The following is a 69599-nucleotide window of genomic DNA, read 5'->3' as shown; positions in this document are numbered from 1 at the left end:
CGAGAAATATCACAATTTGGTAACAGTGACCCTGTGAGCACCTGCTGGTTTTGGACGTGGGCACACAGGAATGATTTCAGCTGAAATATTGGAGAAAGAACCAATTTCAATGAATTCCCTAATACAAATGATGACATCTCATCTGGAACTGGGACTTCAGCCCGGGTAACCTTTGCAGCAGGGTGGAACCTGCTGGGGCTCTGGCTCCTGGAGAGGGGGAGCCCAGCTGAGACACATCACCCCTGCAGCCTCTGGAGCTGTGAGTTGATGCAGGAGCTGTGAGGAGCAGGTGGGCACACAGGAGCCATCCCACAACCTCACCCTGCAGCCTCTGGAATTGTGCCCAAGACTCACTCTGCTTCCCTGGCAGGTCAGTTTTTAATGGCTTTGAAACAGCCAAAGTGCCATCCGTGTTAGGATGTTCAGGAGCCTGGAAGGGCCCCGAGAGGATGGAGGGGATGTGTCCTCCTGAGGCTGGACACTCCCTGTCCCTTCCTGCCATTTGTCCCCCATCCCAGTGGCACCTGCACCCCAAGGGCAGCCTGCAAACCTTGGGGCAAGGCTCTTGCACAGATCACCATGTCTGTCTCCAGGCTCCTTGCAATTCGTTTCTCCCAAAATTTTCCCTGCAAACTCCTTTCTGGCAAGGAGTTCCCTCTGGAATTCAGAGAGGAGCACGTGCCTGTGCCTGGCTCCTCAGTGCCATGTCCACAGAAATGAGCTCCCTCTAAGACACAGGGGGATGTATTACTCAGAAAGAAACAGAAAATATCCCAAAAGATGGATTTATAGGTTTATGGTTTTGGAGACACTCCCCCTCTTTTCCTCCCGCAGCCTGTGGGGGTTCAGAGCTGAGCTGGGTGGGATCTCCCAGCTCTTCCCTTCCTCAGCTCCATTTCTCCTCCACCCTATTCATCTCTAGTCCCATTTCCAAGCAATACTCCAATAACAACAGGTCTGCATTTGTTTCTTTTTTCCTTCTGTGTCATTTCTCCATCCAGCTTACAATTTTGGCGGCAATTTAACAGCCTTTACAAATTACATTCCTATCTTTTTCACTGTTATTGTTAGAGCAGAAAGTCCCATTTTTCACTGTGATCCTTCAGGTTTCTGCTGTCACTGTATTTAAGACTTTTTTTTTCTTTTTTTGTCCTTAGCTTTTATTTTCTTATCCCTCAAGGGCAGCCTTGGAAATTCAAAGCTGTTCACTGCCTATCAGCAGATCTGGTATTTCTCTTCTGGCAGTTCCACAGTGACTGTCTCCCTTCCTTCCAACCTTCCACCTAAATGACACCTTTTCTCAATAAATTACCCTTTGTCTCTCGGAGCAACGCTTCCATTTGTGACAGTTTGGATGTGTAATAGTTGCATCCCAGTGGATACCTCCAGGACCATCAACTAACAGGCCAATACAAACCCACTGGTGCAGAAAATAAAGAGATTTATGTATTTTGGGCTTTATTTCTCCCCCAGTAGTCGAGCTGTGCTCTGCATTTTCCAAGTTTCAGTTTAAAGGTATGGTTGTTCCTTGCCAAAAAAAAAAAAACCCTCTCCAGGATTGGAGGGATGGCAGAACTCATAGAATTCCCTTTTTTGTGACATGACATCCCTTAGGATCCCTGGAAAATGCCTTGGAGCAGCCAAACCCACCCAGCCGTGCCTCCCCACACCGGTGCAGGGATTCATGGATTGTTTGTGCTACAGAGGAAACATTGATTTCTGCAAGCATTTTCTAACAATAACAGCAGGGATTGATTTGTGATGCTGTTGCTCACGGTTTTGCTAACGGAGGATAAATGTGTGGAGCATCAGCTTTGAGGTGTCCCTCGGCTCCCTGTGGGAAAGGAGGGCTCCTGGGGGGACACACTCACACCCAGCAGTGCTGGAGGAGGGATGCAGCAGATAAATCTTGAGAAATTTGGATGCTTCCATCAGATGACAATGGAGATATCCAAACCCGTGGCTGGCAGCAACCCCATCCTCCCTGGCTCCTGCAAGCTGCCCAACAGCAACAGATTGAACATTTTTATAGAAGTTGTCAAGATCCAGCCCTTGGCTTTAGCAGCCTGGGACTTTCTTCTCGCAGCCCTGCACCTTCTGTCTCCTTTCCAAACACCAGACAAGCCAGACATTATTTTCCAATCCCAGCATCTGGCACAGAGCTCTGGGCAAGCCTCTCAGCCTGTCGCTGGTGAGATAAATGAGCCTGTTTCAGTGGCCGACTTCATAAAAGTATATGAAAAGTAGTTAACAAAAGGGTACTCCACAAAGAGGGGAATGCAAATGCAACCTCCTAGATAACTAATTAACTGAAGGAGGCAGACAAAGGGGAAGCAGCTTCCCATCTGTGGAAAGAGATGTCATTTTCTAGAGGCTCTAATTAGTTCTGCCCCATCCCGCAGCCATTCAGTTGCGGTGCTCACAGGCTGCTCCTGCTCTGCAGCTCCCTGAGCTCTCCAAGTGAACAGGGAGAGAGCAAAGCTGGGGGAAAAGCTGCTTCACCTTGCTAAAGTCTCCACAAGAGTTGTGTTTTCAGCAGGGACCCAAGCAGCAAACAAAGCTGGGGTTGTTTTTTGGAGGTGGCCTGCAGAGCTGTCCAGAGCCACCCAGTGCTGGCCACAAGGAGATCACAGAATCACAGAACAACTCAGGCTGGAAAAGACCTTGAAGATCATCAAGTCCAACTATTAATGGAGCGCTGCCAGGTCCACCAGTAAACCCAGCTCTTCCATGGAGAGGATTTCTTTCAGCTTGCTGTGGATGCCCCATCCCTGGAAGGTTGGTTCGGACAGGGCTTGAAGGAACTGGTGTAGTCCTAGTCCTGCCCAAGGTGTCCCTGCCCATGGCAGGGTGGGTTGAACTCGATAATCTTTATATTCCCTTCCCACCCAAACCATTGTCTGATTTTCCCGCCTCCTCAAAGCTTTCTAGCCAATTTTGGGCACGAGCATTAGGTTTTGCTACACTCCCAGCTTCGGGCTGTACCCCTGCTTTGGACTAAGCCACGGCTCACATGGATGTGCTCTCCAGGGAATGTGGCAGCTGGAGGGAGCACTCTGGGGTCCATCCCCACTGGGCCACCACCCCCATCTGCCCTTTTCAAGCTGTTCTCTTGCAACATCCAGCTTTTCTTTTGTTCCTCCGCCTGCGAGGGTCCCTTTGCAGCCCCCAGGCTGCACGAGCTCAGCAGGGTGAAGGCTGAACGGGGCGTACCACGGGAATTAGTCACCACCGGGACCTCAGTCAAGTGTTTTATTTAATGCCCTTTTCCAAAGACATTTGTACTTGAAAAAACCTGAAGAATTATGAGCCTGCTGCTAGCAGACGTGACTCAGAGGAGTGGTGGGCACACGCCACTAAAGTGAGAAGTGTCTTCTGCAGTGTGGGTGAGGAGGGGAGAGGGGCTGCTGACAAAGTGAGTTTTGCAGGGAAGAACACCCAAATGGCTTCAGTTTGTGCTGCCAACAGCAGGAGTGGCTCAGATCACTGATGGGGAGAGCCCACCAGTGCTCCTGGGGGCCTGGCCAAGGTCTGATGTGCCCTGGTCCCAACCACCAGAGCAGCTCTGGCATTCAGTGCGTGGAGCAAATCCATGCCCAAAACATGGAGCAGGACATTTCTCTGCTACCAAAGGCCACACTGTCCCTCACAGTGCTGTTCTGCCCCTGTGAATGCCAGGAACTCGCTCAGCAAGAAGTTCATGGGACATTGCCAGTCCCCTGGAGCTGGCTTTGCACACAACGTGCCTTTGGCACAGGCATTACCTGTGACTTGCCTGGTGCACAGGCTTGTGCAAGGAGCACCAGGAGCACAGATATGTGGGGGATGCCCAAGTCCCTGTGCCAGCCATGGCTGGTCACTCTGGGGACATCGTAGGAGCTGGGAAGTTTACAGGAAAAAAATGATAATTGATTCGTCCCTTCTCAACACATCATTTCCCACCTGCATCCAGCACTGGTGTCACTGGAAATTAACAGACTGGGCATTGCCAGCAGCCAGGAGATGCTGTGCAGAGGGAGGGGGACCAGAAATAAAGTACATAGGGATACAAGCCTTGAACTTTCTCTGGACTGACTTCTAGTGCATTACTGGAATGGCAGGGATTGGCTGCCAAGCGGAGGCATTTGGAAATCCTCCCAGCTCTTTCCCAAAGTGGATGAGAAGGAGGAGTTGCCTGAGCCCGGCTGGGTTCCTCCAACCCCTGTGAGGCCCCCGAGGGACCGGCTGGGAGAGGGGACCTGTGGGACCCGGATGGTTGGGACAGGAACGGTGACTTTGCACAATGCTGTGCCTCGGTGACTCGTGACACTGCAGCAGCTGGCAGAGGCTCTCTGGAGCTGGCTGCACCCGGGTATTATTAGACCTGATGGTTTTATTTCTGCTCCAGCCAAAGTTCAGCTGCTGCAGTTTGAGCCCTGATGCTGTGATGGGTGCTGAATGCAGCCTGTCCCTCTAGAAACCCTTGGTGCTGACAGTCACCATGTCCTCTGCCATGCTTCTTCCTGCAGCTGGCGTATTTCCTAATCCTCCTTTTCTGGGGTATTTCCTCCTCCTCACTAAAAAAAACCAAGAAAAGCGATGACCATAAATGATACTAAGCCAGGGCATGCAGGGCACCAGCTCTGCCAGATGATATAACCCTCCTTATTTACATGCCCTAGGGAAATTTCCTCCCCACTTTGCAGAGCTTGAGCTCTCAGAAATCCCCTGCTCTCTTACCAGGGAGGCTGGGGGGAATGAAATAAGAGCCTGCAGATCATTTGTATCAAGCTGCAGCACATCCCTCTTCTCCTCTGAGGTCAAGCACCATCTCCCCCTGCAACTGGCCTGGGCTTGCAGAGCAGGGGAGCAGGGAAGAAGCAGGGCGAGGAATTGGCAAGGGAAAGCAGCTGGGCAAAGTGGGCATTGCCAGGAGTCCAGAGAGGCAGGGGATCCCTCTGTGCCACCCCAGCATCTGTTGGGATGGGGGACATTTATCCGAGGCGCTGTGTGGCAGTTCCAGGCAGGCACAGAACCTGATCCTTGGAGCTGCCCTGAGCTTCCCCCAGCGCAGCACTGGGGAGGAGAAATGGAAACACAGAGGGAAAGCCACTTCCATTAACACCATTCCTGCCAGGCCCAGGGAGGCTGGGTCTTTGTCAGATGGTGTTATCACCATGACTTCGCTGTTTCCGAACACTGAAGAGATTCCTCCCAAAAGCGCAACCGCCCCCTCACCCGCTTCCCTTTCAATCCCCAGCTATTTTTATTTCACTCCTTGAGATAAAGGTACACGTGTGGGGGAGGTATTTACACACACACGAGAAAGTATCGATGCACATAAAAATAACCTGATGATTTGAGAAAGACATTTCGCTTCCACAGAGCTCTCTGTTCCCCGTTCCATTATAAACAGAAAATGCTGGAGTTATTGAGGCTTGTGGGAGGTTCAGCATTGCTCTCAGCGTGGATGCAGAGAACATTCTCTCTGCTCATGCACAGGGTCTGCAGCTGGGGGAAACAGGCACTGGGTATGTGCTCAAGGGGAAAAGAAAAGTGAGATTTTTGTGTTCTTAAGAAGTTTATGGCTCACTGTGAAGCAGATACAGCAGAGATTAATTCCTACAGAAACCCTCCTATATCCTAATTTCATTCATGACACATTTCCAGATGTGTAAGTGCCTGTCTTCACATTGCCTTCATGTTTGAAATACCTCTTTTCCAAGGGAACAAGGGAGGAGAAAGATAAGCACCCAGTGCCTCCAGCTACGAGCTGCTGCTGCCTGCTCTGGGAGCTCAGCTGTGCCCAGGTTTGGGGGCGATGCAGAGTCTGCCCATGCCATGGGGTGGGCAGCCCAGGGGCTCACACACCTGCAGCTCCCCCTGCACACCCCATGGGATGCATTTAGCATCCCCTGACCCCCAAATTTGGGATCCCTTGGGCAAGGCCCCCCTCTGAGCAGCACCTGGATTGAGGAGGGAGCGAGCTGACACAGCGAGGCGGGCAGGTCCAGCCTGGCTCAGGGAAGCATCTCTGCCACAACAAGACGGCTCCTGAGCCCTGGGGCCGTGCTCTCGGTGTCCCTACAAGCCACAGCACGCCAGGACACGGCTGCACCGGGGCTGCAGCAGGCAGGGAGCAGAGCTGGGCAGTACAGAACATCCTCTCGGGGCTGTGCTGGGGCTGGCTGCTGCCAGCCTTGTTGTGACTCTCTTTTGAACAGGCTGCCACTCGCAGCATCCTCGGAGACAAGCGACAGCCTCGTTGCATCAACAGCGCTCCACCACATGCTATTACTATTATTATCTGGGTTTGTGGGTATAATAGACAGCACCTCTCCAAAATAACCTGGCGTTGGAGCAATTTGGAGCCAGGATTGGGATATTTGCTGAGCATCCCACGCTGTGATAAGCGAGGCAGCGCTGTGTCCTGGCAGCAGCGCTGCTGTGAGCTGCACAGCCCTCAGCTGCGGGAGCTGAGCCGCGGGACTGCTGCCTCCAAATCACTCCGGAATTGCAGGAAGAGATAACAGGAAAAGGCAGCGCTCCGCCAGAGCCTGCCCGGCCAAGGGGGTTTAAAAATACCCAGTCCCGGCCCCCGTGGTTTCTGCTGCTCTGCTGGGAGTCGGGAAGCCCACGCTGGTGATGAGCAGGTGCTCCTTGCAGGCTCAGCGCTTTGAAAAAGCTGCTGGGATCTTGCCCAGGGTCTCTTTTCCCAAAATCTAAGCCAGATCCCAGCTGGGAAGCACTCTAAAGACACAACCACATGTCCTGGCAGTGACCTCCATTAGGTATTAAGCACAAAACCACCTCACCTCCCGTGGGGAGCATCACCCCACCTGCTGATGGACCCATCTGTGATGAATCCGACAACTCTGGAAAGAATTTTAAAAGGAGTGTGTAAAAATAGCTCAGCCAGGGACGGGCTGGAGGTGCAGCTGCCCCAGGGGAACCGGGATGGAGCTCGGGGCAGCAGCTTCTGACCCAGCTGTGGCTGCAGGTGCTGCCCATCCCTGCGGCTTCCCACGCCACTGGTGCCCACCAGCACAAGCGGGGATGGACGGGGATGGACGGGGATGGACAGGAATGGACAGGGATGGACGGGAATGGACAGGAATGGACGGGGATGGACAGGGATGGACAAGGAAAAGGCTTCCCTGTCATCCCCAGCGCATTCCCCCGGGGGGAACACAACAAGGGCTGGGATTTTTGCTGCTATTGCTCACCGTGTCCCCTGAGCCCATCCCCGGGAAGTGGGACCCGTCCGAGGGGACAAACCAGCCCGCACGCCTTGCCAGGGCCGTGACTCACCCAGCTCAAGTAAACAACCAGATAAACAGGCTCGTTTTACTTTCCAAACAAAAACAAGGAGCAGCAAAGCCCTTCCTCCTTGAGGAAGGCCACTGTATAATCACTGGCATTTGTCCTCGGGTGCTTTCGAGAGGTGCCAGCGCTTTAAGGCCTGGCAGCCGCTACGAGACAAAGTGACATATTTAGCTCAGGAGTGAAAATGCTGCTCGCCTGTGAATGGCAAGGAGCAGGAAAACAAAAAGCACCTGCGAGGGAAATGCCCGCTGCTGGGAAGGCTCTGAAACCTCACCTTGAAGAGGCACAGAGAGCCTGTCCCGAAGGCAAAGCCGGAATTAAGGAGATTTATAGCCAAATGTTCCATTTGGGCATTTGAGGGTCTCTGCATCCTGCAGGAGGTGGCTTTCCAAGGAGAAATACAGCTCCAGACGTGGCACCGCACTCACACTGCAACCCCCGACACCTGAGGTTTGCCTAATGGCTGCTTTGGGAGAAATGGGTTTGGGCAACCCCTCCAGAAATTCCTGTCCCAAAAGGCACCTTCCCAGGGAGAGGGTGTGGGGGAGCCCTGACCTGACCTGCCTTGGAGTCTCTGGGTGTTAAATGCCCTCAGATGAAGTCACAGGATGCTGTAAGGATCTCACTGTTTGCTTTCTCCTCTTATGTCATTTTAGTAGCAGGTGGTGGAAGTGGGGGGAGGGAAAAAACCTATAAAATGTTTAACATCCCTTTAGCTTCGATTTATCTGAAGAGAATTCAAACAGCACAATTTCCTCCCGCCATCTGGGTGCCACTTTAGAAGACGTTTTCTCATATCACTGCAATTTCAGAAAATCTTGTTGTACATCTATGGAAATGCAAGATGCTTCCTCTAAATTGCACATCAGTGTGAAGCTCTTTAAACCTCAACAGCAGCTATGATATATTTTGACAGCTCCCAGACAGCTCCTGAGAGAATTTCCCTGTTCCAACACCACCCGTGCAGGGGGGCCCAGCTTTGGGAGTTGCAGTCCTACAAGGCAAAGCTCTCTGCTTGGTTTTGTACCAATTTCTGCTTGGATTTGCCTTGTTTTGCTTCAGTACTGGAAAGAAGTTTCCCTTGCAGATCTCGCCCGAACACTTGGAGCTGCAGGCGGTGGCACACGTGTTCATGATGTGTATTTCCCACTCATGCACCTCAAAATAGCTTAGAAACATGTTGAACTGCTCCAAAACCGTTCAAAGGTCCTGATAAACATCCTGCAAGTGGGGAGTCTGGAAGAGGAGAAAGGCTTCAGTGATGTCCCTGCTGCTCTCAGCCTTTCCTCGGTGCCCCAAACAGACTGCTGTCTGTTTTGCAGACAGCCCCAAAAATGCAGCTCCACAGGAGAGGGAAGGCACTTTCTTCAGCACCCCACTCCCAGGGGAGACTCCCAGCCCTCGGACAGGTGAGAAATACACCCCAGGTCTCAGCTCTCATCCTCGGCTTTGCTGAGCTCCCTGAGCCTCAGCCCTACCAGCCAAACTCAAACACTGATTCACAGCCAGAGGAAATGCCCCAGGAATGAATCCAAGGGTTAACACAGGCCAGGGGTGCTTGGTGTCAGTCACTTTAGAGCTTAATAATGACATAAACACAGCAGGAGTGACTCTGGAGTTACTCAGTCAGTCCAGGGCTGTGCCTGGCAGAGATGGGCCAGGGGGTGACTGCCCACCCCTCCTGCACGGGGAGAAGCCACAGGGCTCCGAGCTGGGGTCACACCAGGACAGGGGGTCCAAAGAGCCCCAAAAACCATGGAACTACCACAGCACTGCTCACCCCCACACATCCCCATTGCTGCCTGTGCCCCACAGCTCCAGCCTCAGCAGCAGGACAGTCCCAGGATGGAGCAGTCACTCTCTCCCACTGGGACACACTGGGAAGGAACAGACAGGCATTAGAGAATGGTAGAGATTTTGGTCTAGATGCAGAGGATTTGCTTATTTTTTAAGATATTAGTGATTTTTCCCACGTGGCTCTTGCATGGCAAAGAAGGGTCCCATGAGAAAAGGTGGAGCTGACACTGAGCCAAACCCCTGCCGCAGACAAGCAAAGTTTTGTCATCAAAAACCTCCAGATTTTGGAGGGGTCTGGTAGCTCACCTCAGGCACGGACTAAACTTGCATTTGGTAACCCCAGGACCAGGTCTAAACCTGGCAAATCAAACCTGGATGGATCTAATCCATGATCCTGTCTCATCTGAGAGCAAGAAGCTCTGTCTTCAGCAATTTCTGCCATGCACAGCTCAGGAAATCAGGGACATTTCCCATGGAGAAATGGGTTGTCCCTGTGGGACCAAAAAGCCCACATCACATCACAAGAGCCTCAGTTTCCCCAACAACATCTTGAAACCGGGATGCATCTTTCAGGTTTGCCCCAGTGCCATCAGAAACCAGCTCTGGGGACTCAGGTGGGTGCTGGTTCTGTGGTGTTCCTCCCAAATCTGCCTCCAGCAGGATGGAGCCCCTTGCAGCTCTCTGGAAGGAGTTGAAATGCCGAGCACGCCTTCCCAACGTTCACCCTGATTTTCAGAAATTGCATTAAATCACTATTGCTGCAAATTGCCCTCTTTTTTTGGCTCCAGCTTGATGTAAAAAGGAAAACAAATGGAGTTTTAAAATGCAGCTAATCAAGGAGTTAAAGAGAGGTTAATCCTAATGGATTAATCAACTCGCAGGAGGATGGGAAGGAGGCTCGGGTGAGAAGGAGCAGAGAAGCAGCCAAGCCTGGTTCCTCCTCCCAGGAAAGGTTCAGGGAGAACGTGGACACAGTGGTGATATTCCTTCTTCCACCTGGCTGCACCCAGCATGGGACCACAGAGGAATAACGTGTCCTGGATTTAGGACATGTCTTCCCCCAGAAAACAGAGCCCTCGGTGCATCTGAGGAAAAGGGTGGGGAGTGTTTGACATCACCTACAGAAACCAAGAGGTGACAAAACCCAGGATGTGGAGAGACCCTGACTGGTGTTATCCCCCCTGCAGAGCTTTGGATGGGATTGGGAAAGGGGTTTTGAGCAGAGCAGAGCTGTCCCAAGGCTTTCCACCACTGCTGCACCCACCAGGGCTGCCCTGAGCCCCTGCAGGATCCAGCCCATGGCTCCTGACACCAAATCCAAACATCCTCCTGCACAAACCATCAGCATCTGCCTCCCAGCACAGCCAGGCACCCTCCACGGGACAAAGCCTCTTTCTTGGCAGCTAATTGGGTTTAGGCATAGGAAGGGCTCGAACATCATTAGTGACAGTGAAAGCAAGGAGGTTTAAAGAAGGTTATTAATGATATACACGCTGTATACAACAGCATAATCGCCAAAAAAATATTAGACCCATTAAGTATCATTATCAAGGCCTGGAGCTAATCATTTAAGCTTAATGAAACCAATACATTTCTCCAGCACTGGCAGCAGTGCTCATCCCTTGGAGGGAGGTGGCAGCCAGGGAAGGCTCGAGCTGTGCTGTCCCTGCAGCCTCACTGCTGCACCAGTGCCCTGCTGGCTCGGGGCTCTGTGTTCCCCAGAGCTGAAACCCCTTTCAGCAGCACTTCACTCTCTCCAGCATCAACCTTTCAACTTTGGCAGCTCCAGGACCTTCTGGTGAATGACCACAGAATGGTTTGGATGGGAAAGGGCCTGCTCATTCCATGGGCAGAACACCTTCCACCAGGCTTCAGAGCCATCCAGCCCGACCCTGGCAGGGCTCTCATCCCACTGCCTCCACCCACAGCTCCCTCCTCTCCCTTGTTTTGAGCAGCTCTTTGGAGACCGAGGAGAAGCGATTCGGAGCCAAGGCGGCTGCGATGATCTCACTGCTAATTATGCAGAGAAGTCATTTTGCTGTGGCTGCGGTGATGAAGTGATATGAGAGGAGCAAAACCCCACAGCCACTCTGTGCATCTCAAATGAAACAGAAATAAAACCCCAAGTGAGCAAACCCAACGCCTTGACCTCTGTGAGCCGCTGTGGATGCTGTGCTACCCCCAAACCCACTGCAATTAGCTCAGGCTGGCACACAATTCAAAATGCCATCAGCTCCTCTTTCCTCTTTGTCCATGTCTGTTTTCCACCCTGGCCCCAGCAGCAGATCATTGCTGCAGCAGGACTCACCATCATTTTAAAGGGGAGCTGGGGATTAGCACCATCCTTATTAAAACCATTCACTCACACCTCATTTTACCTTCCCACTGGAGATGATTTAGCTTGATTTATTCTAATTAGTTGTAATTTATTGTTTTAATGAGCTCTTCTGCAGGCTTTTTGTGCTTCATAACCACCCTCCTTGGCTGCTACAATGCATTTCAAGGAGGTCTTTTAATAAGGAGAGGTTTCCAAGGTTCCCTCGGATAGGGAGGTTTTTGTTGGAGTATGAAAGAATCAAAATTAGGCAGAAATTTTCCTTTCCTCCAGGATGGGTTTGCTGGGAAGCATCTGGCTGGGAGCAGGAGGCTGCACTTCAGCACTTCACCCAAATGGCAGGAGAGCCCTTAATTATCAACAGTGTTTGCAACTGGGTTTAAAGACTGACAAAAGAAAACAAATAGGAGAAAACTCTCCTTCATCCAGCTGCAGCTTTCGAGCAGGGAATTTGGGCCTGGAAGGTGCTGCTGCCCAGGGACAGCCACAATTCCACGGATAGGTCAGGGATGCTGCACACCAGGGTCACCCACACTGCCCACCCAGGAGGGTTTGTGCTGCTGGGGGGGATCACAGGGCCTCAGGGCCCACCCAGTCCCCTCCTGGTGGGGTACACAAGCAGAAGCACCCAGAACACGATGCCATCATCTGCTTTACCCACAGAGATCTCCTCCCCTTCCCTCTGCTGGGATGGGTGAAGCTGCAGGAACTTCTTGGTCTGCTCCCAGGGGTGGCTGGGTCATTTCATGGCTTTCCAGCCTTTAATTTGGAAGGGAGAGAAAAGCCCTCTGCTCAGCCAGGTGGGTTATTTCTGTGACATTGGGTTCTTCCTTTAGAAAAAGAGGGAAGCTTTTGCTTCTCTGTCCCCACGGCCATCAGGTGGGAAAGTGTTCCCTTTGGAGACATCCAAAATAAAGCAGATGAGATTCACTTTGCAAGAAGAGACAAAGACTTCATGAAAGCAAAACCTCCAAAGGAAGAGAAACTCCCAAAGAGAAACATGAAAACCCCCAAATGGCTTCAGCTGCAGCAGAGAAACACCTGGGTGGTTACAGGATATTTTCTCAGGGAAAAGGGACTGGCTTGTACTGCAGCAGCTGAGATTTGTGTGAGAAATAGTGAGAAACCCCTGGGGAGCCAGGGATGCTCTGGAGGGCTCTGGGAAGGAAAACCACCTAGAAATGTTACACCAAATCCCCCGTGGAAACCCAGCTGGAGTCACTGCAGGAATGGGAACAGCTGCCAAGAGAGCCTGGAGAGCTGCACGTTTCCTGGGGGGGCAGGGGAGCTCTGCAGCCCCAGGGACTGAGGAGGAGGATGCTGGAAGAAGTCAGGCTGAGCTCCTGCACGTGCAGGAGGCTCCCAGGGGGGCTGGGAAGCACAAGCAACCCCAGGAAACAACAAAGATGCCTCTGTGGGCACCCCAGGTATGATCTAATAGTGGGATCCAACAGGGAGCAATCAGAGACATCAAGGGCATCCCTGCAGGGTGAGAAAGGGTGTCCCAGTCCTTGGGCACATGAGTGGTGCTCCCCAGAGCAGGGATGGACACAGCTCTGGGAGCTGCTGCCAGCCACCACCTGCTCTGCCACAGGGGCTGGGCACTTGGAAAATTAGATGAACCCCGTTCTTCTAGGAGAAGAGACCGGGTCCCTGGAGGTGCCTGGTGGATCTGGACAGCTCTGGAGCTTCTTGTGGATTATTTACCCAGCTCCACATGCTGCCAACCAAAATAAATCAATTCAGCTTTTGCTTCCATTTTAGGAAAATAAATCCTCTGGGACAGGCTGGGAGCTGGTGCCCTGCTGGGAGCCGCGTGCTCCCCATCCCAGCCCCGGTGGGATGTGAACGGGACTCGGAACCCCTTGGTCCCACTCCCCCATGTCCCTGCCTTGCAGGGAGCAGGAGGTGCTCCACAGCTTCCTGGGCAGCTTGGGACAGACAGCAGGACACAGCCAGGAGCTTTACTGAGCCTCCTGCCACTGAGCTGCCTGGAGAGCTGTCCCACGGCTTGGGTGACCTTATCCTTATCTCCCCACGTCCTTCAGCCCCTCACAGCAGCCAGCTGGAGCAGCAGGTCCTCCAAGGCCAGTTTCCCATGATGTAGCCCCTTATCTCATCCTGCCCATCAGCCCATTCCTGCTCTGTGTTGGCTGCACAGGGAATCACCCTCTTGTGCTGCAGGAGGGATCACCAGTTGTTTTTTTCCCAAAACAAAAATGCTGCATGGATCACCCCCATTTCTCTGCAGCTGCCCAAGAGAGCTTTGCTGGGACTCAGAGGTGAGCTTGTGAGCTCATGGTCCTGAGATGCATCAGGAACTGCTGGATTTCCACCTCAGCCCCAGAATCCCTCTCCTGGAACAGGCACACTCCCTTCTCTTACCCCATCAGTGCCAATTACAAATTGACCAGCATCCAGCTACTTAATCCCACCAGCTCTCTCAGATGTGGTTGTGTATTTGATCAGAACTGGCTTCTTAGAGAGAGGAAAAAACTCTCCCAAGCACCTGAGTCCTCCTCATCCAGGATGTTGTGTTGGCAGCATCAGTGTTGCTCCAAGAGCAGCATGTGAAAGGCCAGATTAGGAGGGTTCCTCTGTCTCTTTCAGCAGTGAAAATCATTTGGTCTTGCATGATGTGGATATTGGCAAGTCTAATGCTGCTCCAGGAGAAGAAAAGGGAGCACTGTCCTCCTGGCATGATCAGGACAGGGCTGGCAGAGGGGTGCTGCAGTGGCTGGGGTGCCCTGTGCAGTGTGAATTGCTGATAAAACACAATCCTGCCCTTTTTCCCTTGTGTGAGAGAGGTCCCAAAATGCACAACCAGGATCTCAGTCCCTCCTGGGCTCCCTCAGGCAGCTCCAGGGTCAGACCCACAGGATCCCCACTGCTCCCCACCGGAGGATGCTGCCCTCAGTCCCAGCCTGCACCAGCTCTGTCCCTTAGAGCTGCTATTAACCATAACATGTTCTGACAGCACCTGGCTGTGACTGCTCCAAACCCTGTGCTGTCACTGCAGGGTGCCCACTGCTCTGTGTTCTGGGGCTGGAGGCTCCAAAGCACCACCTCACACACGAGGGAGGGTGAGCAAACTGCTCCCAGTCCCCACCAGCCCCAGCTCTGCCCACCCTGCAACCCCAGAAACGCACAGACCCCAGCCCCTCTCCTCACACACGGGGGAGAGGCTGGTGCAGAAGTGCCCCAGAGTTTCCAAACTGATTTTTGTGCTTGCAGAATCACCAGTTGGGATTACTTGTTTAAAACCTCCTTTGCAGGGATAATCAGATCATACTTGAAAAGAGCCTCCGGATCTCCAATTACAATTATTTCATTAGGATGTGATACTCCAGACCATCCAAGAGCTTGGGAAGCTGCTGTCTGCACAGGTCCAAGCACGCTGCCCATGGAAGAGGTCCTTAGTGCTAATTGCCAATGCCAACCCCAGCCATTAGAAAATTATTGCTAATGCACCTTACAACAGCTTTTATAAGACACTATTAAGGAATTCATCAGAAAGCAGAACCAAATAAAGCAAAAAGCTATTAAAGAAAAACAAAACTCACCCCAAACTGCTGGATCAGCAGGAACAAGAGCTGCAGCTGTTGTGCCAGCACAGCAGCCCCAAAGCTCAGCCTGGAGCTCCCTTTGTCCCAGCCCTGGTGTTGCACCAGCCTGGGGCCCTCCCCAAATACCCCAGGATGGGAGAGAGGCTCAGCAGTGGCTCATTCCCCCCTGGCAGCTCCCTTTGGAGTCACAGCTGGTCCCCTGCACCTGCAGCCCTGCTCGGGGAACCATCCTGTGCCAGACATGGTGCAAGGCCAGGGGTCCACTGGGGGACATCCAGCCGGGGTGCTGGGGCTGAGCCTGTCCCCAGGAGCCCCTGGGGTCCTCCTGTGAAAGGGATAAAAACTGAGGCTGGGCCTGGGGATATTTTTTCCAAAAGCCTGATCAAAATAACTCATTGAAGGGGTGAGGAAGAGGAAGGACAATTTGTGCTGGAGAGGTGTCACCCACAGGGCCTGACGGCTCCAAGTGGCACAAGGACACAGGGCTGGAGCTGTGACTCATGACTTTTTGGCGTTCCATGCCGGTGCCGGTATCGCATTTCGAGGATTATATTTTATTCATAAAAATCGCTGTGCTCACAGCCCTGCCTGGCAGAGCTGGAGTGGCTGAGCTTGGGGCTGCACCATTGGGGGGGTCCCAGCTCTGGGACAACTGCTGGAAGTTTAATATGATCCACAAAACTGGGTGAGGGTGCCCAGGTCCCCCTCCATGACCTGGAATGTGGGTGCCTTCGTGGCAGGCGGGTGCTGGGCCAGGGTTTGCAGCACGTGGTGGGTGTTGTTGGTAACCACATCCCAAATGGGCCAGAGAGGGACACGTGGAGCTGTATTTTTAACTCTGAGGTGCTGGTGACATGGAAAACTGGGTGCCTGGCCCAGGTGCTGCACAGATCGATGGAAAATTTCCTACCAGCCCATGGAGAACTCGGCTTTGCTGGCCCCAGGCGCTGCAGTGGGATACAAGCAGTGCTTTGCCCCTGGGAATGCCTTTAAGGCTGTGCTCAAACCCAGCCAAAACCTTTTGCCATTCCACTGGGAAGAGCTCCCCTGTGGAGCTGGCATGGAGAGATGGAAATGGGGATGGGACAAACCAAACTTTCCCAGCTCACAGCCTGGTTTAGCATCCCCAAGCAGGAGTTCCAAGCCCCTGAGGGGCCAAGGACGGGATGAGCCCATGGTCCTTGCCAGGCTCCATGCCTCCCCCGCACAGTGGTAGCTGGGACTTGGAATTCCCCCACCAGTGCAGGCATCCCCACACATCCCTCTTGTCCTTGCCTCCATGGGGATGACCCGTGCCAAGCTGGGAGGTGACACATGGTGACATTCCCCTCCTCCCCACCACGCTCCGCAGCCTTCCGCCCACCCCACCGGCTGAGCCGAGACAAGCGGAGGCTAAGAACATCAACTGGGTTTTATTCCTCAGGTCTGACAAGTAAAAGCACAAATTCTCTTTGGAAATAAGGAAAAAAAAAAAAAACAAACAAAAAACACCACCAAAACCCCAAACCAACGTTCAAAGCACGCAGACCGTTTCTCAGGATGGAGGCCACGCCATCAAGCTCCGCCGCCAGACGCGTGTCCTTCGCAGAGATGTAGTTTAAAAAAAAAACCAAAACTCATGGAGGAGGAAAAGACACAGATTTACGGGTTTCCGTGTCAATTTTAAAGAAACAAAACAGGCCCCTTTTTGCTACTGTTATAAATATCCCATCCGAGCGACTCGGAACAAACAATAACCATAAGGAGGAACATCCTTTCTGCTTGGCCCCGTGGGCACAAAATCTCTAGGGGCAGCTCAGGCCGCTGGGAGCCGTCAGGGACGGTGGCCTGGCACCCGGTGTGTGCCCCGGCTCCCGCTGGGGTGGCGGGTGCTGCCATCCCTGCGAGCGGCACCCGTCACCCGTGCCGGAGGCTGTCAGGACGCCGCGCCGCAGGGACCGGGGAGCAGGGGAAGGGGACAAGGGACGGGGGTGCCGGGGCGCGGGAGGGCCGCGGTGGCTGCTCAGGTGCAGGTGGCCTCCTGGCTCTCGACGGGGATCTCGCTGCTGCCGCCGCTGCCCTCGCCGTACTGCTGGTAGGGGGGGATCTGGGGCGCCTCGATGATCAGCAGCCCCTCCGGGGACAAGGAGGCGAACACCGTGATGGGATCCACCTCGTAGGGCAGCCTGCAGGGGGGCAGGAAAGATGGGTTAGGATGCCGCATCCCCGGTGGATCCTGAGCCTTGGACCCCCAGCACGTGGGGAAAGCAGCGCTGCCGAGGCAGCAGCCCCGGCAAAGCCTCTGTTATTACTGGAGCGCCTGGGAATGTGCGGGGGATATTTAGAGTGGGCTCCTGGCCGGCTGGGCCCCGTGGGAGCTCTGTTTAATCTCCCCGGCAGATGTGTTTGACGGGATGTCAGCGCCGCTGCTGCGGAGCGCGAGTAAATCCCGGCAGTGCCGCAGCCCAGGGCAGCCGCCAGCCTTGCCCGTAAAAGGAGCCCGAGCGCGGTGCTCGCCCCAGCTTTCCCGTGGGAGTTCGGGATGCACAGGGCTCCTTCGGGGCAGAGAAGCGAAGCTGAGCCGCTGCCAGCCGAGGAAACCCTTCCCATGCCCTGGGCTTTGATGCTTTTCCCTGTTAACCGTGCGAGCCCCGCGGGTGGGATCTGCCCCCCACATCGGTCGGGGCTCGCCGGCCTCTGGGCTCGCCTTTGCGGTTGTTGTTGCCAAAGCGAGGCACGGATGAGTCAGGGCGATAGCGATCTCACTGACATCACCGAGATGCGGGGACACGCAGGGATGTGCTCCGGGGCCGGTGCCAGCAGTGCCCGGCTGCTCCCCGGGGCCGCCTCCTCCCCGCGCCCCTCCTGCCCCCCGCGCCCCCAAACACAGCCCCGGGCGGGCAGGAGACTGACGGAGCGCCTCAAAAAAGGCCTCCTCCTCCTTTCCTTCCCTTGAGAAATCACTCTGCGGCCCGGCCCAGCCAGGCACGTGCTGCAGAAGGGCAGATTTTGGGAAAATAATCCCTGCGTGTGAGAGCTGGGGCATGGGGACTGGCAAAGCTCGGCCGGGCCGACCGGCACCTACTGGATTTTCTTGGTGAAGTTCTTGGAGACGATCCCTCCTTCCACCTGCTGCTCCTCGTGTTTGCCTGCGGGGAAAGCAAACACCCCACATCAGCACTTTACCAGGAGATTATTTTTTTTCTCCAACAAACAACAACTAAACCCAACAGGAAAGTTTTCCGAGCAGCTGTTTGCCTGCCCCCACTGCAAACTCTTCCTCTGGGGTGGGCTCAGGAAGCCATTCCATGTGGGGAAAGAGATGCTAGACACAGCACAGCCACATTTCCAGTGGAAAACTGGGGTCCCACAGACTGTCAAGAGCTGTGGCTTAAGAAAATTAACAAATAATAAAACCTTTGTAGGTGGTAGCATCTCCCTCGGCCCCACTCCCCAGGATGGGCTCCTTTCCACCACTCTGTGAGGCTGCGGGTCCCTGTACCTGGAGCATCAGCCAGAGGCTGCCTGGAGCTCCGTGACCCGTGGCTTTCCCCCTGTGCTGCAGGGAGCTCCAGATAAACACCCAGAGCTGTTCTAGCTGGAAGCCCCGAGCCCTCCCTGCTGGTCCAAGCCCAGAGAACCCAGGGAAAATGGGGAATGTCAGTGCCAGGCTGGGACACAGAGCAATCGCGGGCACCCCAAAAGTGCTGGATCCCACACCCACTGTTCCCTCCATTAATTGACTTTTCGGGGACCTGTTTTGAGCCGACTCAGAGCCGGGCTGGGCTGGGGGCTGTGAGCAGCTGCTCCCTTCTTCCCAGCCTGTCCCTCGGCCCCTTTAAAGGGAATCTCCCTCCGTGCCGACCTCACCCTGGCTATAATTAACCGAGCAGAGCTGGGGCCCCTCTTGGCCGCTCGCTGCAGGGTGTCGCCAGCCAGGGCAGAAAGCAGGGACATTTACCCCAAAGGACACGTGTCCTTTCTCCTTTTGGCAGCAAACCACCGCGGCTTGCGAGCCAGATCCCCCCGTGACACCCGAACTGCCTCTGGAGATGCCCCAAAGCCCTGCTGCAGCCCTCCCTCGCTCCCAAGCACGGGGATGCTGCCGCCGCTTTAAAATAAAGGCGATTTTGGCATTTTGCAGCAACTCCTTGAGCTGGCAGCGCCACCTCCCCGGTGCCTTGGCTCTCACCTGACACCTCGACGTAGCCATCCTTGGTTTTGACCGTCAGCTCCTCGGGTTTGAAGCTGTGCACGTTGACACACACCTTCCAGGGTTCGCGGGGGAAGGGCGCGGGGCTGCGGCTCTCGGGGTACCCCCCGAAGTGGGCGCCGTAGGCGGGGGCCATGGGCGGGCTGCGGCCGAGGCCGGCGCGCAGGGGGCCCGGCCAGGTGGTGGTGAGCCGGGGCCGAGCCCAGTCGGGCCAGTCCGCCGTCAGGTCCCCGGGGAAGGGCGACAAGCCGAAGTCATCGTCCAGCAGGCGCGAAGTCAGGCCGGGCTCCCGGAAAGGGTCGCGGAGGCTGCGCCGGCCGGGATAATGGCAGGAGAAGGGCATCTGGCTATCGGCCATGGCTGCCTGCCGAGGGGTCTGAGCGTGTCCCCGGGGCTCTCCGACGGAGCCTCAGCCTCTGTGTGGCTGCTCCTGGCTGCAAACTTCCCTCGGGAGCCTGTCCCGGAGGAGACGCATCCACCCCGGGTGGGACGTGGGTGCGCGGGGACGGCCCCTCCTTCCCGGCACCAGGTGAAGGACGATGAGAAAATCAATTCTGGCTGAATCACCGGGAGCTGGAGCAGCGCAGGAAGGACGGAAAGGAGCTCTCTGGCCGCGAGAAAACGCTTCCTGTCTGGCTGTGATCCCAGGACTGGGGAGAGGAAAATAAAACTTCTTGTCAGGAGAGAGAAAAAAAAATAATAAAACCCAAATATCCTGAGATTAAAAAGCTTCTCTCTCACTTCTCACTCCCCAGCACTTTATGAGCAACTTTCCCTGCTCCTGGGTGAGAGCTGCAATAAATGCCTGAGCCTGGAGCCCAGAAACTTCTCTAACCTTCCAGCCTCTGGGCGAGTACTATTTATATGGATTTCGGAGGAGGGGGGTGTGTGTTTTGCAAGTCCTGCCCTGTCAGCCGAGTATTTTGGAGAGGATGAAACAGCCGTGGAGAATTTGGGCAGTGGCAGCTGACCTCTCCCGCTGGCCCGAGGATCCCGGCTGCCACGGGGCCACGGCGCTTCGGCAGCTGCCCCAGCCCCTGCCGCCCCCTCCTGCTGCTCTGCCCGCCCAAAATAGCCCCCAAGCTCACTCAGGGCTGGCTGCTTTCACCCCGGTGTCACCTGTTAAAAATACCGCGGTGGGGCTGAGCGAGCTGCTCCCATCACTGTAAAGCCACGTGTCCCCACGCCAGCGGGTCCCACTGTACCGGGACATGGTCACTGCAGGATCCCCAGAGCACTGGGACCCCAGCGGGGTGTTTGGGGTGGTGGAACAGGGGGGCAGGATGAGCCTCTCCGGCACTGCTTCTCTGGCCATCCTCACCAGCTGGGCCCGGAGAAACATCCCCTAACTCTGCAGGAGGGACCCCGGGCAGACGGCAGGGCGCTCACGGCGCTGCTCAGCACCTGCCTCCTCCTCCTCCTCCTCCTCCTCCTCCTCCTCGCCCCACCGCATGCCCCGGCCCTGCCGCAATCGCGGTGCGGGCAGGGCGAGGCGCTAATCACAGCCGCGGCCGGGAGAATAATTACAGGGAGCGGGCTGCGCGCTGGGGAAGGGGCGCGGCAGCAGCACTGACCGGAGGGGGAGCTCCCAGCCAGCATCCAGCCGGGACACACGGCCCCCGGCCGGGACACACGGCCCCCGGCCCGGCCACGGGCGGGGGTACGGCCGGCAGCGGCCGGGTCCCCGTGGAGGTGATCCAGGCACGGCTCCGGTGGGCTGGAGGATGGGATGTGATCAGTGAGGGTCACGTTGGCTGCGGAACCACTTCCTCATGCCGCATCCTGGCTCTGCATCATGCTCCTTCTCTCCAGCATCTGCAATTTTTCTAATGGACTCTATGGAAGTAATTGCAGCAGGAATGCTTTAATGCAGCACGGGCCGCACAGGGATGCAGCCGCTGGTCACTCCATGGCATTAATCACCGCAGCATCGCTGGGGGCAGGGAGCTGCCTGTCCACGGCTAGGGCAGGGCTGCCTGCCGTGCGTGGAGACAAAGGTCCCAAGGGATACCTGGAGGTGCCTGGGAGGACCCAGGTGCCAGCTGAGTACTCCTGGTGCAGGGACGCAGCTGCGGGTGGAGGGACTGAGCATCCCCCTCCATTCCCTTGTCCTTCCCGGCTGCCTCTGCCCGGCTGGGAGCTCCTGGTGCCCGTGGGTGACAGTGCGGGGACAGTCCTGGGGGTCACTGCCACACACAGCCTAGGCTGGGCACACGTCAGCTTGGCTGGGGAGCAGGATCTGCACCCCCCTGAGCAAATACCAGCGCACGGGGTGAGAGGGACAAGCCCCGAGGTGGTTTCAGGCAGTCCTACGATCCTGCCGTGTTTCCAGGAGCCTCATAACATCCCCCATCCCACGTTTCCCACATAGCTCCAGGCCATCCTCCCTCCCCGGCCAGGAATTCTTTCTGTCGCCTTCTTCATCCCGATTAGTCACGCGTCCCCTCCTCCCGCCTGCTCTCACCCTCTCTGGGCCATCCCAATTTAGCTCCTGTTGTCATTCCAATCCTCCCGGCTGCCTCCCACCGCCGAGCCACCCCACGACATCAGCTCTGGGAAACAAAAAGTGCCCTTGCAGCCCCCTTTCTCCCCCGAGTGACCTGGGGACGCTGCCCCGTGTCCCCACGATCCATCTGTGCCACGTCCAGACCTTCCCTGGGCTCCCATCTGAGCCCTGTTGAGGAGCTTGGGGACGTGGCCCAGTGCTGTTGCTCACCTGGGGGCTGGAGAGTCCCCAGTGTCCCCGGCTCCTGCTGAGGAGGTGACCATGGCAGGGCCCTGTGGCATGGGAGCTCTGTGCAGGGCTTGGAGCAAGGGCTGTGCAGGAAGGGAAGGGCACAGCCCCGAGGAGAGCCCCGGGAGCCCAGTGTGACCTCCAGGGAGAGATGGATGCATTTCTGCCTTGGACTCCCAGTGTCTGAACAGGGTGGGGGGATCCAAAGGGCCTGGCAAAGGGCAGCAGGAGTCTGGCCCAGCAGGGAATGGAGAACTGCCAGAAATACTAGCCCACAACTTTTTTGCCTCAGTCAGTGCCTGAGGAGCCAGTCCTCGGCAGCTGGGAGTGGAGGCACATGCCCTTCCCTGCAGAGCAGCTGAAACAGCCCGAAATATCCCACCACACGCACTTGTATCCAAAAGGAACATGATGCAAAGGAAATACTGTCCGAACCTTTATTGGAACCTTTTTCTAACCAGGCTAACAACTCAAACACCCAGGAAGACAAAAGGATACAGAACGCATGTGGATGGAGAGCAAGGGGAGCTTTACAATGAACTCAAACGAACAGATGCGCCGGTGTCGTTGGGGGTGGAATCAACCAACAGGCAGAGAACAGAGACACCGTTTCCTCGTGGCTTTTCCTCACATCTTGGCTTTTGTTCTAAATCTTGTCCTCATTGCCCGGGTTTCAAAGGTGGAGAGCTGCCCTGGGCTGGTGAGGGTGTTGTTCTCCATGCAATAGCCCAAAAGCTGGGGTGCTTGACCATGACACTGCTGCTTTGGAGACCCTCCCAGTCACATGCAAACTGCCAGACAGCAGCAAAGCCATGAGAATTATGTATTCTCTGGTGAAGAGGTAATAAAACCCCATCAGACCCTAAAGGGTAAAGCATTCCCTTAGGCACCTGAACCTTCCCCTTTCTCAAAGCAATACCCTGAGAGCCTGAGCACGCAGCAGCTCCTGGTGAGCTCTGTGGGAACAGCCCAGTGCTGGGCACTCTCCTGCTGCTGAGCACAAACACCTCCCGCCCGAGGGAGCAGAGCAGCGGCTGCGGCTTTGGTGGAGCCACGCTGGGACGGGGTGGGAATTTTAGCACATCTCACGCTCTTCTCAAAGCTGGGGGAGGATGCCTGCAGCAAGCTCTGCTCGAGTTGGAGACAACAGGGGAGGCCTCCCCAGTCCTGCCCTGGCTACTGAGCTCACATCAGGGCGAAGCACAAAGCTTGGGGAAGGGGGCAAAGCAGGACATGGCACGAGGGTCTCAGGATGGGGCAGGGTGGACATCCTTGCTTCCTGGTGGAGACCATGGTCAGTCACTTCCATCCTATCCCCTTCCTCATCACTGATGCAAAGGGTGACCAGTGTTCCTGCCCCCTAAAGGGGAGATCAGCAGTGGGAGATCAGAGAACTCCAGGGATTTTTGGTGATGGCAGCCCTGTATCACGTGGAAGAGGAAGAGGAGCAGGGTTATTCCTCCACCAGAGCTGGTTTGTTACCTCTGAATTCTCCACACCTTTCCAGGGGGGTGTGATTTGTCAACAGAAGCTGGTTCAAGGAGATGGAGAGGTTTCTCCTGCCTTGCCTATCTCCATCACAATGAGGTTTCTCTCCAAGTACTGGTGGTGAGGTCCAAATGAGCCAAATTTGCCTTCCTCTCTCCAACATATCTGGCAACACTTCAAAGGCTCTTGCCTTCATGGACCCAACAGCATGACCCAAATAGCTTTTTTTAAAGCAATAATAAATAGAAGAAATAAATATTAAATAGAGGCCAAGTCCTCTCAGCCTGTTCAATATATGTACAATGCATAGCAAAATAATGATGATTGGCTGTTGCAGACAAGTTTGGTACAAAGTCAGTCCCCAAAACAGCAAAAACATTGAGAAAATTGCAGTCAACATAAAGCAAAGCTCAGCTGAGTGCTGCAACCAATGGAGAAAGAACAGAATAGTGCTTGGAAACATCCCTCATCTTGCTTCCCAGCAAACCTTTAGAAATGGTGTTGGATTTTCTGGAGCTTGGGGTTGGGAGAGGTGGGACAAGTGTCCCTTGTGGGGACAAACCCATAGCCAAGGCAGGCCCAGTGAATGGGGAGAGTCAACGTCTCCAGGGTCAGGGAGACACTGGGAGCTGCCAGGGAAAGGCAGCAGGGATGCTTGTGGGGTGATTCAAAATCATGGGAGGGAAAGAGCCTTTGAGTGTGAGACAGGCCTTCCAAAAAACAGCCAAGATATTATTATTATATTATCCTGACGTTCAGCCCTGAACACCCCTTGTGTGTCTGACCACAGCAGAGAGCCACCAACACCAAAATGACCAAGCTGCCTTTCCACCAGGTGAACCTGCTCTTTGCAGAGAGCACCTGCAGCAATCTGAGATGTTGGATACAGAGCAAAAATCCATAAAAGCAGTGAATAAGAGAAATAATGTTAAAAAAATAAATTAAAAAAAGCACTGGCAAAAGGCACAGAGACAGAAAAACCCACAGCTTCACGCAAACCCACAGAAACCCCGTCTGTACGCTAACAGGGAGGGTGTACTAAAGCTTGTACTAAAAATATTAAATAAGTTAAAAAATAAATAACACCGAGGGAAACTCACATGTACATCCACATGTGCACATACACACATACACACACAGACTTGGTCAGGTCCGTCACCAGAGGCTGGATTTTGCAAGGACTTTCCGCAGGGTTCAGTCTCTCACAGTCTCATCTCTTTTGTTTTCCCATGGGTGGGTCAGCGCGCAGGGATAAACACGGCAGGGGAGTCCTGGCGACGGCATCCTCCCAGGGAAAGCGGCGGTGGCTGCGGAGAGCCGGGTTTCGGGTTGAGCTCTGGCGGCGGAGCCAAGGCAAACAGCGCGGGGCCAGCTGGCACCGGGCCAGCGACACTTCCCCGGTGGCACTGCCAGCACCCCGCGCTCGGCCGGCCAGCAGACCCCCGCCGACACCTCCTACACCCGTCCTAGACCCGTTTCTGTGTCACACCCATCACATTCCTGCGCAAATCTAGTGAGAAACCCGAGATTCCAACGCGAAAACACGCAGCTCTGCCCTGCGTCCCTTTGTCCGTGCCGTGCTCTCCGCCCTGCTCCGGGGAGCGCAGAGGGACACGGTGGCAGCAGGAGTGACTGTCACTCCTCCGGCCACCTCACCGTGAGGGGCCAGAGCTGTAAACCTTTACACGAGACCGGCGGCATGGATACATTTGAACAAACAAACAGATCCAAAAATAACTTAACGTTGAGGGGGGGGGGCGAAATTAGAGTAAATAAATACTGGTCCATTCTGACATACAATTAAAAATAAAATAATAATAATAATAATAATAATAATAATAAGTTAAATAAATAAATAATTTAAAGAGATTTACTCCAATGCAAGTCTGCTTGGGAAACCCCAGGAGCATTTAGCTGCCACAGACTGTGCAGGCAGAGGCAGTCCTTGATGTAGGGATCAGCTGGACGAGTGCAGGAGCTGCCATCAGCCCCACACAACCCTCGGGGTCATCTCCTGACCCACAGGGAGTGGATGCTGCTAACCCTCGTGTGGTGCTTCCATCATCTGTCCCCAGCCACGAGGACCCCAGAGAGTGTTTGGTATTTACATCAGTTGCACAAAGCCCCTCTTCTTTTCTTTCCTAGTTTTGGATCTTCGGGCTCGCTGCTTCGTTGCTACAGCTCTGTGTGTGTGTTACGGGGTGCCAAGGGGCAGGAGCCTGCTCCTGAAGCTGGGGTTCCCATCACTGCCTTTGGATCTTCCCAGGGAGCAGAAGGATGGGGTATTTCAGCATCAAACTGGGGAGACTCTTTGGGAAAGAAGCATGAGGTTTTCAGCCCTTTTGAGAGGGAGTTTGCTGCAGAAGGTGGGCAAGGGGCAGCTGCTGGGGCCAGCACAGGAGGGAAGGCAGCTCCATCCTGTCTTTGATCCCTCAACCACAGCCCTGGAGTATTTGCTCAGTCCTACCAGGAGTGCTTCTCTTTGTCCCCTAGGAAGGGCCCTTCCAGAAGATGGACACATACCCACTAAGCCACCAACCATACCAGTGCCCAGCTCTCCACTTCAGCTCCCTCATCCTCACACTGCCTTTAGAGTTTTGGCCATTGAAGGCACAGGACAAGAGGGACCAGCACCAGGAAAAACACAGGAAAAGAGATCCCTGACGTAAAACTTCCTCTTGTACCACCCAGATGGAATCCCTGCCTGCACTGCTGTACCTTTCCAACAGATAACAGATTTATGGGCTTGCTGAGCTGATCATCCACTTCCACCACAGCAGCTCATGGCCTCCTCCCCTTGCTGCTTTGTCCCTTCTCTGGCTGTCAGGGGCCTGTAGGTAATTCTGTAGATGGGGGGTGGGGGGTGGGTTCTGTTCCTTCCTACCCCTCTCCTCCTGCAGATGGTGGCTCCACTCAGCCCTTTGCTGTAACACTTAAACAACACACACCTCCTTGACTCATTAAGCCCAAACTCGTTAATAATCGTGCAGGATAGAAGGGGAGGGGATGGAAAAAGGGAGGGAGGGAAGTCTTAAGCCCAAATTAGCGTCTCTAAGCACCCAGGTGTTGTAAGAGAAATAAACTCCTCAGCACCAGCTCAGCCTGTGCTGGGAGAAGCCTTTGTTACCCGGCAAAACACAGTAATTGCGCAGGCAGCTGGGCTGGCAGGGAGACAAAACCCCAGGGCCCAGGACAGCCTGTGGCTCCCTAGAAAAACAGGCAATTAGTGGGGGGCCCTTCCTGTCCCCCTGCACTGCTCTGGCCTCCCAGTAACAAACTGGGGCACCAGTGCATCCTGCTGCAGCCTGTGCTGCTGATCCTGCCCTGGGGCAGCCAGAGGGGCTCAAGGAGGAACCATTGCCTGGAATCCTCCCTGAAACTGTTGTGTGTTTTGAGGAAGGGGAATTGGGGTCCCATGGCTCTTGCAATGCCCTTTTAACCCTGTGTGTTCTGACTGCACCCCACAGCTGCTATCTCTGCACCTCCCTCTGGTCCCACCAGCAATACACTCTGAGGACAATGGTCCCTGAAGAACTGAAACCCAAACTGTCCGAGGCTTGCCCCGAGAAGGGAAGCCCATGGCCACTGTCTCCCACACGTGGCCTGGCCCCTGGAGCACAGCACAGCACCACGTCCCCCGTCCCTTGTGCCTCACCAGCCCCAGGTCTGCTTCAGACCTCAGCAGGTGGTTTGCAAGCTATTCAGTGCTAGGGGGATAAAACACTGCAAAAGGTGCTGCTACCTGGTAGGAAAGGGCAGGAGAAAGAGCAAACAGCCTTTTTTTTTCCCCCAGCAAGTACATCAGGAGGGATTTCTAGCCTTCTAATTATAGCAGGGACTGGCTGACTGGCAAAAAATAAGTATTTTCTCTGCAGAGTGGGCAGCAGCTCTGGAGGAGAGACCCAAAGGATGTGATATTTGCCTTGGTGGGGACAGCCATCCCCCCCATCACCGAAGCAAACTCCTCCCCAGCTGGGTCTGTCTCTCCAACAGAAGTTAATTCATTGCTTCCTGGTTTGTCAGAAGAGCAAGGAGCAGAATCTTGCCTTTGGACCCACTGGTAGTGCTTTGGAGAGCAGTAGCAATGGAGAGATGGGAGCATCGGGGAGGATGGAGCAGGTCTGTCGTGACAGACCCTCTGTAAAGCACCGACCCTTCTTCCAGCCTGGCCTGGGGAGCTGGGACTGATCCAGGACTCTTACTCCGATCCGGGGAAGGGGGCCCCGGCAATGCCACCACGTCAGTATCGGGGATGATTGCTATCGATGGCCAGGTAGGTGGGAAGGAAGCGGAGAATGCCAGGAATGTGGCGGTGACGGCGGCACCCGCTGTCAGCCAGCAGTGGCACTCCCTAACGACGCAGGCTGTCGGAGCTGGCTCCTGAGTCATAGCTCCTGCTCCTGCTGCGGCTGCTCCTGGGGCCCGAGCTCCGGCTGCTGCTCCAGCTTCGGCTCCGGCTCGTCCGGTAGCTGGAGTAGCTCCGGCTGCGGCTCGGGGAGCGGCTGAAGCTGCTGGACCAGGAGGAATAGCTGCCGGCGCTGCTGGAGGAGGAGGGGCTGGGACGGTAGTAGGGGATGGGGCGTTTGCGGGCACTGTGGGGACAGAGAGATGTGGGTTACCAGCAACGCAAGGACAGACTGGCTGCCAAAATGTCCAAAAAGCACTGTTTACTCTGCACAACACTCCCAAAAATGTGATTGCGTTTGTTTAAAAGGAAAAAGAGATCAGGTAGAGCCTTGGGATTCAAACCACCCGCCCCCACAGCCCTGGGGAATGTCTGTTGTTCAGTCTGCTGGGCACTACTTGATGTTGTCCCCAAGAGCCTTCTGCATGTAGATTAGAGTCAATAGTTGACTCTCTCCAATGTGGGACATCTGCCACAGGGCAGGGTGAAATAAAAAGCCTGTGAGGGAATGCACCTGAGTCCCTGCTCTGACTTCATCTTCTTTTTTCCTTCAGCTATTGTAATTGAGACCCTCTCCATCCTCCCTCTGCCTCCAGCTGGAAATCCCCAAGCTCTAGGGGAGGGGTGGAAGGGCCTGCCGATCAGGCTCAGGGAAACCGGTCTCCCAGAGAAACCTCCTCTGGCAAGGGCTGGGACCCAAGGTCAGCCCTCATCCCCCCGGGAAGTGCCAGCTGAGCCTGTCTCCAAAGGGTGGGCCAGCATCCCCTTGCCTTGTGATGCGCCGAGCTTCCAGGTGGCTGGGAGAGTCTCTCCGGCGTTTCCTCAGGGGGGAATAGGAGCGACGGCGCCGCTGCCGCTCCCGGTGCGACTCCTTCTCGCTGGAGCTGTACTTGTGCTCCCGCTCGCGGTCCCTGCGGAGGGCACAGCACGGGCACCGTCACTGCGGGGGCTTTGGGGGTGGCGCAGGGATGGGGAAGCACAGGTGAGCAGAGGATGCTCAGCTCCAAAAGGACACTCTGAGCGCTCTGGTGGCGTCACCCCTGAGCACTGACATAGCTGGACAAAGAGACTGGACACCACTGCTTGCATCCAGGGCTTCCAGCAGCGTCTTCCAGTGGCTTTGCTCTGCCAAGCTAAGATGGCTCCCAGGGACCTGTGCCTGTGGGTGCAGTCTGTATTGAGCTCTTGCTGGCTGTGCTGCTGGAGCTGGCAGGAACAGCCCTGCCAGCAAGGCCCCACGTGAGCCAAGGGCCTGGTAGCCCTGCAGGGCTCCGCAAGCCTCGCCAGAAGGAGTGCCGGTGTTGCTATGGTTTTCTCTTTTGTTAAATTCCCATACACGTCAGCACAGGCCCTTCTGTGCAGCGTGGCTGATTTCATACACCCTGCTCGGTGCCATCTGCAAAGCAACACGTTACAGGTCAAGGACCTGCCTGATCCCTGCATGCAGGAAATGTTCTCCTCACCAGCACAGGGACTGTCAAAGCCTGCAAGAATCGACCCTGAGAATGTAAGATTTTGAGGTTGCAAAATGTTCACAGAAGCGCAGGTGCTATCAGGAAAACCTGCCAAAGGCATCTCTAGGGTTGAACTGTGAGACTGTTTCCTATGGAGTATGGTGGGAGTAGAGGTGCCTGGACTGCATTTCCCTCTTCAAGGCTGTGAGTGCCAGCCTGAGGGTACCTGGCATCTGCCCTCACAGCAGGGGCACTTCCCTGGGCCTGAGACTCTTTGTCAGAGCTGTGACTCTAAAAAGTGGAGTGTCTTTCTCTGATGCAGTCAGGTCCCTCTCTGACAGGGGCTGCTGCTTGTGTGGGCAGGCCCAGCTGGAGCCTCGGGCTCTGCCCACCACTCCCAGCAGCATGACAGGGATGGAGGCATGGGGAGAGTGAGAGGCAGCAGGTACCACACATGAGTGGACAGTGAATACCACATGAGTAGACAGCTGTACCTGCTCCGGCTGTAGCGGGAGTAACTGGGGCTCCGGCGAGGCCTTGAACTTCTACTCCCAGGACTTTTTTTGCAGGATTTGGAGGAATAGCTGGGGGAACGTGTGGAGGACCTGGAGACAGGAAAAAACCAAAAAAGAGTTAAAGATGCTGGAGGGTGAGGGTGTACCAGACTACTCCAAATCACGAGGAGGAAGAGATGTCCTGTTCTCCAGGGTCTCAGACCAGCTCTGCGTGGCCAGTTCACCCCAAACCTTGTCCATCTCAGACATCCCCTAAGCTCTTACACCTCCCCCTGCAAGGAGCCTGCCCAGGGTGACAGAGACAGTCGTTCCAGGTGGCCTTACCTCTTTCCCGAGGAGCAGGACCTGCTTCGGGAGTACCTGGGAGAGGCCTTGTGGTGCGAGGAGCGGGAGCGGCTGGAGCCGGGGGAGGACCTGCCCGTGCTGGTGTAGGAGTCGCTGCGGGAGCCAGGCCTGAGCGGGGAGCTGTGGGCTGGTGAGGGGAGGAAGTTTCGCTTCTTCTCCTCTGAGGAACCGAGACATGAGGATAGGCACGCTCTGTGAACACATATTTGGATGCTTTTTGAAGCTGTGGCTCAACTGGAACTGGTCCCTGGCTGAGGGGAGCACCATGCTCCAGCAAATAAATATTCCCATCCTTCCATTCCCTAACTGGGGGTAAAAAAGACCTCTCAGCTCCCCAGGCTGCTGTGGCAGAAGAGCCCATGTGTGTGGGCCAGAGTCCAAGAGCTCACCCTCCAGGCTCTGCCAGGGAGAAGAGGTGTGGAAGAGCTCTTGGATGGCACAAGCAGCAGCTCGCCTGCCCCATGCCCAACACACCAGAGGTGTCTGGCTGGCAGAGCGTGGTCAGGCCAGTGAGCAGTGCTGGTCCTGGGCAGGGAGTGAAGAGAAAAGTGCTGGAGCAGGGGAGAGGCAGAGCATGGCAGGGCAAGGGCTGTGCTCCAGCCTGGCTGTGGAGCAGCATGAGTGGGCACTGAGCAGGCATGAACTGTTGCCTTTGGACAGTGCTGTGTGAATTTCTTCTCTTCCAGATATGCTCTGGGAATGGACTGGGGTCAGAGCCCAGCAGCCAGGCAGCCTCCCCAGCAGCCAGGGCCAGCTGCAATCCCAGCTCCACCCATGTGAAGGCAGAGTTATCCCACTGGAGTCTCCATGTGAAAAGTGCAGACAGACCTAAAATTTTACCCTCTGACTGAAAAATGAGGCTTCTTCTTACTAAAAGCCATTACCCTGGCTCCCTCCTGTCACATTCAGTGCTCCAAACCATGTCCTGGCTCTAACTTTCAGCCTTTAGGACCCAAGGGCCTGAGCTGGAAGAGCTCCCTACAACCACTGCCTGAGCACAGCCCTGGGTACCAGCCACCATGCTTCAGCACCCTCATTCCCAACATCCCCTGGCAAACCCAGGAATGGGAGGCAGTGATGGAGGCTGGCAGCTACTCCCCTCTCCTGAAGATGGCTTGTGGCACTGGGTGGTGGTTGGATGCCCTGTGGCCCCAGTGCAGAGCTGCTGCTGTGTCATCCTGCAGCCAGCCAAGTACTTGCCCCTCCTTGTGCTCCCCACTGGCAGGAGATGCTGTCTTGGCATCCTGAGCTGTGCTGGATGAGCTGGGAAGAGGGATGGATTTGGCTCACTGGACAGGTGAAAGAACAGCCCATAATGATCTTAGTGGAAACAAACCCCACTCCCCTTCCCCACAGTAGGCAGAGAGGGAGAATTAGCATGGCAACCCCCAGATGCTCCTTTCAGATTGTGCCCAGAAGGGTCAGAGACTTTTTTGACATGGCCGTGCCCAGGTGAGCAGGGATGTGCTGTGAACACAGCCTGACCCAGGCCCAAACCCTGCATGAGCCACAGCAATGCCAAAGCACTGACACAAGCAATGTCCAGGGATGTGATGGCTGGGTTTTATCTTCCTCTTCAGGCTACAGTAACTGGTTCTTGCTGGGTTCTGGACTCCAGACTGGCAAGACCGTGGGTCTGGTTGGTACCTGCCTGCCTCCAGAGCACAGAAAGCTCCCTGCCAGCTCACCACGGCAAGTGGCCAGCAGGCAGGAGACACAGAGCAACAACGTACCAGGTATTGGGCTGCCTGCAGCAGCTACTGGTAATCACTGACCTTCGGTCTTGTCCCTGGGCATCTGGAGACAGATTTTCCAAAGCTGTTCCCTTGGTGTGGGAAAAGCAACTGGTGAAGGAATTTCCTGAATCAGAGCTGTTATCGCTGTTGGCCAGTTTGGGCTTCCCGGACGAGAAGGCATGGCCAAAGCCATCATGGACTAGACTTCTTTTCTCCTGGCTGTCCTTTGACCTGGATGAGCTCGTTTGAGTGGAGGGAGGGGAGGAAGTATCGTTTCCTGAGTCATATTCATGATACTCTCCATTCTGGCTGGCTAGGTTGCCAGGCGGGCTGTCTGTTTTGGTAAAGAGGTCAGCAGAAGACCCTGACTGAGAGATCTGAAAGCAAAAAAGCCATTTGGCATTGTTTGAATGGTTTTTGGGGGGTTGTTTTCGGTTTTACTTTGCTTTTTTTTTTTTTTTTCAAATAAACCCAGAAATTTTACCATCATGATGCACTGAAACAAAAGGAAAGGAAAGGAAAGAAACAAAGTAAGAAAGAAAGAAAAAAAGAAGGAGAAGAAAACAAAAGCACATATCCCTAAAAGAAATCCACAGTAAGAAGAAACTTATTTTCCCCCTGCTATAATAACGGGAAGATTTAGAGATCATGCAAAGAGTATCAGCATGCGGTTCATGTTAAACAAAAGAGTTCAACAAAGTAAGTGGGCAACCAAAGAATTAAAATAAATAACTAACTAAACAAAAAAAAAAAAAATGTAACAGAGGACAAAGCCCTTACTTAACCTTAAAGAGGGAAGGAAAAAAAAAAGGGGGTACATACATATAAAAAACCTAAATAATCCTTGCAAAGAAAACAAAAATGAAACAAAAACTTGGATGAGTGAATTTTTTTAAGCTTCCTTAATAAAGTGGCTGAACCAATGTCACTAAAATAAGCAACAAAAACCCAAATCAAATAAAATTAAAGGCTTTTGTACAAAGCAAAAAACTGGCAAATAAATAAGCTTATCACTTTGAAATAATAATAAAAAAAGAACAAAAGAAAAAAATAAAAATATAAAAGAGGGTGAAGGGGGAAAAAGAAAAATCCCTTTGGAAATAAAAGGTATACAGATACTTCTTTGTGTGCTTTTTACCCCCTGAAGAAGATACAGCTAATGCGCTCAAGTGACCTCTAATAAATTCCCTGGTGTCTTGCGGATAGCATCCACTTACCCATCAAGAACTCCTCCTTTAGTAGGTAAGGTGTAAGAAAAAAGGAAGAGCGGGCAACATAAGTCCATCATTAGAGTCTCAAATTACATGAAAAAAACATAAACCCTCTCTTCAATCCACACTGCCAACTGTTTGCTGCCTCCTCTATGCAAATCTCATGACTGCTTTTTGTCTGCTCGCTTGTCTCCCTTATTATTCATTTTTGTTTCCTTCTGCTTTAAATTAGCCTGTCCAGCCCGTTCCTGGAGGCTGATGGCTTGTGCTGAAAGCTGCAGCTTGCACTGAATCCCCCTGGGTTGGATGGAAATGACAAAGGGAACTCGAGTGAGCTTAGAAGCAAAAGAATAGGGGAGGAGAAATATCCCCACGCTGTGTATCAGAGACCTGTGGGGAAGGGGATGGCAGCCCTGCTCCTGCCAGCCTCTGCAAGGGGGCCAGCCACACCCTGGCTGGGTTGCTGAACACAACAAGGACCTCAAACTCACATAGACTGACCTGGGCAGGGCTATTCTCTGGGACCCTGAGCACCACCGAGGGGATTTACAGCATTTCAGTATTTTATAGTTCACTTTAAACTGCACTGGTGTTTACCTGAGCCAGCTCAGGAACGTGGCAGCACTGGGAGTGAGGCTGTGTTAGTGCTAACATCTGCCCTTGCGATGGGCTGAGGGCCCAATGCACACATCTGCACCCTCATGTGGCCTCCTCCTCTTTCACTCAGAGCCTCCACTCTCCTCAAACCCACCCATGAGGTTTGGTGCAGGGTTCTTAGGGTGTGGACACACAGGTCTGGCTCCCCCCACTCAGGACAGTCCTCCAAACGTGTTCCCAGCAGGCCATACTCCCTCAAACACGTGCACATGCCCTCACGCCACACTCTGGGGCACACAATGCCCCCATCTACGCTATGCTCTCCACACTGGGGATCTGGGTCATGCCCTCACCAATCTGGGGCCTTCTGAGCCAAAAAACCACATTGCAATGTTGGTGCTATCTCAGGAAGCAGAGGAGACCTGGATCAGCTGTCACACAGCAGGCACAGGGCCAGTCCCTTTGCAAAGTTTAGCTCTGGACTGGATGGCTTTTTCATGCTCAGAGGGGCTGCAGACTCAGCCTGTGTCATGTTTCACATGGATCTCCTTCATCCTATCAGATGGTGCCTCCATGTCCACGCTCCTGCCTGTGGCATTCAATCTGTGTCCCCAGGGAGAGCTGCTCCCAGCCCAGTTCAAGGTGCTAACTGGGACAGGGACAGCTGACTCGGACACAGGTGCTGAACCAGCAGCAACTGAAACCAGAGCAGCGCTACCAACACCCACAGCAGCTCTCAGCACAGTCTGCAGAGGGATGACCACAATACTCTGGTGCTCTGAAAACACCTGGAGCTGGAGGATCTCCAAGAACTTTCTGTGTTGCCAGGGAGAGAAGCACTAATGCTTCTGGGATAAAGGATTGGTTCATCCCAGAAAATCCATAATGGAGCTCCCATCTCCACCCCACACTAACTTCTAATTGATGCTCAGTCCCAGCTCAGAGGAATCAGAAGCCCCAGGAGCAAACAAGGGAAATGAAGTGATCCTTCTTCATTAGCCAACTTGCACCTTCAATGCAGAAGCTCAGGAGAGAGAAGAAACATCTCCCAAATGTTCCCAACTAGGAATGAGGGGAGACTCACATTGCAGGTCCTCATTTCAGTGTCTGGAACTGCTCCTTGCTTCTCAGCTCTAGCAATTCTCTACCAGTCCTTGCTTACGCCAGCAGAAACTGGAATTTCCCAGGAGCCTAAAGGAGCCAAATAGCCAGCTCTGCTTTTCACCAGTTCTTTCTCAAACCCTGATGCCACATCCAGAGCCCCAAGAGATCTGACCTCTGTGCTATGGACCACTGCACTCTCCCTAGCCACATTCCAGAAAATACAGTATTGCACTTTCAAATATATTACCAGATAATTTTCTTACAAGATGGGTTTTGGTTTGCATTCAAGCTGAATCCTCACACTGAAACAACCAGCTTTTCACCTTGGTTCACTTACAGGCATGAAACCAGCATGTGAGGTACTCCCTGGCTGCAGGGGTTGGATGAGCTTGGAGTGGGCACAGGGCTGCTCCAAGGGACACTGACACCAGCATCACACACAGAAATACCTTCCTTCTGTTCCTTCCCAGTTTAAATACAAAGGCTGTTATTTCTGCCAAGAAATACAGCAGTTTCTTGGCATTTCTAAACCAGCTTTTCAGACTGACTCTGGGACCTGGCATCCTTGCTTCTGCTCTGCCTTGGCTGACATCTACCTTCAAAGCAGCAACTGTTGTCAGCACATCACAAAGTCTGTCAAATGACCGGGAGGATCAACAAGCTCCTTTGTAGTTCAACATCTGTGGCAGCAAGGCTCTGGGAAGAGGCGGTGTGGATATCAGTGAAATATGGAGCTGACAGTCTGGGTGAGGGCTGCAGGGTCTGGGTGGGGCAAGGGAGGTGCCAGGGGGACACAGCAGCTGCTCAGCCCCACCACCCTGGGGCACCAGGCTGTAGCCAGTGGCTGCCTGCAGGCTCTGGGGGAGGTTCTGCCCAGCAGCAAGAGCCAGGACAAGGCTCAGGGTGATCAGCTTGCCCATCTGCTCAGACCAATTCCCCATTTTCCCCCACTGGATGACTTTGGCTTTGCTTGTGGTCCCATTTTGCTGTTTCTGAAAGTCATGCCAGCCACCCAGAAACAGAGTACCACATCTAAAAACACTGCACAGAGCTCAATTGAATCACACCATTCTGTGTGATTCTGAATTCTAATGGCTTTTTACTTTTCTAGGGTGGCTTAAAAGAGCCTGCTCTTTCACAAATCTAATTCTCTCTATGTGAACATTTGGATTTCCCCCCACACACAACCCCTAATAAGTAATTAAATAATCTCACTGAACTTTGCTTCATCCAGCTTTCAGCAGTGAACATACTGCTGCCCTCAAGGGAACCCAGGATATGTATTTATTGGATTTTTTGTTTCAAATCATTATTTAATCAAGATGAGGGGGGAGCAGAAATGGGGCCCTCACTCATATTCCAGACTCTAATTCCAAGTGCAATCCCAGGCCAAGAGGCAGTGCAGTCTAATAGGTTACAAAAATACAATCACTGCTCATCTTCCAATTAAACTGAACAGTTCCCTTTACTGTGCCACCAACAGCCCTGGGGCCAGAGATGACAGTGCCTTGTCTCAGCCATACGGGGCCAGCAGCGTGGCACAGCCTCACTCAGAGCTGCAGGATTTCTTCCCTGGGTCTTTTTTCTCTTGTTTTGCAACTCACTTCAAAGCGGAGTTAATTTCTCTTTCAGAGGGGCATAACGTCTGCCTTTCTCTCTCTTTCTAGGCACTGTGCTAATGAAAGGAGTGAAACACTTGTGTTGGTGACCCTGGTGAGCCCCGCTCTCGGCGAGGGCCTGGCCAACATCTGCCAGAGCTGCCGGCACAGGGACAGCACCTGCTGGGGCTCCTCCACCTGCCAGAGCTCTGGGGAAATGGCCTCACCTCTGCTGAGAGCCTACCCCAGCTGAAAAGGCAACTTCTGATTGAGTACAAAAAACAGAAGTTCTGCAGCAATTCAGTAGAACCCCTTTTTGCAGAGTTAAGAGTCCCTGACTGGAGGAACACTGAGTGGGAAAATCCCCCTTTTTTTGGCTGTGTGGGGAGTTCAGGGTGAGGCTTTCTGTACCACAAGGGCTGAGTCACAGAGCAGGGAGGCAATGTCACAGCTGTCCTGCAAGCCCTGAGCTTGGCTTATTTGGGGCTGGATGGTGACACTGCTGAGCAGCCTGGCTCACCAAGACATTGCTGGGGTAAACTCCAGAGAATGACAATCCTTCTTTTCAAGGATCTTTTTAGCCTGCTGCAGTGTGGGCATTGTATCCCCACCTCAGCTTGAGCCAGACTGGCACTGCGTTGGAGCAAGGGCTTGTCTTCCACCACCTCTTTGCAATAGCTGGTGCACAGCCCAGCCCTTCAGTGGATACAGACACCCATCCTTTCCCCACAGCTGCTGCTCCCAGCACTGAGCTGTGGATTTGTTAGACAATAACCAGGGGTAACCTCAGTCCCCCGGCTTGGAGGGGAAAACGAGAAAAGAAAAAAAAGAGAACTTCCATATTTATAGAAGGTTTTGCCTTTCTGCTCTTGAAGGGCCCTGTTTGCTGTCAAAAACATGCTGCCTAACACTCAGAAGAATAGTTTTTCCTATGTAAGCCAAAACCCAGGCTAGAAAACAGCAGCAGCAAGCCAATATGCAGGTCTGCCATAAGGTTTCCTCAGCCTTCCAGCACACTTTGTCTGAGTCCCTGCACAGCATTTTCCCATTCTACCTTCCTGCAGACACAAGCACAAAGACAAACAGCATCATTTGGACCAGCTGTACCCCACTGAGCTTCACTGGAAATCTGGCTCAAGCCTGTGATAATTTGTGGCATCACAAATGAGTTACAGTGAAAGCAAAGGAGCTGGCAAGGAAAGTGTATGCACGGTGCAGTTATCTTCATCAGCAACAACAAAGGCAATTAGATCTGTGCCCTGCAGGTATTTATATTGCACTGCTAAAGGAAAGCACAGTGGCACAGCCATCCATCTGTGTCGGTGTGGGATAAAGTGCCTGCAGCTGGGTAGGGGTATTCTGTACACAAATAAGTGCTGCACATTGCCCACAGCTTCTCTGTGCCTGCTGAGGCACAGACCCACAGTCCTGCTCTCCATGGGTGCCATTGCGGCTGCACGGGATTAAAGGAGAGGGAGAAGCTTGGAAATTCACTGCCAAAAAGAAAAGCAGCAGGGAACTTTGAGGTGTTTCTGCATGTGTACATGCATGTGTGGGTGCATCAGCTTTTGCATAAAGAGGGAAGGAAGCAGCAAGGTAGATGCATAGGCAGGGCATTGTTTTGTGTGCTTTATCCCCCAGCAGTTCCAGGCAGACCCAGTTAGAAATTGTGGCTGTTTCATTACAAAGGAATGAAGACAAATAGGGTGGAGAGGGTAGCAGAATTTACCACAAAATACTTCAAAAATTTTTAGAAGCAAAACAATGTAGGAAAAAAAAACATCTTGAAAATAAAAACCTTTGTTTTGGAAATGCTGTAGATTACCTTGTATTTCCCTGTATCTCTGTGGGTTTATTTTCCCTGATCCTCCTTGGACCATCCCTTTCCTTTGGAAATATGACAGTGCATCTCCCCAGGTAAGGATGGTTTGGTTTGGAAGCCCAGGCCAGATGGAAGGATAAGGAGTGTAACACACCAACTCTCACATGGGACTGAAACATTGCATTTTTGAATTCTAATTCTGAACTTTTTCACAAAATCTTTTATTTTTTTATAGTTTTTTAATATGTGATCAACATAGTCTGCAAGAGGACATTTTCATTTCAGGCTGCTCTCAAAGTCTGACAGAATGAAGCTTATTATAGAGCAACCATTTAACTCATGAAAAGGAAAGGCATCAAAGGGTTGTGTATAGTCATTAATAAATGAGACTAAAGGTTCCCATTCCATTTTTCCCTTGCCAGTTTGGAGTACATGATATTTAATGACCTTATTCAGCAAAATTTCAGGGGCAGCTCTTAACCAGGGGCTTAAATTTGAACAAGTGCTTAAATGTGCTCTTGAATGGTGTCCCAAGAGAATGTACTTCTTTTGGGGACAGGAGGACAGTAGTGGCTTTCATGAGTCATTATGCCTTTTAGTCATTAAAATATTTGCCTAAGTTATTAACCCTTACTAGAAGGAACACAGGAGTATCCTGATGACTTTTACTTTGCATCCACCCCCTGCATCTGGAACTATCAAGCTCTTGTCCTTCCCTTCCCTGCAGATTTTCCATTTGCTTCACTCATTTACCTCGAGTGAAGCAAATGGAAAAGCGAGTGCAGGATGCTTGAGTTTAGCTCATTTTAAAGCTTTTAAAATTTTAAATTAGAGTTGACTCTTTCTCAGGAAACAGAACAGCTGGCAGTTGGCCTCAAAGGACTTAGTGAGCCTGGCTTCCGAGAGAGGAAACCTAGCACTAATTAAAAACTAGGCTTAGGCTCAAAAGCATTTATGAAAAATACGCCGCTTGAGCTAAACAACACCCTGGTGAAATGATGGAGTCTTTGGCTGGTTGGGTTTTTTTGGGGGGGTGGGGAGGAGCTCTGAACTCAGCAACACCCCCAGTTCATGACAATGAGCTGCATACCTTGTTTTTCTTCCTTTGCGTGTGCGTGCACACATCAGCGCGTGGTGTGAGGTTCTGCTCTCCACGCTGCCTTATAAGGCTGTACAAGCACTGACTCACATGGCCCCACACGCTCTATAAGGAGAGCAAATATGCATATCTATAATGTTGAGAGACAGCTTGTGCCTGTCTGTACCCACGTACAATCCCTGGGTATTTTGATCAGCACGCTGTCTGTGTGGGTGAGTGGGTAGAGTCTCTCCTCTTGCTGGCACCATTGCTCTCCTATCTGATGTAGCTCCTGCGTGTGCCTGAGCTATTTCCAACTGATGACGGGGCCCAAAGGAGAAAACAACTTCGGGGCTTGGAGGACTCTGTACTCAAAACACCTCTAGCATTACACATCCACATGTGGACTATCAGATCCTGCACTACCTCCAGTCCTACGTAGCAAGTTCTCTCTCCAGAGTGCCTATCTGATACCAACACCACAGTCAGGGCATCACACCTCTGCTTTACTGCTGCCAGGACCAAAGGGGAAACATGCCTCAGAAAAGGAAGACTGATATCAATCTCTGTCTAATATTTCTCTCCGTCTCCTGCTCCCTCAATTCATGTATTATATCATCTCTTTCTGTGTATATGGAAAAACATCCCAAGGCACTGAGCCTGATTTTACCCTCAGATGCACAGGCAGTTCCCATTAGCATCAATGAGGGCTGCTCATAAATTCCAAATTTGGCCCCTGGGCTTGTCAGTCCAGAGGAACAGTGATCCTAGAAGGATCCTGATAGTCAGAAAACATCCCATGCCAATAGTTACCAGCTCATGAAATATAAATGTTCCTTTTGTATATGTTTTATACCCTTTTTCAGCCTGAAGGACTAAACTTCTGGATATTAGACCAGTGAATGAAGTTCACATCCAGCTGAGCAAAGACTGCATAACAAACTCTTCCCTCTAAAATATAATTTCTGGAGGCCACTTTTTTTTCTTTTTTTTTTTTTTTTTCTTTTTGTTAAACGTCCTCAATTCATTATTCATAGGCTAAAGACTTTGCAAGTTTTTCCCCTCTCCAGCCCCACCCTTGGTGTGAAAGTGCTGAAGGAAGGAAGGACTTTTCATACATTGGAAAACAGCACCATGAATTAATCATACAGTTTAACCAGGTTTGTCTAACATCACTATAATTGAGTTATAAAAATTTCATATCAGAGTTCTTGCCCAGATTCCTCTGGCTAGTTCAAGCAAAGAAGGACAGTGTGTAATACTTACTACTTCCTTAGAAGACAGGAAGCTGTAGAGTGGGAGGGTTTGGCTGGCTTTTTGACTGGCCTGAACCTCAGCAGAGGAGCTTCTCTTTGCCGTGATCTTTGAATGGTGCCAGGAGTGTCTTCGCCGTGTTTTACGCCCTTCCTCCCGAGACCTGGCTCTGTGCCTCCAGGAGACAGGAACAGCCAAAATGTTATTCCTTAGGATTGCAGTAGTGCCCATTCCCAGCTCCTCACCAACCCTTGGCAGGTCTGTGCTAGCACTCTGAGTATGGGAGAGTGTTCTTCCACATGACTGCTCTGTGGAGTCATGAAGGGAGTGAAAAGGGATGTTTTGTTTTTGTACTTTAAAAGGAAAAACAATAATTTTGCATGCAGGTTTTGGACCTCAACCTCAAATTTCAGCTCCAATGTATGATTCTATGGTGGCTTCAACCGTGACCTTCGCGCACCCTAGAACGTTCCTATGGTGATACACCTCCAAAAGAAAACAACTCTGCTCTTGCATGAGCACCCCTCCAGTTATTGATTGCATTCCTCCCCCCACTGATCCTCAGCTTTTCATAAGAAAATTCCCAGTACTTAGGAGGAGTGAGGTAGGAGAGTGGGAGTGGGCTGTTCAAGTGCTTTCAGAGAACACGAAACACGAACTCATTATGTGTATAAATCACTTGCTGTTGCAGCAATGCTGGGTCTAGCACCAGCATCCACTTAGCTGGCCCTAGGATGCATCAGTCATCCAGAGGAGAGATTTTAATCAGGTCAAAGACAATGACTATAGATTGCCACAGGCAAATATATTTCCTTTGTTTAAGGGTTTCCTTGGACATCAGCAGTACAGAGCCCTTGGGGTGGGGAAGGGACACTAGACTGGAATCAGCTGTCATGGGCTGATCATCAGCCATGGGGATCAGAAGTAACTGCCAGACCAGAAAGCTGCAGCCACTGCTTCTTGAGGTGGCTGAGACCACAAACAGCTCAGCCCCCGGTGTGTGACATTGCTGCTACCAGAATGGGAAGTGGCTGTGCACAGAGAGCCTGTGGGTCAAACAGGCAGTAGCAGCCTCATCCTTGAGCCCAGCAGGAAGTGCTGAGGATGCTGAGCTTGGCAGCAATGCCGTTACCTGCTCCGGCAGCTGGGGGAGTGGGAGTCGGAGCTCTCTGAGCGAGAGTGGCAGCGGCGATGCCGATGGGATTTCCGGGTGCGCCCACGAGAGCTTTAAGAAGCAGAAAGGAAAACCAGCATTAGGTTAGCAAGTTGGGGGGGTGCAAGAGCCAGCAACTGAAGGCTGAGGTGGATAATGTTCAAATCAGAAGGGAGGTATCCCTTTTAAACCGAAGAGACTGGTGTATGAAACGCGACACAGTGTATCAAGGCATGAGAAATTCTCCATCCCTTCATCGCTGTAGTGACATCTTCCTGAGATCTCTGCTAGCATTTTACACACAAGCTATTAGGCTGGCTCTGTAGCATGCTGGGGGAAGATTAGTGGACAAGCACGTGGGAGTGCAGTAGCCAGCATCAATCCTTTCAAGACTTTAAAGAGCCATGTGCTTGCCTTTCATCCTGCAGCCTGCCCTGTAACAACAGCCAGGCAACTGCCCAAGACTTTCCTCTTGGGAAACCTTGGGAGAAGCATCATCTCTCTGGGCAACCCATCACAAACCTCCAGCCCTCTCCCTAGTGTTGGCTCCTTGAAGAGCAGGTACTGAAGGAGAAGCTCCAAGTGAGAGTACACTCAGTAGCAGCCAGCCTTCCCCAGCCTCTCCAGCATTTAGCCAGTCCTGTGGGCAGCTCTCCTGGCTGCTGCACAAAATACAGCTTTCCTGCCTCGTGCACAGCTCCTGTTTGAGAGGCAGGAGCATTTGCCTGGCTTCTGACAGGTGCCCAGTCACTGGTGCTGCCTTTTCTGACAGGGCCTGAGGAGAGTCCTCAGCAAACTGTGTGTAGGGGACAGAGGGCCAAGGCCCTGCTGCAGCTCCCTTTGCAGCACCAGGCTGTTTCTCATGGATTACCTGGCCCTGTTACTGAAGGACTATAGCTGTCCATGCCCACAGCTGAAGTCCTGGGTGCAGACAGCAGGGTGACATGGGTGGCAGGCTAGCTGCCACCTTCTGTGCCACATCCCTTCCATCTTTGCTCACCACAGCAGTTATTTTAGATCTGGAAGCATTTCCATCTGCTCAGGCTGGCACAGCCATGTCAGCAGGCAAAGCTAACTGGGTGAGCTGGTGGGAACAGCCTGGCTTCATGGCCACACTACACAGGCACTGACAGCACAAATACAGCCTGCTTGGACAGCATTTAGCAATTTGCTGGTGTAAAAACTCAGCAAATAATTGCTTGAGGACAGCATCTCCTTTAAGACAAAAGGGCAACCTCCAGGGCAATTCCTTCAACTCTGCTTGGCTGTTTTCTTTGATGCTTTTCACAACCAATGATTATATTTTTTTAAAACTGTGCATTTTGGGATCCTCCTTTCTTATTTCCATACAGCTGAAATCAGCAATGCTGAACACCTTTCACTCATATGGTGGATTTGTGTGAAAATCCCCGTGTTTGCACTTCACCCCCTGCATCAGCCCCTCCAATTTATTTTCCCTTCCTGCAGAAGGGAAAACTGGTCCTGTGTGATTTAGATAACCAGTTGCTTGATGCAAAGATTATACAAAAGCAGTGTGATTATACAAAAATCCTCAAGGGATCCATCTGATCCACGCCTGGGAGCAAAAGGTTTGCAGAAACTGGGAGTGGCTGAGCTCTGATTTGCCAGCATAAAGATGAAGTTGAAACGCCTTGGCTGTTTTATCCCCAAGGAGCAATTCCAGCAGCTCCAGTTCCCCTGAGGTCAGAGAACACCAGCAGGACATGGGTCTTAGGTTTAACTGCACTGTTAGGGTACTGCTGTGTTAGGCTGGGGAGATGCCTCCTTTTACAGGTTACCTAGGAAGCCTCTCTTTTCCCACTGAGGTTTCTAGGTGCAGGGCAGCCCAGTTTGAGGGGAAACTGAGCTGAAACTGTGCCACTTAATGCACAGAAACCTTAGTGAAAAGGAGACTGGCTTTCTGCATGTGATGGAGATGGTCTGTGCAGGCAATATCCCAAGCCCCAGCAAAGCTGACCAGGGGGTGCCCAAGGTTCAGCCCCAGGACTGTTTGTCCTTGCTCTGAAAGCAGGTGAGAAGTCACAGGTTGCACTTCCCAGAAGACAGAGAATGGAGGGAAAAACAGAGGCAGCTTCCAGTCCTTCCTTCCAGTCCTGAGGAACCCCACTTTATAGCACACCCCTTGATTACATGCCCCACAAGACAAGGACTGTGCTCTGCTAACACACCAGGGCTAGACCTGAACACCAGACTTTTGCAAATTCCAACCCCTCCAAACAATCCCCTGACTTCCCCAGGCCCCATTCCAATTCTTGGCTGTGCTTTATCTCATGAGTAGGTCCTAATACAACCTCCTAGAGCAGCAAACCAGGAGCTGCTGAGGCCCTTCTCAATAAGGGTGTGCCAGCCTACCCTTTTGGCAGGACAGTGCTCAGCCTCTCATGCCACTCCCACCAGAAAAGCTGGAGCCTTCTCTCTGGACTGGGTGGGCAAGACTTTGCACATCCATGCAAGAGACACAAAGTACAGAAAGAAGAGTCACAAGAGAAAGGCAGAGGAAAGCTCTCCAGCCTCTACATATCCTTTTCCATTCCAGCAAAACCAGAATTGCTGGTTTTAGCTTCAAAATAATCCTGAGAAATGCTTAGAGCTGTGCAGCAGGTGTTAGCTCCAGGGGCCCCACCACATCAAGCACTTCTAGCCCCACACTGTGCAGGCAGGGCAGAGAGCTCCATGAACTACTACTTACTGTTTTTTGTGTTTTCTTTCTTCCTTTCTCTTACTTTTGGGGCTTGAAGAACTAAATAAGAAATGGCTAATTAATTCGGAGATTTCTGTTCCGATAAAAAGCTGCACAATCACACGTCAATGTTACAGCTCAGTTGCCCACGAGCATGCAGTAAAAATGAAAGGGATTCATGATTGTCACAGCACAGGGGGTCTGAGTGCCTGCTGACAAATCTGCTTCGTGGGCTTGGCCAAAGCCCTCAAAGGAATCAGCCAATTTGGTGACTTTGCCTTTTTCCATAGAGAGAATGAGTATCTCTTGATAATGTATACACACATATTGGAATCAAAAGAGTTCTTCCAGTCCACACCTGGGGAGTAACTGACCCCAGACCCACATGGAATGGGGGGGACTCAAGGGGATTCCACAAAGAAACACTGAAAAAATGCCTTCTGCCCCCACTCAGTGAACATCAACCTTGAAGAGACCATTAAACTCTTATTTCCAAGGGACCACCCATACTTGCACAACTCTTACCTGTGCCTTCTCTTCTTTGATGATAACCTGCAAGACACAAATATGTACATTGAATACAGGGTCTCACAAAATTGGAAATTTGAGTCTGAAACAATGTGTTTAGGCTCAGACCAAGCACTAAGAAGACCTCATGCAGCACCTGGGCAGAATGGCCCCTCCTCTCCTTTGACCAGCTGGTGAGGGAGCAGCTAAGAAATGCTGGTGTGGCAGAGGGGACCAGTACACTCTACAAGTAATTGAGAATATGGTCCTCAGGAGGACAAATCTTTGGAGAGATCAGATACATCCCCTGTCTCTGGTGGGTCCTTTTTCTCTGCTACTATCTACAGTTTTGCACTGCAAGTAGAGGTGTGTCCATTCCCTGGTTTTCTGTATGAAGGACCAAATAGTAGTCAAGGGAAAAATCCTCTGTGTAACTCCAGAGCAGTCTCACAGCTGAAACAGCCTTGTGGCCCTGTCTTGCCTCCTGGAGCACCCCTGAAATTCCATCTCTCTTGTAGAGAACACCCTGGTGGCATGGAGGACATGTCCCTGCAGCAAGGCCTGGTCCCAGTGCATTGCACACCCCACCCCACTGTTTCTCCTCTCAGCTTGGAGCACAACATCCTGCAGAAGACACAGCCTGAAGCCCTGCCTGGAGGGGCTATGAGATTGCCTCTGGCAAAGTCACTTGGGGTCTGTAGCTGAAATGTTCCCAGGTGTCTGCAACAACCTCCACTGGTCACTGATACTGAATGGTTCATATCATGCTGCCTTATGGAATCAGCTCCAGCTTATCCTTGGCTAGCAGGGGCATAAATGGCTACCAAAGGTTCAAAGCCAAAGAGTCTCTGACCCAGGACTTCCATCAGGAGATGGCATCCACAAAAGCGCATAAGAATCCCTCCTTGGGAAGAAACTGTTTTAAAGGAGTTTCTATATCATTGTCTCTCCTTCTCCCTTGCTCTTCTTTGGAGATTCAAGCTCAACTTTTCACCCTATTATCCACTTTTGGTAGCTTCTCTCTTTGGTTCAATATATTATAAATACATGAACCTTCTTAGGGAGATGGAATCCACTGTTCTCTTCAAATATTGGTTTAAAAGCTGAGAGAAAACAGTGAAATATTTGCAATTTAAAAATTTAATCATGCTCTTTGAATTAAAAACGGACTTCAGAAGGGGAAGGTAGAAACAGTCACTGAGGTTGGGAGAGGAGACTGGGATGTGGGCGTGGGAAGTTGGTCTGAGCCTTTTCCTGGTCCTGACACTCTCTGCAGGCTGGGGAGGAAGGGATGGGGACAGTGCAAGCAAGCCCTGAGCACTGATCCCACTGGCATTCCAGAGGATGGAGATGTGACTAGGCCAGCAAGGACAGCAGGCTGAGGCCCCACAGACTTCACGGCTTGTCCATCTCTGTGTCCCCACACCCCAACAGCTCATGTTTCTCTGTTTGCACAGGGTGGACACCCCATTCCATGCCCTCTGAGCTCAGAGGGCCTCTGGCTATGCCTCCTCAGTGCTCACAGAGCCTCATACCTCTGTGCCCACTGGGACCAATAGCTGCCCGAGGTAGCAGTGCCTTCCACCCCTTCTCCAAGCCCCCAACACCCATTGCCAGCAGGGAATTACATTTTCAATGGAAAAATACCTGTTTCTTTTTCGCTTCTTGGAGCTTTTCTTCTTCTTCTTCTTCACAGGTGAAGGGCTGTAGGAGGGAGACCTGAGGGGGCAGAGAGGCATTAGAGACCACAGGGCTGGTCACAGCAGTCCTGGCCACCCCAGCTCTCACCAGCGGCATCTCCAGGGCAGAGAGTGGCTGGGGGCTCCTGGTAGGAGCAGGATGAGCCCAGAGATGAGCCCAGGGAGGAGCCTCAACCCAGCTCTGCTGCCCTGAAGGGAGGGCGAGAAGATGGCGGCACCTCCCTGGGCTGTGGAACTCCCAGGCCCTCACAGCTCCATCTTACACCGACCCTTTTCCCTCATGCCCTGCTGAGGGCTGCCATCCCCTCCTGCCCCACACAGTGCCATGGCCACCCTCACATCCCTCACTGACCCTCTTCCCTCACAGCCAGCCAAGGGCTGCTCTGTCTGTCCCCTCACACCACCATGGCTCCCTCATGTTCCTCTTCCCTCACACCCAGCTGAGGCCTGCCCTGCCTGTCCCCTCACACCGCCATGGCTCCCTCANCCCAGCTGAGGCCTGCCCTGCCTGTCCCCTCACACCGCCATGGCTCCCTCACACCGCCATGGCTCCCTCACGCCACCATGGCTCCCTCATTTCCTCTTCCCTCACACCCAGCTGAGGCCTGCCCTGCCTGTCCCCTCACGCCACCATGGCTCCCTCATTTCCTCTTCCCTCACACCCAGCTGAGGCCTGCCCTGCCTGTCCCCTCACACCGCCATGGCTCCCTCACGCCTCCATGGCTCCCTCACGCCGCCATGGCTCCCTCACCTCCTTCGCTTCTTGCGACCGGATTTCTTTTTCTTCTTCTTCCCCCGAGCCGGCAGCGGCCGCTCCCCATCACACGAATGGCTGAGGATGGGGGACAAGACACAGTAAACATTAAAAATAATAAAAATAAACCCTGAATAGTCTCACATGGCATTCCCACCTCCAGGACATGGGGCAGCAAGGTCAGTGTTAACGGTGGACCAAGGGTGTGGGTGTTGCCTCATTACCTCTAACTAATTATTTAGTTACAGTTTAAATGAAGTGTCTAATAGAGATATCACAAGACAGCCCCACCACAGCAATGCTGATTATTTAAAACATGTTTGCTGAGGGTAACGACTCCGAAACAGATTTATAGGTTTTGTTGCTCTTTGTAAATATGCTTTAAATAATTAATTGGCATTTAATTTGCATATGGTAATTATTGCAACCAGATGCATCTAACTATAATAAAGACTTGACATGTGTTAAGTAGCAATTGATTAGAAATATATATATATATTTATTGAGACACTATGGTAATTGAAGGAGATATGCATCTCTTATACAGTTGTTAAACCTTAAAAATAAACCCTGCTGCAAATTAATTTCTTCTTTAAACATATGATGCTGGATTGTGTTATGTTTCAATGAAAAGCAGATACCGTGGTTAATTAATTCAGAGCATTGGGCTGAAAAAAAATGACAGATACTCTGTGGCTACTCATTAACTAAAGCAAATGCTTGTAAAGACAGAGGCAGCTGGTGGCAGCCTGGTAGCATCCCTAAATCAGCCATGTGGATCTCCAAACAGATCCACAGGTCCCTCTGAATCCCCAGATGGATCCATGACCAAGGTTTGTAGGGGCACAGTGAGTTCCCAGGGCCTCTGAAAAAATCACTGAGGGTGCTGGGTTTGTGCCTTGGTCTCCTCACTTCTTATCCTGCCCCTGGGAATAGCCAGGAGCAAGGAACAGGTGGAAGCAGCCCCATGGATGGAGAATGCTGTCAGGTCTTCACTACAGAAACAGGCCAAAAATTGAGCAGTTTTCTGCAGCAAGAACAAACATTATTGCTAATGGAAGTCCTAATGCAGAGCAAATGACACTTTGGGAGGGACACTCAGACTCCACCACCCCTCAACACTTGATCATCCAGGGCTTGAATTAGCACTGAAATTATGCTATCATAAAAACTCAATTGCTTAGTGCTTTTAATACACTTTGGGGAAAAAATATAAAAGCTCTGCAAAAATAAAACTGCAAGCTAATAATTCAGTTGGGAGCTATGAATAATGAGTGCTTCTGGTCCAGTAAATCTAGTGTGCAACCACAGCATGGCCCCATGGAGCACCCACACACTCCTCCTCACTGTCTCCTCCCAAGGATTTCACGGACCAGCAGCAGCAGCATGAGAGGCTATGCACACCTTGGGCTCAGTTGGGCCTTCTACCTCAATGCAGACAGAAATCATGCATTTTCCAGGATGTCTCCTTGTCACTAAGCTCAGACACCTGCCCAAAGACACCCAGGGGCACAGCTGGGCACCGCCACAGCCACGGGAGAGCAGGGAGGAACGTCTGACCATGCAGCCACAGGCGGTTTCTGCAGAGCCTTTCTCCTTATACCCAGATAAAGTCTTTTGTCTTTGATGTAGCAGCTTTCTCCCATGTGCTGATCTGACTTCAATTGTTCCTCTGCGATTATAATCAAAGTCTAATTAAAAGTGTGCTTTAGATTATTGTTCTGGTTGGCCTGAAATCTGAAGATATGAAATGTGCTTTCTTGCTCTTTCTTTCCAGCATCTTTAACTGAACAGAGAGGCTTTAATCCCAGAGACAGTTGAGCAGGCAGGGCTCAGAGACCCCAGCTGCTTCATTTACAACGTTCCATTCATTTTTCCCCTCTCAAGTGGTCAGGGACTAACGACAAGTAGATAACGAGGCTGTGTCCTAATGAAGGCAGTGCTGCTGAGCTGATCTAGGCTTGGGGAGAGGGGAATTGCTGAAGGCGATTCCCAGCAGACCTGGTAGTGCAGAGGAGTGCTGGCAGGTCTTGGAAGACTCCAAAGGAGGCTGTAAGAGCAAGCCCTGGAGTAGAAATGAACTGCAGGTTTGTCCCTGCAAACTCACACAGGGATTTCATGCAATTGCACACATTTTCTGCACACACACCGAGCCACCCCAGCAGTCAGAGACCCCAGAGGGGCTGAGCAAACAGCCAGGGACACCTTCCCTGCCACCCCCGTGCCCCAGGGTGGCCTCTTTGGTGGCTCCTACCTTCGTGACCTGCGGTGGGCACGGTCTCGTCTGTCCCTCCCCTTGGCACAGCCATTGGCGCTGGCAGGCTCCCTGACCACACAGCTGCTCAGCTTCTCGGGCCGTCTGTCCTCCGCAGGGTACGGCAGGCAGCTGAGCGTCCCACTGCTGGGGCAAGAGGACACCACAGAGCCATCAAGAGCTGTCCCTTCAGCTGGGGTCATTCCCCACCACCTGGGGAATCTCCTTTTCCTTTCACAGGTAGGAGCTGTGCTGTGAAGGAGAGCTGCAGGATGCTCTCAGGGCTCAGCTCTGCAGTGGGATGTGCTCCCACAGGGCTCTGGGATGCCCCGTTTCCAAGCCAAGCTGCACCCCAGCCCAGGCATGCTGTGCTCTTTGTTCAGGCAGAGATGCCACAAGCCAAGGAGCAGCTGAACAGCACAGGGCCAGATCCAATCCAACGGGAAGGGAAAAGAGGAGCCAGTCAGGACATCATCTCCTGCATTGTGAGGTTTAGACCACCAGCTCTGCAGAGACAGCACAGATTTTGCACTCTTGAAAGAAAAAAACCCAAACCAACCCTTTACCATTTCAAATGTAGTTTTCCAAACCTGCTAATGCCTCGATAAGACCTTGCCACACATCCTCACCCCAGTCTGGCAGCTAACTTCTCCGCTCCTACAAATCAGGTGCTGAGCTAGTGAACATACCTGGTCCTGCTGACAGCTCCACCTTGGGAAGCTGGGACAGCCCAGCAGAGTTAAGGGGAACCACCGAGGCCAGGTCAGTGCCTGCAAGAGCCCTGGGAGCTGGCAAGGAGCAGAGCAAAGGCAGGGAAAGCCGGGAGGGAGTGGTTTCTAAGAAACATTGGAGCTTGTGCAAGCTGCAATGGAGAAAAGAAGCCAATGGAGAAAACAAACCCAAACAAGTCTGCGTGCAGACACTCAGGAGGAAAGTAAATAGGTTTCCAGACCCTGCAGATGTTTATTTCAAAGAATGAAAAGATTAATGAAAAGCCATAAACCTTACCCAGCAGGGTGCTGTAAACGCTGGGGTTTGGTGTCATCCAGAGCATTATGGAATAGATAAAGCAAACATGGGCATGTCCAAGCCCAGCCTAGCTGTGGGGTGATACCCAGGGTAGGCTGGGCTCAGCTGGCACTAAAAGTGTCCCCATTATCATATTTTTCCCATTATCATTTTAAAGTCAATCCCAGGACTGGGCTGTGGGTGCCACTTTAGGATCAGCTCTGCAAAGTCCCATGGTTGTGTCTGCCACCAGACCTACCTCCTCTCCTTGGAAAGCAACACTCTGGAGCCCTCAGACCATGTGGATCCCACCAGAGCAGGGGGAGGCTGGGATGTCCTGCAGCCACCCTGCTGCCAGCCCTGCAGCCACAGTTAAAGATGCTTTGGCTGCAGAGCCCACCACAGCCATCACACATGGACTGTGGAGATAGGAACAAGGGCCAGGTGTGTGCTGCACATCTGGGGGTTAAGTGGGGGCAAGAGGGTGGTTAAACAGCAATGGCACATTAAAAAAGCCCTAGTTAGACATGGCCAGAGTCTTGCATGCCCCAGAAAACATCCTGCTGTCTGCTTCAGCCAGGAATAACACTCCTTGGGGTTGGAGTTGGCACAGAAGCACCTGCAGAAGGGTCACCCCTCTCTTCCCACCTGTGCTTTCTCTCTCAACAAACATCCACTCTCTCTAATAGCCAGCTCTTCCTTGGAGCCTATTTTGTTATGCCTTAACATTTAAGGATATGCACAGTAAAATAAAAGGGACAGGGATCAGTGGGGGGGAAGCTGGGTGAAATATTTCTGACCCAGAACATACAGGAGGTGAATAGTCCCTCTTGCTTTAAAAAGTCTTTTTGTAGTAAATTCCCCAGCTTCCCAACATCTCCGTTATTTTTAACCATCCAGGAAGCTACATGGTTAATAGTTTTCTGTGTGCCAGCTAATTGGCCTGTGGCCTTTCCCAAACCCCTTTTAAAAACACCCTTCTGAGGCTCAATCATTAGGATCCATTAAAAACGTCCCCAAATTAATGACCTGTGCAAAGTCTGAGCTGGATGCACTCCAGCAGCAGAGGCAGGAGGGATCCTCCCCAGGCTGGCAGCAGGCTCTGGAACACTACTGCCAGGACCTGGGCACGGCAGGCAACATCCTTGTCACCCAGCCTCTAATGGGATTTCCAGGGCCTGGGGTTAAAACATATTGGCCTCGAGGCAATCAAGGACTCCTGTCCTGCAACGTGCCAGGAACCATTTCTTCTGGGCTTGGAAGTAATTATTGATGGAAATAATTATTCTCCAATTGCATCAAAGGCTGGCTTCCATTCAACCAAATGTTCTCTGATGGATGCTGAGAGTCACTAATGCTTTAAACTGGCTGGTAATCCCCTGGCATGGAGCTCCATAGACATTGATTGAATATATATATATATATATATATATATATATATAAACATTTTCTTTTCTTATTGTCTTTTGTGTCTTTCATGACTGATATAAAAGTGATGCAGTTTGGTGTGAACGATCTCTGTGGCCTCAAAGGAGGGATTATCACACCTTCCCTGCTGCTTGTGCCTGCAGCAGAAAAGAAAAAGCCTCTGTGGGTGTTTTTGCTGGAGCTGGCCCAGAGAGAGCAGCGGGGATGCTCAGCAGGATGCTGCTGGAAGCACGGGACTCACTCGGCCCAGGGGATGTGCCAGAGGAGGCAGGGAGAAGAGGAGGAAGTTGCACATTTGTCCCTAAGGATGCGCTCGCTCCTTGCCACAGGCAGTGGGACCAGGACAAGGCACCTGCCCACCCATCCCACCTGCCCTCCAAGCTTCTCCATTTCCACTTGACAATTCAATCACTTGCACTTGGTTTTTTCCCCTTTCTTTCTCCTGTGCAGAAATCCAGCCTATCCATCAGACCTGTCCAGAAGCAGCACAGCTACTCCTGATGGGAGACTCCCCACAGTGGGGCACCTGTGGGCTGCCTGCCACCCACTCAGGGCAGAACACGCTCTGTGTAACCACCCACCACAGCTGGCTCATCCTGTCCCTTCCCATCCCAGCGGTATCTGGTCCAGGAGGGGTTTTTTGGGCTCATGGCAAATTTTTTCCAGTGCTGCAGTGGCTGGAAAAGCAGCAGCAGGGACACAGGGCTCTCCACCAGCACAAGCCTCTCACAGCCCAGCTTGCTCACCTCCACACTGTGGTGTCAGATGTGGGCTCTTACAAGTATTCCCTCTCTAACAGAATGTGCTGGCAGCAGAGGGAAATGATCTATTGCCTACCCAAATACAAATGATGCTGGGAAGCTCACTGGTGGGAAGGAACCCAAATATTCCTTATTTGAAGGTGGACGAAACCACCACAAACCACTATGGCCACATGGAGGAGAAGGGATGGGTGGCTCCTTGCAGCTGGAAGTGCCCTGCAAAGTCCCTGAGGCCAACCCACTCTGTCTTCCTTGCCTGGGGAAGGGATGTCACCCCCAGTTTGTGGGGATTCCATGCAGACCAGTTAAGCACTGCCCTTGCCCAGACAGATCCTGGCACTGTCCACAGAGGACAGGACAAAGACACACAGTGTTGGCTGCCTCAGGGAGCAAACTCCCAAACCATGCTCATCCCTCCATCCTGAGCTGCATGCCATGGCCAAATGCCATCTCATCAGGCCATGAAATGTGGCACTTGGTGACGCACACTGCTCGGGGAGCTGGGCCCAGTGACACCCGTCCCCCCAGGGCCCGCAGTGACAGCAGCCAGGGTGGGTTTGCTGTGCATTTGACATTCCCTGGGTGCTGCCATCCCGGGGCTGCCAGGCACAGCCCTCCCCTGCCCACAGGCTCCCGTGTCCCAGCCCAGCTGCCCTGGCCCTGCAGCAGTCTCCTGCCACAAGCCTTCCATCAATCAGCCTTTTCCTCCCAGTAACTCATCTCAAGAGGAGACAAAAGCAGGAAAATTGTCTCCCTAGTGACCTTTCAGCTGCTGCACCGTGGCACCAGACAATCTCCTGGCTCAGCTGCATTGTCCTTTGCCTCCACAGGACAGACCCCAGCAGTTCCAGACGTCAGTGGCCTTGTGCAGCCTCTGTGCCCCTCCCAGCTGCCCTGCAAGCAGCAGTGTAAGCAAACTGGGTCTGGATCGTGCTAACCAAGCAGTTTCAGGGTTATTTTATTCTTTATTTTCCTTTGCACACACAGCTGGGTTGGGTGCTGGATGCACAAGCACTTCAGAGGCACTGGGCACTGAGTGCACTTGGCAGACCTGCACTGGCAGCACTTCCAAGGTCAGAGGATTTAGGATAGTCAATACAGAAACTTTACTATGTTCCCTGCTTCAGCCCTGGCTGGCTTCACGTTCCCATCGTCTCTACACCCCTAGTGAAAAGGCAGAAGCAGCTCCAGCCAACCAAAACCCCCAAACAAAAAAGGTTAAAACACCTCTGATGAGCCTAAAAGCCGTGAATGTTTCACTGGCATTAAATGATGAAGGATGGATACCTTGCCTGGAACTGGGAACACCAGAACACAGGCATCCTGAGGGGAGGCTGGAGAAACTCCTGTGCCTGCAGCTGCTTGCACCAGGGATGTTCTCTTTGCCACTTTTCCTGAGTGACACGCAAAAACTGCATGGACAGGTGACGGAATATCCCCTCTTTCCTCTCCTTTCCTCACCTGGAGGTTTTGGCCGTGCAGGAGAGGGCAGTGGTGGGTCAGGATCCCTGCTCTCACACATTTCTGCACTCTCTGCCACAGCCACATCACATGTGCTTCTGCCCTTGGCTCTAGTGAGGGTGATTTGAGCTGCTCAAAGTGTTTCTAAAATCCATCCTTTGGGCTGAGAAGCCTTTTGGCACTGGCAAAATGAGCCTGTGACTTTCTCTCTCGCTCTCTGGCTTTGCTTATCTGATTGAAAATGGTCAGACCATTCCCTTGTCCCCTGAGAAGGAGAGCACAGAAAAGAGTGTTGTAAAGACATTTCCCAGCAAAAACTCCAGCAGATGTGTTTATGTAAAGCTCTTTGAAATACACACTAAAAATACCTCTTCAAAATTAGAAGATGGGGAATATTGTGAGTGCTTCCCACAAGCACACACATACACACACAAACACCCATGGCAGGTTCTTTGCCCACCTCATTCAACCCGTTATTATTAGTGCAGCAGGAGCCCTGCAGTTTGTTATTGAAAATTATAATAGCAAATCACCGAGATATTTTCCTTGATTACACAGACTCCAAGCCAGTTCAATTTTAATCTTCTCCCTGCTATTTTTTTCTGTGCATCAGCAGAGGCACCAGCTGCAGAAAGGCACGTGGGTTTCTTGAGGCAGTTCAAATGCAGAAGAGAAATACAATTCTGTACTATACATTTTTCATAACATTTTTGCCAGTCGTGACTCTCCTCCCCCTCCCTCTCCCGGGAACCCTGTGTCCTGGCACAAGCCGGGATGCGGCTCCTTTTCCTTCTTGCGCTCCAGAAAGGTTTAACGACCCCTCTCAGCACATCCCGGGCCAAAAAAGCAGCTTGGCTCTTTCTTTTCCAGCAGTTGATTTATTACGCGTGGTTGGGTCAGAACAGAGGAGCTTCCCTGCTGGAAGAGGCCCCGGTGGCGTTGCAGGATCAGTGCCAGATGCTCCGGGGGATGCGGTGAGGTGGCAGCCCAAGGGGAGGGCTCTGTCCCGGGCACCAGCTGCCAGCGGCGCGGCACGGGATGGACAATCCCCGCACGGGAAAACTCCACGGGGGAAAGCGATGCCTCCGTGAATCCCCTTCTTAGGCAGGGTCAGGCATGAGGGTGAGCACAGCCTCGCCCAGCTCCCCACGACTCGGTCTCGTCCTCCCCGGGGGCACCAGGAGCCCCATCCCTGTCCCCCTTCCTTCCTTCCTGAGCACCTGGCAGGGCTCGGTGTCCCTTTCCCTCGCTGCCAGCGACTCGGGATGGCTCTGCTGACTGCCCGCCAGCGACAACAGCGAGGATCCTGAGGAATATGGCACACGATCACATTGTTTCTAAAGAAAACCTGGACTGCTGCCCCATCTCGAAGGGTTTCTACGGCATCTTGTGCCTCCCACGCTGCGGGCTCGGAGGTCCCTGCGGAGCTTCCTGCCCGTCAGCACCTGCACACTGCCGGGCCAGGCTGGCTCCCAGGGGGACAATCCTGAGCCTTTCCTGTCCTCAAATCCTCCTCCTTAGACAAACACCCTGCGGGCTCCCATGTCTGTACAGGAGCCAGTTTTCTCCTCCATCAGGAAATATGATGAGAGGAGCTTTGGCTGTTTCAGGTGCCCGCAAACGCAGAGGGATGTGCTGATGTGGCCGTGCTGCCCCATGGCACAGCAATCTGGCACATCCCTGATCCGTGTTTTGGGGAACTCCCGGCCTCCTGGGTGACCCCGAGGCTGACAGCTTATGCTAAACCCCACCACAGCCCCACAGCCACTGGCCTCGAACAGAACTCCCAGATCCCTCTCTTGCCATCGCCCCTGGGCAGCCTGGAGCAGCCACAAAGGGGGTGAACTGACAGCCAGGCGTGGGGACAACCTGAAACAGCCCTTGCAGAGCTTATGATTAGGCAAAGTCTGGATCTGAACTCACGTTTCCCATTAAATACTTGCCCACAAGCAGCACAGGGCAAAACCAAGCTGGGAAAGGTCAGGACCAAGGGGCTGGGACGGAGCCCAGTGGCTGTGGTTGGGCACTTCCCAACACAGCACGGGGAGCCAGAAGCTGAGGAGCACCAGTGGATGATGCTTAATGCTTTAGGAAGGGTTTAACCAAAAAACAAAATGAACTCATGGATGAACTTCCTAGAAAAGAAGTGCTTTGGCAGTACCTGCAATATGGTCAGGCTGGAGAGCACCTTCACACCCCAGGGGCTGCACAGTGCCAGCCTCAGCTCCCAGGACCATCAGATGTGCCCATTCCTCCCATCGTCCAAACCCTGTGCTATCTGGCATGGCAGACAGCAGTGAAATTGTGTATTTGCCAATAACAACTCGTTAAATTTTAATCAAATAGGGACTTGTAAGCACACAGTTACCCAGAGCTCCTGGGAGCACTGAGAGATCACTTTAAAAATGAATTAGTAATTAGGCACTTTGGAAGCAGTGAGGAGAAGGCAGCTGGAGAAGATCCACTTGGAGCAGCAATACTTTCTTTGCCACTCACATAAAGTTTTTCCTCCTCTCCCTTCATTTTCTTCCTTTGAATTGTCACTGGAAAAGGGGAGAACACACTGGAGGTCCCAATGCTCAGGTAACTCCAAAACCACAACCTGTTCATGCAGCTGCCACCTGTCTGCAGAGCTGCCCTGGAAATGCCTCTGGTTGAGTTTTTCTGCTGCCCCATCCATCCATCCATCCATCCATCCTGGGGACAGGGCCACGCAGATTACCAGATGATGATCACAAACCAGCCTCTGAGCTTCTCCATGTGCCAGAACACAGGTTTGGTGCTCAGCAGCCTCTGGCTACAGAATGTAATCCCAGGGGCTCAGCTTGAAATGACTCCAACATTAAAAAATACTCAACCCCCAGGACAGGGGGGTGCAGCCAAATGGATGTCCCCAACTTGGGTACCAAATGACTGTCCCCAGGGCATCACCTGGGCAGGGTCTGGTGAGGAGGGGTTCCCTGGACATCCTTGTCTTTGGGACTTGTCTCCTGAACATCCAGCCCCCTGTGATGCACAGGGCTGCACTGCCAGGGCCACCTGGGGCTGGGAGGGCCCCGTGACACCGTGAGGAGCAGATGTCCCCACACAGGGAAGTGTGGGCAGAAATTAACTCCCATGGAAAGGAATTAACCTGTAACTCCCCCTGCTCCTGTGGGGAGCCTCAGTGGTCAGGCTGCCTGCTCAGGAAGGACTGGTGAAGAAGCTTTGAGTAAAGGAGAGTTTCTGTAAGGAAAGACAAGGCCTTTTCTCCTCCCACTGTGCTCCAAGGAGGAAAAGGTTGGTATAGCTGTGCCATCCCTGCCACACAGAGGGCTGTGGGGTGCTCAGTGCTGTGTGGGAGTCAGAGCCAGAAAGAAACCTCCTGTCTGCTCTCATGTCTTGTCCCCACCCATCCACATCCTCTGTAACTCTGGACATTGTTTTAAATCATCCCAAAAAGTAAAAGGGTGGATTTTTTTGGCTTGCTGCTTCCTAGGGGAAAGATTTGGAAGAGGCAGGTGAGTCTCAGTGGCAGACCCTGCCAGGAGGGAATTCAGAGAATCATTTCAGCTTCCATCCCATCCATCTTTAATTGGGTGTAATAATAATTTTATTGCTTGCTGGGATTTGTGAGGCTGAACTAATATTCGTAAAATGCTTTGCTATCCTCAGCTGAAAGGCAATCTAGAGTGGCAAAGCCCTGGTGTTATTCACATTTGAATAATCCAGAATTATTCATAAACAAAATCAAGATTATGCAAATATATTCATTAGTTCTCAGAATACCTCCAGGAGAATAGAGGAATTAGTTTTGTTAACAATTATGTATTATGTAAGTGTGTGTCTAAGCACGCACAGCCCCTGTGCTGGGGCACATTCACCCAGGACTCATCCCGGGATCCCAGAGTGCTGGAGAACAAAGGTTTGGCCTCTACAAAGTGATCACCTCCATTCTGGGATATCCTGATGCCCCACAGCAAATGACAGCACACAGCACAGAGCCCTGTGCCCTGCCAGGGTGCCCCTGGCTGCTCTGCTAACACCCCCAGTGTCCCCTCGGTACCCTCACAGCCAGCCCATGAGTGAGCACCACCACCCTACCCCCCAAACCAGCCCATGGTAAGAATTACCCACATGAGAGGTGTTACAGTACATGCAGGGCCAAGAGGCTCTGCATTTGGGATCTGGGGGCATCCCCCTCACCCAGGGCCTGCCCTTTGTGCCCAGCACAAGCCCTCACACGATGCCAGCTTGTGCCCAGCCTGGCTTTCTGCTGTCTATTTGGGATGTGCTGGGAAACGGGAGATAAAGGTGCAGTGAAAATACTGCATGGTTTAATTAATGCCACATGCCTTTCACTCTATAGGTTGTGTGGATGGTTAATTATTTTTATAAAGAAAATAATTAGTCCCAATCAAGGCAGAAGCTCTCCAGAATTACAGCTCATTAACCGCTCTCACATTTTTCTGTTCTATAAAAAGTCATGTGGTGCTGATGAAGATTATAGACCCTTGGAATCAGCATTAAATACAAATTCAGACAGTGTTACCATCCTATTACCATCAACTGCATCGACTTGGCTTCAGTAATTGCAGCTGGAGATGAAGGGCAGGGATTTCTGCTCCACACAATCTCTGGAAACAAGCACCCTGCCCATCAGTTTGCCGCAAACAACGTGACACCAAGGCCTGACTTGGCTGAGTGCAGCCCTGAGGAGATGGCAGCCACCAAGGAGAAAGGGAAAAGCTTTCCTGGGCATGTGAAGATGAGGAGTGCTCAGGACTGGTTCAGTTCCTGTTTGTGTGCTCCTGCACACAGCAGGAAACACCCTGAATCTGCCCTCTGGCAAAGCCACCAGTCCAGTGGATGCAAAGGGCTAGGAAATGCAGAGGGGACAAGGAGCAACCTTTAAGCAGTGGGATTATCCTCATGGGACATGGGGAAAATAGGGCATGGAGGGATGCTCTTGTTGGGGATGGGGGAGCATCTGCAAGCATCTCCCTCTGGGCTGTGCTCGTCCAGGAACTGGTCCAGTTCTATTGAACGTCGCAGAGACCTCGCTCAAAGCCTAATTGAAAGAAATCACAGCACATTAAAGGGAGTTCAGGTCAAATCAATACCATCATGGTGGGGAGGATGAGCGGGGGGAGCAGGGCACTGGCTGAGCCCCAGTGCCAGCTCTGCAGGCTGGGCACAGGCTGTGTCCATGGGCTCCACTGCCTGCTTGTCCACCACGGGAAGGTGAGGTGAGACCCGCTGTCCTCTGCTCCGTGCAGGACAAACCTGGCAGCAATGCAGGCTGAGGGCTGGCTGTGGCAGCACTGCTGGGGAGAGGGCAGGGGAGCCACGGGTCCTTAGGATCCTGCTTTTCAGTTTCCATTAATCAGGGATGGATGTGCCCTGGGTGGCATTCACAGCCCAGAGAGCCGGCAGCCAGCACTTGGGACTACAAGCTTTCACTGCAAAATTAACCCACCCATTCCTGTGGCACAGCTCCCGTGCCCAGAGCCCTTGAGCATCTGAGCCCTCTTGGGGGGATGGGGAAATAGGGGCTGTGGGTGGAAAAAAGCACTTGTGGTGAACTCCTGAGGTGAGCTCCTGCATCACACAGGTGGAGCTAAACTTTCCATTGTTGTGCCTTTGGCTCTGCCCCTGCAGGTGCAGGGATGCTCCAGACTCATGGTGAGGGCAGGGATAGAGACAGGGGCCCTGGCAGCCTGGACTCACCAGAACACCCAAAACCCCTCCAAAAGATATGAAGAACATTCTTCACCTTCACTGGCTCCTGTCCCACATGTGGGAAGTGTTTGGGAGAGCACAAGGACTGGTCCAAAATCATGCCAACAACTTCTCCAGCCACCAGCCAGAACTGAATCACTGCATTTGGGGATGTCCAGGGATCCGAAGGGAGATGCAGCCAACATATCCTGTGCCCTGCAGGGCTCAGCACCACACAGGGACTCCCAGGGGCCAGAGGAGGTCACCAGGAGACCAAGCTCATCCTTGATTAGGAGACACAGGGCACAGCCAGGCCGACAGCCCGTGGGTTCCACCACTCCCCAGCAGGTCAGGCTGCAAACCTCCTGGTTTCAGGGGTTACACCACAGCTCCCTTTGTTCCTCCTCCACTGGTGGTGCCCACCCAGACCCCCTGCACCTTGTCTCCGTGGCATTATCCTCCTGCCCCTCCTCTCCATTGGCCCTGCACCTCACCCTGTAACCCGGCCAAGGCGGGGCTGATGGGCACACAGAGGCAGGGATGGGGTGGGCAGGGAGGGATAACCACGGGGGCTGTCCCACACACAGGGAAGGGCAGATGACACACGACAAGTTTTGTTTCTTTGGGGTTTTATTTTCTGTAAGTTGCCAGTCTTGTAATTTTCTGGAGGATAAAAGCCCTATCCCTTCAAAGAAGTGCTGAAGCCAGTTGTCTTGCTTGTCCCCATCACAACAATCCTGACCAGGCTCCAATCGGAGCAGGGAGATTTGAAGAGGGCAAATGCTTTATAGGCAGTAAGTTCTCTGAACCAAAGCTCCAGCCTCAGGGGTAGATCTGCTCAAATCCCAAACAGCACCCTCTGGGCCACAGCCACGTCCATGCCCTGGCAGAGCAGGGCTGCTCCGCTGGCTGCAGCTGGTGGAGCTGTGGAGAATAAGTTCTGTCATGTTTACATGCTCTTACAGATTGGTGCTACACTTGCACAGCTTTGGTGGGCAGGGGATTGTACAGCAGCTCCAGCTGACCCACAGATTAATGCAGCAGGAGCTCTTTAACTGTGAAATCTCTCTTAATGCAAAAATATTTCTCTTGTTGGGCAGTAGCTAATTCTTCATCCTGACAGTAATGTAGCTCAAATCCCAGCCTCCTGCCCCACTCTGTTCCAGTCACCCTCCACCACACGTGGGCAGAGATAAATTCAATACAACCAGCCCATTGCCAAAGTGCCATCAAGTTCCTGCAGGATGATGAGCTGCTGGAATTTGATGTTAGTGGTGGTGAAAACCCATTTTCTCACCATTGCCCGTGGGTCTCAGAGCATTTCATCCACCCTGTGGGCTGCGAGATGGGCACCTGACCCCAGCCCTGGAACCCAGCAGCAGAAGCCCTCACAGCCCATACCAGCAAGTCACAGCCTCCCCTGCCCCAGGGAGGAGAGAGAAGAGCAGCCCCACAGGCAGCAGGACCCTGCCCACAGTGTCCCCTCTGCCCACCCAGGCACCCACTCGGGGGTGAACGAGGAGATGCCCCCGGCTCAGCATCTGCTTCTTCTTCCATTAACGATGAGACATAAATTAACCATGGCGAGTTAAACGGGTCATCGGTGATGCCTTGCTGCCTCCAGACCAGGGGCTCATCTCAGCCCACCTCAAACACCAGTACAGTTTTTAACAGAGTTTTTTTTTGCCACTTGCATTATTTTTTGTAAGCCCTTCCTGCAGTCCCCGCTGCGCTGGCAGGGAAAGCGTTCCCGCCGCGTGCGAAAGAAACGGCTATTTTTAAACTCCCCGTGTTTGTCAGCGCTTTCAGCTCGAGTGGCTGATGGAGGAGCCAGTTTTGCAGCACCCAGTGTCCCACAGAGGGTCTCAAGGTGTGGCCTTTGCCAGGAGATGGTGGCACAGACGTGGGCACTGTGCCTGGCACGCTGCTGGGGGTGATGGTCCAGCCCGCTCGTGCCAGATCCACGCCCTGCTCCGGATGCTGTGCTGCTGCTGGGACCCACCTCTCCCGCCAGACTTCGGGCACCACAACCTCTGTGCCTTCGCAGACACCTATGAAATCATCAAGCAAGGCTGCAAACACAAGCTGGTTCCTGGGATTTGGCCTTTCTCCCTGAAAAGAGCTCCAATCCAGGCATCAAAACCAGCCCTGTTTTCCAGCTGATGGCACTGCCAGGGATTTGGGGCCAGAGGAGGACCCAAGGGGGTGGGAGCTGTGTGTGGGTCACAGGGAAGATCTGTGGGTCACAGCAAACCCAGTCTAAGAAAAGCAAAGAGCCCCTGGGGGCTCATGCCAGTGCAGCAGAAGCCCTGGCACCCTCTGCAGCTGAAACACTGGTGGGATTTTCTGGCCTGGGCCAGGCTTTGCAATGATGAAGAGGTTTCAGTACCCACAGGGAGAAAATGGGAAAAAAAAAAAAAAAAAGGATAGAAAAGGAAAGGGTGGTCATGCATGAAACGATTTCATTTCACTGATGCAGGGGTTGCACTTGGTAAGTCCAGCTTATAGAGAAATGGAGGTACAGAAGGGCACAGCCACCAGCCATGGAGATGTTGGAAGGGGTAGGAAGGAATGGGACTAAGCAAAGAAGGCCAGGGAAATCTCCCAAGCCCAGGGAGCCTGGAGAGGGAGGGGACCCCTGTACACAGTGAGAGTGGGATCTGCAGAGGCCCTTTCTGGGGTCAAGCTGCAGCAGGACAGGCTGTCCCAGACAATGAGGGCAGGATGGTGACAGCAAGGAGACACGAGCAGCCACGGGACCTGATGCTGGGCAGAAGCTCCTTACCAATCCCTGTCATCAAGGTCATCACTGCTATTTATTATTTAGGGCCTCACAGCCCTAAATATTCATTAGCAGGACTTTGCGGGAGGGGTGTGAACACGTGTGTGAGGTTCAAGTGTCCTGCTCTCCTGCCTCTCCAGCGATGGGATAAAAGCAGGGATGGGGACTGGCTGGAGCTGCTGCTGCTACCTGAGCCAGGCAAGGATGAACCCCAGCCCTGCACGACCCTAAACTGTTGTATTTTGCCCTGGCCTGGTTCTCCACACTCCATGAGACAGCCTCACACAAGTGCTGGGATGCTGCTGAGCCAGGGAGGGGATCCCACGGTCAGCACAGCCCCCCGAGGTGCCAGAGCCCACCAGTGCTCCCCTCACAAACCCAGCACCCCCAGCATCTGCAGGCGTGGTGCCCTGGCAGCCAGGGCAGTGTTTTCAGTGGGTTTGTTCAAGGGTGAAATCAAATATTTCTACAAAACCATCCTCCAGCCAGCCAGTGGAATTGTCCTCCCTTTTTCTTCCTTCCACCTGATTTCATCCCTCATCCGAAGAGAAGGGATACAGTGCTTCCCCTGGCAGAGGTGGACACTACAGCTCTCCCTTGGCCAGGACTGGGGCAGCAGCAAATCCCGGATTTAGGGAGACCCTCATCCCACATTTCCTCAGCAGCTGCTGTGACCCTTCACTCTCAGCAGCCAGGCCAGGCTGTGCCCGTGCTCTCGGTGGAGAGCGTGGGAGCTGCACCCATGGTTTGGGCCCCAGGCACAGCTCAGCAAAGCTCTCAGGGGGACTTTGACAGGTCAGAAATGCTCCATCCCCAAAATCCCAGCGTTTCCCAGCAGGGTCACGGTGCCCAGCACCAGTCCGGAGGAGAGGCAGATGGACAGGGCCGGCGGAAAGGAGGAGGATGAGGATGATGAAGGCTCTGCGAGCAGCAGGGAGCAGGTCCTGCGGGCATTCCCAGCTCTTCCCCTCACTCAGCTGCCCCCAGCCTCCCGGCAGTTCCCGAGCTGCCTAATTAGCTCTCTCTGCTCCCAGCGCCGTCCAGCTGGAGCCGGAGGGCAGGGGCAGACAAAAGCCTCGCTATTGACAGCCCCTCCGAGGAAGGGGCTTTTCTTCTCCCTCCTCGCTTTTCTTTTCAAGCCCCTCTCCCCCCGTCTTGGGCCGGGGCCACGGGCTCATTAGCACTTGGGCTCGCAGGGATGGAGGCAGCAGATGGCAGCCAGGCGGCTGGCGCTCCCCGCCGCCTCTTCCCGAGGAACAGATGCCCGGCCAACAAGGGGGAGGATTACCGGGAGTGGGGGGCTATCCGCACTGCAGGGCTGCCAGCGGGGCTTCCTCCCCGGCAGCACACCCCAGCGCCCCGCCGAGGGGCTGCCAGCCCGCCGGGGACTCGCGGCCACCAAAGGGTGTCTGGGGAAGCCAGAGGTTGGGATGGAACAAAGTCACGGCAAAGGGCACGGGAGAACCGCAGCTGCTTTCTGCTCTCCGAGACTCCAAAGGCAGCGCCGTGGCTGCTCCTGCCTTGTCCCAGTGCAGCGGGGAGGACGCGTCACCCTTGTCCCAGCACGTCTGCAGCAGCACCCAGACTCCTCTCCAAGATCACCGCAAAGGCAAACTATGGCTTAATCCCACTTCAGCAGCACATCCCTCCCCCTCCGCACACGGTGCATCCCGGGGGATTAAGGGTTAAAGCACAAATCCCCAGCGCTGCCCTGATGTGACCCACTTAGACCATCTGGCAGGGAGGGATGCAGGAGCCTCCTTTCCCCCAGCGCTCACTCGGCATCACCGGCTGCCCCAGGAGCTGACACCAGCACCCACAGGCCACAGCCCAAAAGTGGATTCTGGCCGAGTTTCTGGGGACAGAGCGGCTCGTGCCAACAGCAGTGCGGCAGCAGAGAACTAAACCACCTCCAGAATCATCCTGCAAGGCCCCAGACTCCCACCAGCTCCAGTTCCCAATGATATCCTAGAGCATCTCCTGCCGGGATATCCACAGGTCCCAGCACTGGTGCTGACAAAATTCTTCTGCTGGGAGGAATCAGGGTTCCGAGTGGGATGGGGCTCCCAGCCCTGCGCTGTGGCCAAGGTCACGGCCAGGGAAGAGATGCAGACAAAAGCCCAGCCCAGAGGGAGGAGAGCAGATCCTGCTCTGGGGCTGGGGGCCAAAGCATGGTGCTCATACCCATCCCCAAAAGCTAGGCAGAGGCTGGTGGCTCCTTAGTTCAGCTGATTTTAAAAGCAGTTTCAGTTCACCAGAGCCAAAACCCCATCCTCATGGTCCAGTGAGAGAGCCTGAGGGCACCCTGGATTGGCAGAGGGGCTCAGGGCAGGGTAGGCGCTCCCTGTCCCTGACCCCATCCCTCCCCAGCACACTGGGTGCAAAACCCCCGCAAATCCCACACTGGGATTTTACGTATGCTGGAACAATTCCCCTGCAAAGGCAAGCTCTGGGTCAGCCCCAGCCTTTCCCAGCCTCCCCTCACCACCCAGTCCCTCACCCTCAGCTGCACAGCAAAGCCCTGCCAGGCCCTGTGTGGGAAAAGGTTAATTGGAAAAGCCCCTTTCCCCATCACCTCGGTTTTGCCTTTCACAGTGCAAACTGGTCAATAATCCATTTACTTTGGCAGAGCTCTGCTCTGGGCACAAAGCTGTCCGGGGGGCTGGATTTCATGCCCCCCCAGCCCCAGCAGGAGCAGGAGGGAAGGTATTAATGTAGTCTTTTGTTCCAGATGAACCGTGGGTTTAGCGAAGCTTTAACCCTCCAAACCTCCAAGACAGCTTGATGAGAATTTAGCTGGAAGAGGCTTTACCTGCAGAAGCAGCAGGAAGGTAGTAGTGAGGGATGGGGCAAGGGGAAAACAGATCACTTTCTGTCCAGGGAACCCCATCACAAAGATGCAGGACTGAGCCCTGAGCCATTCTCAAGCCACCCTGAAGAGATGGCTTTGGGCTACAGACACTGGAAGGGGTCCCTGGCAGGACCCCCCATGCCACAGCTGAGCCCCTTGACTCTCCACAAGGGCACAGGCTCAGCCAGGAAAATTGATGGGGAGGTGGGCAGCACTGGCCTAGAAACCATGGCAGCATCTCCACTGCTGTGGGAAGCATGGGGCCGGATCCAGGGCAGGGTGTTTGCAGGGGACCAGCTGTCAAGTGTGGGAGAAAACAGAATCCAGATGGTCATCTTAATATTTCATTTGGCTAACTGGTCTCCCCATCTCCTCTCTGGCACCACAGTCATTTGCTCTTAAATTAGCCGGGGGTATCGTCGGGAAGAGAGGCTGATCCAAACAGTGGAGCAGCGAAACCTTCCGGAAACACAAACCCAGAGCGGAGCCAGGCAAGGAAACCAGTACGAGAGGAGCTGCTGCGAGCCTTGGTTCTGTTCTCTCCACGGATGGGGAGCGGGAGCCTGGCTCTGGCTATTGCTGGACTACGAGCCAAGTGCCAGCTTGGGGACATCCCTGTGCAGCCCAGTGGGGACCCGCTGCAAAGCCCCTGAGGCTGTGAAATCTGGTATCTCCGAGGTGTGATCCTGCCCAGACGGCAGCCTCGGGCTCCTGGCAGAGCCCTGCGGGATGCGAGCCGAGCCGGCAGCACCGATGCGAAGAGCTGGAAACCGCAGCACCTCTGTCCCCGCAGCCTTTGGTGGCGGCCCCTGGAGCGGCAGAGCCCGTCCGTGCCTGGGACAGGGTGAGCCCCGCCGACCCCGGGGTGATGCTCGCCGGGCTGGATCCGCTCTGTGCAGCCGGTCACACCGCAGGGAACATCCCCGAGCCCGGCCGGGGGTCACACCGCAGGGACAGAAGGAGCCAGGCTCCGCTGACCCGGCAGCGGCACGGCCGGAGCACAGCCCGGCGTGGGCACCTGGATCTGCTGTGCCGAGGTGCAAACCGCAGCAAAGCCGAGCTGGCGGGGCCGTTTCGCTGTGTGCCGGGAGCTCCTGGGTTGTTTCACTCCCACCAGAGCTGTCGCTGTCACTACCAACAGCGCGGAGAGGTGCACGCATTTGGGAACTTTTTAATGGATCTGCAAACAACCCGAGCTGCGGTGCTCAGCCCCACCAGGATGTCTGCGCAATCCAAACTGCAGGCTAGATAGAGCCAGGCATCATTCCTGGCACCCAGGCTGGCTGTGCTTCCCCAAAACCCGGATTTGTTGTCTTATTACACCTCCAACTGCAAGATACTTAAGCAGCACGGCTCAGTCAGGCACCTTCAGGCAGGAGCGTGTGTGTAAGGCAGCCCTCAGCCCTTCAGGTGCCGACCGTACCCGATGCAGGGATGGAGAAAAACACGGTGGCTCTTCTCCACCACAAAGCCCTATAAACGCTGCCTGTGGAAACAGAGTTGCTCTTCTCCATTGGAGGCCGAAGCCATGCCCTTCCCATTTTCCTACCCAGATTAATGGAAATCTGAGAGATTAGAAAAATTCATGCTCAGCAGCTGCGGGGGCAGAAGGGACCCCCATCCCCACTGCTGCTGTGGCTCACAGCCTCCACTGGCACGGGAAGCATCCGAAATGGCTCATTCTCCCCTCCCTGGTACAGGCTGAGCCCCCGAAATCCAGGCTCCTGCAGAGTGAGCCCCTCTCTCTGCCCTCTCCGTCCCCTTCCAGCAGCACCTCCACAGAACTTTGGCAGGTTCCCCACACCAGCTGGGCAGAAGCCGGCAGAGGAAAACCAGAGCAAAGAGAGAGGAGAAGCAGCAAGAGCGTCCTTTCTTTACAAAAGCAGCACAAACAGGATATTATTAACAAATACTGAGACCGTCAGCAAAATGAAGCTGGTCTAAATTAGTGTGTGCGGCTGTGAGGAAGCCACACGGATCTTTGCCTGAGAGACAGCCTGGCAGAGAGGCTCAAGGGGTTCCTGCAGCCTCCTCACCTCTTTTCATAGGTTTCTCTGTTGCTCAGCCTCTGACAAAACATGGGGACAGCGATTTTCCTGGAGCAAGAGGACAGGACAGGTACTGGGTGAGCAAAGCCAAGGCTGCTTGGCTGTGGGTCGTGGGGGCCACCATGCCCAGAGCTGTCCCGGTCCATGGCAGTGACCTGGCTCTGTGTCCCTGGGGGGCACCAGCCTCTCCTCGGTGACAAGGCAGGGTCCAGCCCTAGGGGGCTGCTTCCCTCCCCAGGCTTCCCCTTCCCAAAGGTCCCAGGTGAAGGGCTGACACGGGACAAGGCCACTGGCGGGACACACACCCCAGAGCTCTGCACAGCGGGGATGGAGCTGGTCACACTTCCCAGCTGATGCCCCCCACCACTGCCCCCTCTCCGGAACCCAGCTAGAGCTCTGCAGACCCTCACCCTGCTCCCCGTGGGGCTCAGCCAGCTCCCAGGCTCCAAGCACCACCGAGGCAAAGTTTCCCAAACCTGCTCTGCTCTGGAGCACAGCATCTGCCCTGAGAGGGGGCTCAGCCAGCCGGCATCCCCCAGCCTCAGGCATGGAGAGGGAGCCCGGGGTGCTCCAGCCACGAGCTGCTGGCGGCGGAGGGACACTCTCAGGACTCTCTTTAAGGTGGGAAGGGGACTAGAGGTGGAGAAGGACGCGGGGCCTCCCAGAGCCCCCCTCCCGTGTGCCGGTAGCCCTTACCTGGGCAGCGGCTTGCGGGCGGTGATGCTGGCCACGATGATGCTCTCGGGTCGCGGCGTGGCCACGGCTTTGAAGGTGCCTCTCCAGAACTTCTCGAAGAGCTGCTTCTCGCCCTGCTGCACGCCGGCCATGGCCCCCGGCCCCACGGGAAGCCCCGGGCCGGCCCCGCCGCTGTCCGCGGTGCTGAGCGCTACATCCCCCGCGCCGCTCGGCCCGGCCCGCAGCCCGGCCCGCTGCGGGGAGTGCGGCCCCGGCCGCCCCCGCCTCCCGTTTTGTGCCGGCGGGGCGGGCAGAGGGGCCGGGCCCGCCGCCGTCCCCTCCCCGGCACCGCCCCCGCCGCAGCTGCGCCCGGAGCGGCGGAGCCCAGCCCAGCTCCGGGGGAACCGCGACCCCGCTCGGGCCATGTCCGCTCCCCACCGCCCGGTGGCTCCTGCGGGGCTTCCACCCCCTCGCAGCCCCGGGACCGTCCGTGCGCCATCCCCATCGCTTCCTTCCCCAGCCCAGAGGCCACTTCCAGCTCGCTGCTGGCTCGGGGGCACAAAGCCTCCAGGGCACGGCGAGTCCCTGTCCCCCCACAGGGGCTGCCAGTAGCCTTCGTGTTTGCCCGGTCCCAACCAGACACCAGCGAAGAGAACCTGCAGCCACAGCTGAGGGAGAAAGCAGCAGGAGGCCATAGAGACCGCTCTGTAACTCGTCCACACCGAGAGCCATATGGGACAGAGAATTTGAAATACAACCCTGTTTTCTCCCCCCTCTTCGCCTCCCTTCCCATTTAACTGGGAAGGGGCAAGGATGGAGCATGCAGTTCCTTGGCTCCGGTGCAGTGGCAGGCTGGGAATCCCACAGCGGGGTCCCAGCCAGCACGGAAAACAATTCCTCACCTTGCAGGGCAGGATTTGACCCGCCAGGACCGGACGCGTGGGTAGGGAAGAAGAGCTGGGGCGGTGCAAGCGCAGCGCTGCGATTTCCCTCAGCCTCTGCGCTGAGTACAATAAAAACGTCTTTAGGAGAAAACGCTTCTTCTACCACACGCTTTGAAGCGCAAGTAAAAGCTGGTGACCTTGGATGAATGAGACTGTCTCTATTGTGCCTCAGAAAACCGCATGATACGTTTATGTAAGCGGCGGGGGGATAATGGAGCCAGGAACAATAGGCGGTGGGAGCCGGAGAAGAAGGAAAATCATGGGGAAACTTAATCGCTTCTTTGCGACAAATACAACATTAGCAGAAGGCTCGTTCTGGCGGCGTTGTTTGCCGAC

General features: G+C 53.5%; 2 protein-coding genes across 8 annotated transcripts; both read right to left on the bottom strand.

The window, feature by feature from the left end:
• Window positions 1-16396: 16396 nt before the first annotated feature.
• Window positions 16397-20021, bottom strand: HSPB8 (heat shock protein family B (small) member 8). Of its 2 annotated transcripts, XM_015643453.2 has the most exons (4): window positions 19937-20021; window positions 19175-19845; window positions 18068-18131; window positions 16397-17168 (listed from the first exon to the last, which is right to left on the bottom strand). In XM_015643453.2, the coding sequence occupies exons 2-4, from the start codon at window positions 19551-19553 to the stop codon at window positions 17006-17008; spliced, it is 606 nt and encodes a 201-aa protein (XP_015498939.1). In that variant the 5' UTR covers window positions 19554-19845; window positions 19937-20021; the 3' UTR covers window positions 16397-17005. The 2 variants fall into 2 exon arrangements, with proteins under 2 accessions (XP_015498939.1, XP_015498938.1); XM_015643452.2 differs by having other exon boundaries at window positions 19175-20021.
• Window positions 20022-22352: 2331 nt separating this feature from the next.
• Window positions 22353-68519, bottom strand: SRRM4 (serine/arginine repetitive matrix 4). 6 transcript variants are annotated; one of them, XM_033518172.1, is made up of 14 exons: window positions 68341-68519; window positions 49606-49752; window positions 47349-47429; window positions 46545-46616; window positions 44916-44942; window positions 44400-44450; window positions 41669-41761; window positions 40549-40711; window positions 39295-39408; window positions 31912-32249; window positions 30116-30328; window positions 29771-29881; window positions 28593-28733; window positions 22353-28009 (listed from the first exon to the last, which is right to left on the bottom strand). In XM_033518172.1, the coding sequence occupies exons 1-14, from the start codon at window positions 68469-68471 to the stop codon at window positions 27769-27771; spliced, it is 1923 nt and encodes a 640-aa protein (XP_033374063.1). In that variant the 5' UTR covers window positions 68472-68519; the 3' UTR covers window positions 22353-27768. The 6 variants fall into 6 exon arrangements, with proteins under 6 accessions (XP_033374063.1, XP_033374065.1, XP_033374064.1 ...); XM_033518174.1 differs by having other exon boundaries at window positions 40549-40705; XM_033518173.1 differs by having other exon boundaries at window positions 49606-49749.
• Window positions 68520-69599: the final 1080 nt, after the last annotated feature.

This window comes from Parus major, chromosome 15, assembly GCF_001522545.3.
Source record: "Parus major isolate Abel chromosome 15, Parus_major1.1, whole genome shotgun sequence".
Taxonomy (NCBI): domain Eukaryota; kingdom Metazoa; phylum Chordata; class Aves; order Passeriformes; family Paridae; genus Parus; species Parus major.
The sequence above is the reverse complement of the archived record's forward strand: the minus strand, read 5'-3'. Positions and strand labels throughout refer to the sequence as shown.

Coding starts and splice junctions, on each gene's coding strand:
- HSPB8 (XM_015643452.2), bottom strand. CDS start 19,553: ATGGCCGATAGCCAGATGCCCTTCTCCTGCCATTATCCCGGCCGGCGC. Junction 18,132..19,174: donor TGGCTACGTCGAGGTGTCAG/GTGAGAGCCAAG, acceptor CTTTCCCCGCAG/GCAAACACGAGGAGCAGCAG. Junction 17,169..18,067: donor AACTTCACCAAGAAAATCCA/GTAGGTGCCGGT, acceptor GCCCCCCTGCAG/GCTGCCCTACGAGGTGGATC.
- SRRM4 (XM_033518172.1), bottom strand. CDS start 68,471: ATGGCCGGCGTGCAGCAGGGCGAGAAGCAGCTCTTCGAGAAGTTCTGG. Junction 44,943..46,544: donor AAGAAGCGAAAAAGAAACAG/GTATTTTTCCAT, acceptor TGTGTCTTGCAG/GTTATCATCAAAGAAGAGAA. Junction 44,451..44,915: donor TCAAAGAAGAGAAGGCACAG/GTAAGAGTTGTG, acceptor TTTCTTATTTAG/TTCTTCAAGCCCCAAAAGTA.